The sequence below is a fragment of the Pelodiscus sinensis genome, chromosome 29 (assembly GCF_052426305.1).
Source record: "Pelodiscus sinensis isolate ZL-2025 chromosome 29, ASM5242630v1, whole genome shotgun sequence".
Lineage (NCBI taxonomy): Eukaryota > Metazoa > Chordata > Testudines > Trionychidae > Pelodiscus > Pelodiscus sinensis.
Genome location: NC_143080.1, coordinates 5,043,382 through 5,104,329, shown reverse-complemented (window position 1 = coordinate 5,104,329; position 60,948 = coordinate 5,043,382). Strand labels below are relative to the sequence as shown.

Here is a 60,948-nt window from a genome sequence, read left to right as displayed (position 1 = left end):
CCCCGCAAGGGCAGAGATTCTTTGCACTAGAGCAGTGGTTCCCAAACTTTTTGGCATCACGCCCCCCCTTTTTGATTTTTGAAAAACCCTCACACACGGCCCCCCCCCCCCCGATAGCAGCAAAATGTGTTGAGCAAAAAAAAAAGGAAAAAAGGAACTGAACAGGGCAGCAAAACTTGATGGGGGGGAGAGGCGGGGTCGCCTTGCAGCCCCCCTGGAATTTCTTCATGCCCCCCCAGGGGAGCACACCCCCCCCCAGTTTGGGAACCCATGCACTCGAAGGAGGGCCGACCTAAGTGTGGCCAGCCCCTAGGGTCACCGCCCCTCTCATGAGACGCACTAGCATGGATGGGGGTGACAATGCAGCCTGCTTTGGCTGGGACAGCCTCTTCGTTCAGCTCTGTCCTGCCTTTTTTCCCAAACAGAAGCATTTGGCCCCATGGCTCTTGCTGACTTGATCACTTGGCAGGAGCAAACAGAACTGCCCCCTTTGGTTTAAAAAAAAAACGGGGAGGAGGAGTGGAGATGCCAAGGGGAGGCAGGACCGGGGGAGAGCAGCATTCCAGCATGTGGGACCCCCAGGATTCCAGCGACTGGCTACAGCAGGGCAGGGGCCAAGCAGCTCGGGGAGGGGGGTCGTTTTCTCTTTGGGAAAGGCGGTCAGCCTAGTGCCCATTAAGGGACCTTCGAGTTGAAGGGGGTCTCGTGGAACTCTCCCGTTCAGAACCCAGCTCTCTCTCTCAGCGTGTGACGAGCGGCACCCAAGGAGAAGGGGCCAGCTGGATTCAGCCGACTGTGTTTGCCTAGTGCCCACGCGGGTCCAGGCACTGGCCATGCCCCTCCGCAGACAGTGCCCCCTTTGTTGCTATCCTCCCCCCCGCCACACCCGCGCGCTCCTGGCAGTAAAACAATAATGTTCTCCGCCCCACTGCACGGCGCGCCTTGCCCTCCCAGCCCACGTCGCTCGAGAAAGCACCGTCGCACACCCATCTCTGCAGTTTTCTTTTAAAAAATAAATTTACAGTGAAGAGAGCATTTTTGGTACAAAATATATACATTCGTGTGTGGGGCCAGGGCACGGCCGGGCGGCAGGCGGGCGAGCAGCGCTGGCCCCAAGAGAAAGACCCTGAATCGAAAGACACCCTGGCAGGGGGTTTATGGCACGACAAAAAGGATCGGTACAAAAATAGAATTGCGGGGGACACGCTTCTGGGGTTCTCCCCCCATCCGCCTGTTGCCCCTGGCAGCTGCCTCACCCCACTCTTGACCTCTGCTCCCTTTGGGCTGCTACCCTCTCTGCAGCCATGGGGGCTCCTTGGGGCTGGCAGCCATAAGGAGCGGCTCCCACCCCACTGAGGGGCATGATGGGGGTGGGGGGTTGGCTTTGTCCTTGGTGAAATATCCCTGCTGCAGCAGTGGGGGTGGCTGGGGGCCAGGGGGAGGCAGGGCCGGGCCATGCTTCAGGGCACAGGCTGCTCCATGGGGTGGACAGGAAGGCTGTGTCTACCCTGGCACGCTCTTGCGCGAAAGCGGCTGTTCCTGCGCAAAAACTTGCTGCCTGTCTACACTGGCCGCGTGTTCTTGCGCAAGTAAACGGACCTTCTACTGTGTGAAATCAGGGCGTCTTGCGCCAGAACTCTGACGCTCCCGCTCAGGAATAAGCCCTTTGGTGCAACTGTTCTTGCACAAGAGGCCAGTGTAGACAGGCAACATGAATGTCTTGCACGAGAGCGTCCACACTGGCACGGATGCTCCTGCGCAAAAGCACATGCCCGTGTCGACGCTCTCTTCTGGAAGAGTTTTTGCGTGAGAACGCGCCAGTGTAGACGTAGCCTTCGAAGGGTTGAAAGGCAATGGGGTCAGACAGCTGTTCCTAGCACTGGCCAGGGTATTCCACAGCCCCTGCCCTTGGTTCCATGTAAGTGAAGGGCAGGGATGGGAGAGACAGTGGGGATGGGGGCATCCAATGGAAAAAGCAACCAAACCCCCCGCGCACTATGAGGCCTTCCTTGTGGCACAGCTCACAACACCGGCAGGAGGGGAGGGGGGCTCTTCCTCTCCTACCCCACCCCTGGCTGAGGTTCCCCAGGAGGCTGGCAAAGGGAGTTAGGCTCGAGCTCCGGAGTTTGCAGGTTCAAGGCCCACCTGCGTCAGTTACAGTGGTCAGACGCCTAGGGACCAAGCGGCCAGGGTTTTGATACTCCAGGGACGGGCGGAGCCTGCAGCTGCGGGAGGCAGAGATGCTGACACCAGAGCTTCTCCCCAGTGCTACTCCCGAGGGGCCTCTCTGCCTTCTGACACATGCTCAGGGCGTCCCCACAGGGAGGTCGGGTCCCTGTCCCTCCAAGAGCCAGCCAGGGAGGAATGACGCTGCTGTGGCCAGGGGAGGAAGGAGAGGAGGAAGAGGGGAGAGGGATGGGAAGAGAGAAGGGGACGGGCTTCTGAGGGAGTACAGGGGCCTGCCAAGGGGAATGTTGACCCCCAGAGCGCGTGCTGCCCCACGTGGCTCCAACCCACCTCGGTGGCACCCGGCAGAGGGGAAAGTGTCCCCCGCTCATCCCCCTGGTCCCCCAGATGGTGCCGTGGGCACCTGGCCCAGAGTTGAAAGCCAGTCCCGGCCTGCCCTGGCTGTACGGCAGGGTCCCCCCACTCCGGATGGGGAAGGGCCGTGTGTTTATAGTCCAGCCGACTCTGTAAACCACAAAGTGCCATGGCCCCGCGCCCCCTCGGCAGAGGGGAGTCCAGCGAGCCGGGGCCGGCCAAAGTGCTGTAGTGGGGCTCCCCCCCCCGGCAGAAGGGCCGGCGGCTGTCACTGGCTGCTCGCCTCCAGCTTGTAGGAGAGCTCAAAGAGCAGGTTCTGATTGTCAATCACCGGGAACTGGCGCACGTAGGCCTTGGTCTGCAGCTGGCTGGGCGACGCCTCCAAATCGAGGCCTGCGGGGAGGAAGAGGAAACGTCAGGGCGCAGTCCCAGCACCCACCAGTGGGAGGCGCTGCTCGGCCTCCCGGATGGAACTCAGCCACCCCCACTCCTGCCCCCACGAGAGAGGCTGCTGGGCTGCTAGCTGCCCCGGGGCAAAACATGGCTGCTGCCAGCCCGGCCCGAGTGGCCTGACCGTGTCAGCTGGGACAATTCCCGAGATGCCCGCGTCGGCTTTCCCACGGGTTTATGGCACAGGGAAGAGTCTCCGCCGCCGGAAAGGTGGCAGCTTCCATCACGGGAGGGTGCCTGAGCAGGGCCGAAGGCTCCATGCCGCACTGCCGACCCCGAGTCACCCGGGCTGGAGCGCCCCCCCTCAGGAGCTGCGGGGGGAAGTTACGTGGCCCGTCCTTTGCCTGGAGCGCAGCGCGGGGAGAGCCCGCGGGGGGAGGCTCGTACTTACACAGGGGCCGGCTGCGGTACTTCCGGATTGTCCTCACTTTCTCCGCTATCGAGTGCTGCAAAGCAAGGCAGCCAAGCGGTTAGCAACCGGGGGGCCGGGCCTGGCCCCACAGCAGCTCCCAGCTTTGCCAGAGCCTAGCCAGGCACAGAGATGAGACTGGCAGTCACTGCAGTGAGCCGCCAGCCAGGAAAACCCCTCTGCAGAGCCCCCCTCGCCCGGCACAGACCCCTCTGCAGAGCCCCCCTCGCCCAGCACAGACCCCTCTGCAGAGCCCCCCTCGCCCGGCACAGACCCCTCTGCAGAGCCCCCCCTCACCGTCGTCCAGCACAGACCCCTCTGCAGAGCCCCCCCTCACCCAGCACAGACCCCTCTGCAGAGCCCCCCCTCGCCCAGCACAGACCCCTCTGCAGAGCCCCCCTCGCCCTCGCCCGGCACAGACCCCTCTGCAGAGCCCCCCCTCGCCCTCGCCCGGCACAGACCCCTCTGCAGAGCCCCCCTCGCCCTCGCCCGGCACAGACCCCTCTGCAGAGCCCCCCTCGCCCGGCACAGACCCCTCTGCAGAGCCCCCCCTCACCCTCGCCCAGCACAGACCCCTCTGCAGAGCCCCCCCTCGCCCAGCACAGACCCCTCTGCAGAGCCCCCCTCGCCCTCGCCCGGCACAGACCCCTCTGCAGAGCCCCCCTCGCCCAGCACAGACCCCTCTGCAGAGCCCCCCCTCGCCCAGCACAGACCCCTCTGCAGAGCCCCCCTCGCCCGGCACAGACCCCTCTGCAGAGCCCCCCTCGCCCAGCACAGACCCCTCTGCAGAGCCCCCCTCGCCCTCGCCCAGCACAGACCCCTCTGCAGAGCCCCCCTCGCCCGGCACAGACCCCTCTGCAGAGCCCCCCCTCGCCCTCGCCCGGCACAGACCCCTCTGCAGAGCCCCCCTCGCCCTCGCCCAGCCCCCCCTCGCCCGGCACAGACCCCTCTGCAGAGCCCCCCCTCGCCCAGCACAGACCCCTCTGCAGAGCCCCCCCTCGCCCGGCACAGACCCCTCTGCAGAGCCCCCCTCGCCCGGCACAGACCCCTCTGCAGAGCCCCCCCTCGCCCTCGCCCGGCACAGACCCCTCTGCAGAGCCCCCCCTCGCCCGGCACAGACCCCTCTGCAGAGCCCCCCTCGCCCTCGCCCGGCACAGACCCCTCTGCAGAGCCCCCCCTCGCCCGGCACAGACCCCTCTGCAGAGCCCCCCTCGCCCTCGTCCGGCACAGACCCCTCTGCAGAGCCCCCCTCGCCCTCGCCCAGCACAGACCCCTCTGCAGAGCCCCCCTCGCCCTCGTCCGGCACAGACCCCTCTGCAGAGCCCCCCTCGCCCTCGCCCAGCACAGACCCCTCTGCAGAGCCCCCCTCGCCCTCGCCCAGCACAGACCCCTCTGCAGAGCCCCCCTCGCCCTCGCCCATCACAGACCCCTCTGCAGAGCCCCCCCTCGCCCGGCACAGACCCCTCTGCAGAGCCCCCCTCGCCCAGCACAGACCCCTCTGCAGAGCCCCCCTCGCTCAGCACAGACCCCTCTGCAGAGCCCCCCTCGCCCTCGCCCAGCACAGACCCCTCTGCAGAGCCCCCCTCGCCCAGCACAGACCCCTCTGCAGAGCCCCCCTCGCCCTCGCCCAGCACAGACCCCTCTGCAGAGCCCCCCTCGCTCAGCACAGACCCCTCTGCAGAGCCCCCCCTCGCCCTCGCCCATCACAGACCCCTCTGCAGAGCCCCCCTCGCCCAGCACAGACCCCTCTGCAGAGCCCCCCTCGCTCAGCACAGACCCCTCTGCAGAGCCCCCCTCGCCCTCGCCCAGCACAGACCCCTCTGCAGAGCCCCCCTCGCCCTCGCCCAGCACAGACCCCTCTGCAGAGCCCCCCTCGCCCAGCACAGACCCCTCTGCAGAGCCCCCCTCGCTCAGCACAGACCCCTCTGCAGAGCCCCCCCTCGCCCGGCACAGACCCCTCTGCAGAGCCCCCCTCGCCCTCGCCCAGCACAGACCCCTCTGCAGAGCCCCCCCTTGCCCGGCACAGACCCTTCTGCAGAGCCCCCCTCGCCCGGCACAGACCCCTCTGCAGAGCCCCCCTCGCCCGGCACAGACCCCTCTGCAGAGCCCCCCTCGCCCGGCACAGACCCCTCTGCAGAGCCCCCCCTTGCCCAGCACAGACCCCTCTGCAGAGCCCCCCTCGCCCAGCACAGACCCCTACCCCTGACTCTGGGCCCACCCAGCCACCCTGCAGGCGTGGGAAAAAACAAGCAGCTGCTTTGAGTCCTGCACCCACAGGCCAGCAGAGGGCGCCAGACACCCCAGCGGAGAGAGAGACGCGTCCCTGCAGGGGCTGCAGATGCTGGGGGGGGGGGGGGGGGGGGGATTTGGACCCAGCTCTTATTGCTGTTACTGAATTGCAGCCTCTGGGGGGGCTGTGATCTGCAGGTCGTCCAGGGACAATTCCACCCCAGCGTTGTAGCAAGGCCTGGCCCTGGCTTCCTCCCCCTGGCATGCAGAGAGGGCGCCCAGATCCCGCCGGGGCGGGGTGCGTGGGTGGGAGGCAGCACAGCCCCTGGGCTCTGCCAGTGCCGGGCGCCAGGCAGGGAGACGCCCGCCCCGTGCTAGGGTGCTGGGTAGGGCTGGGTCGAGAGGCCCCGGAACAGACTTTCCAGCCGATCCATAGGCAGGGGCAAGGCCGTGAGGGGACAGGGTGCCGTGTGGGGAACATTACCCCCCCAGCCCCTGGGACGAGGGGGCCGGGAGGCAGATCGGCGCTCGGGAGCAGGTGGACCGTGCTCCGTGCCCTGGGGCAGCCGGGACGCGGGGAGCCCTGGGTGGCCGTCACAGAGGAGCTGCCGCCCCGCGTGGGGTCATAGGCTGCACAATTCACATCCAAGGGGCGATCCCCACGGCCCCGCGCCTCACGCCCCAGTTGCACCCAATGCCCGGGGAGGTCTCGGCTTCAGGGGGGCGGGGGCAGGGATGTCCGGCTCCCAGCTGGCACAGATTGGAGGAGTGTCAGGGATGCCGGGCACAGCTCCGAGGGGAGGGGAACCTGGCACCCGCCGGGCACAGCTCAGGTGGGGGTGGGGCGGGGGTGGTACAGCTGGCGGAGGGGATGCCTGGTGGGCATCTAACGGGCACCGGGGGACCCAGCCGAAGGGCACAGAGCGGCTGCCTTAGCAGGGGCAGCATCCCGGTGCTCTGCTGCCAGCCAGCCCAGAGCCCTGTGGCAAACCTGAGCAGGGTGCCATGGGGGGCAGGGATCGCTCAGCCAGACCCCCCCAGCTATGAGCGGGGAGAGGGGGGTGCCCTGCGGTTGTTCCGTTTACACCAGACCGGCCGGGTCACAGCCAGGCTGGCACAGCCGGTCTCTGTGCCGAGCAGCAGCTCGAGGACCCCACGAGCCGAGCGCCTGGCACATCCCCGGAGGGGCTGTGGGGAACGAGGGGGTCGCCATGGCAACGCTGGCTCCATGTGGCTGCACGCCCCCCCCCCCCCCCCCCTCCCCCCCCCCCCCCGCCGGGCTGAATATTGCATGAAGGACGTTCCCAGGACAACGGCGGCTAATCCCGTGGGGGCAGGGGCGCAGTGGGGGGCGGGGGGGCCTGTCCTGACAAAGGCAAAGCTTGCTGCCCTGCAGGCCTGGTGCTGAGACACCCCCCAGCCCGGACGCCAGCTGTTCTCAGAGCCAGGCCAGGGGCTTGGAGTGAGCACACGGGGCTGCAAGGCGGGTTGTGGGGGGGTGTCCCTCACCATCTCTGCCATGGGATGAGCCCGGCGAAGTCCTGGCCCCACCCCCTGCCTCAGTTTCCCCTCCCAGCCTGTGCGAGCTCCTTGGGGCATCGTCCTAACACGCCTCACGGAGAGGTAGGGCCTTGCCCAGGAAAGAACCCAGGCGTGCGGGGCAGGGGGAGGGGGACTCACCAGTTTCTCCACGTTCACCAGCCCGTCCAGAAGCGTCTTGCTGCCCTCGTGCACAAACGTCAGGTCTGGGGGGCAAAGCGGGAGAGGGACGAGGTGAGCAGAGGCCAGACGGCCTCCGGCCTCCCATCTCTCCGGGAGCCCCCCTCCCCATGGGCATCTGGCCAGGCCCCAGTTCAGAGCTAGAGACAGAGGGATTCCTCCCAGGGCTGCTGGTTCTGGGGCCTGTGCTGGCCCTGGGTTCACACGCTCTGCCTGAGGGCAGAAGGGAGTCCCCAGAATCCTTAATGCCCCAGCACTGAAATGCAGCTGCTTCTGGGGTGGAGCCCGGCAGCTGCCAGTGCACATGGGGAAATCCCAGCAGGTGGCAGTGGGGGAGGGAAGGGCACAGGCAGGGCTCCTTCTGCCTAATCGAAATGAGGCCACAAAGGGGCCGGGCCCTGGGGGAGTGACAAGAGCTCAGGAAACCCAGCGCCCCCTGACTGGAGTCAGCACTGACATAGAAGGGAAAGCGCCAGGCTGGGGAAAGTGAGTCATGGCAGAAGGCACCCCAGGAGGCAGAGACAGGAGCCTTGTAAAGCCCCACTCCCCCCTTCTCCCAGCTGTAACCACTGGGTAGCGCTTCCCGGGGGGGGGACCGTACCCAGCGCTCCTTGCTGGCCAGGGCTCACCTTTCAGGATGAGCGGCACAAAAGGGATGAGGGGCGGCTTCATCTTGAAGAGGACCTCCCTGTAGGCTTTGTGATTCCGGCAGGGGTCCTGCGGGAGTGGGGAGGGGGCACAAGTCAGGGGTGGCTCCAGAGGGACCCCCGCCAAACTGCCCAAGGGACTGGGCTCTTCAGAGCCAGGGCCAGGCCTGGGACATGCAGCCAGAGGCAGCAGGGCAAACCCCTCGGAGGCCCCGGCTGAACCTCGCCAGCACCCAGCCCGCTGGCACTCCAGGCTCTGCTCTGGGGAGCCAGGCCTGGCTAACATCCCCGCGCTGGCAAAGCCCTGGCCTCACAAGGGGGTCTCCATGCAGCACTGAGCATGTGCTGCCCAGTCACCCGGCTCGGCCCAGACGAGGCAGCACGGCCTAGTGAGCCCAGCGCGGCTGCCTCAGTTTACTGGTTCGAATCCATAGCTGAGAGCAGGGCCCTTCTGGAGGGGTCACCGGGGGTGCCACCAGATGGGGGCCAAGCGCCATGTCCTGAGTGCAGAGGGGGGTAACCCGCCCGGCCCCCCTCCAAGTGAGGGGCAGATGCAGGCTGGCGTTGGGGGGCAGGGCGCGAGAGCCAGGCGGTTCCTGCCGCACAGCGGGGTGCCTGTGGCCTGCGCTCCCACCAGCAGCCGCTCAGGTGCTGCCACTCAACCCCCCTCCCCCCCAGCACAGGAGCAGGGCCATCGACCCGACGGTCCCCAGCCCCTCGTGTTTGTCCTGCTCTCGGCTGTGTCCTTGGACTGCTGCTGGAGCCGAGCTGCATGGGGACCCGTGCAGGTGCCAAGTTCCCCAAACACTCGTGGGTGCCCTGTCCTGCCCCCCAGCACCGTGGCGCGAGAGCGGTGAGCCAGGGACGCCCCCCTGCACGCTCAGCCCGGCCCCCCAGGGGAGGGTCTCACCGTCAGAGTCTCAAACTTCCGGAACAGGCTCTTAAACTTGCTGGGAAGCTTCTGAAAAACAAAAAGGAACCGGTGGGTACCCAGCCCCGGGGCCAGGCTCCCCTCCCCCCTCCTAGCACCAGTGCCTCCAGCAGCTACTCCCATGCCATGCCGCTCGCTGCCAACTGCCAGGTGTCCCTGGCACACGGGCATCCTGGGCGACTCGGCTCCACTGCAGGGGCGGAGGTGTGGGCACCATCCCCAGGCAGGTCACCCCTCCCCAGAGAGGGGGCAGGGAGGCTCAGGAATGTGCCGCTAATCCGGAGTCTGGGCAGGGCTCTCTCGTGGAAGGGGCGGACAGGCAGGGCCCTTGTTAGCAGAGGGAGGGGCCGAGTGTTTCTTTCCTGGGTTTGTTCCTTGGGAGGGAGGAAGATGAACAGCCCCTGGGCTCCCCACAGGCTCTGCAGCTGCAGAACGAGCACCGAGATGCAGCCACCTCTGGGGTGGACGATGGCGGCTGTGTGCACTGCTGTGGTGCCTCGCCGGCACCAAGTACCCGGGAGAAACGGCAGGGCCAAGGCCAAGGCTGGAATTCAGCCTGGGCATCAGGTTAAACCCCAACTCCGATGGACAGGGCTGTGGGTAGGGTCTTCAGCACCTCCAAAAAGCTCCAGCCTCTGGGACACAGCAGCCCAGCCCCCGAGCACGGCGCTAGGGTCAGCCCAGAGTGCTGGGGAGAGCGCCCCCTACTGAGCCCCGCCCCGCTCTGCAGCACAGCGCCCCCTAGGGCTGCACTGGGGCCAGCACTGAGCGCAAGAGGAGTTTTCCCCCTATGAGCCTCCTGTTCCCAGGAGCACCCTTGGGTTCTCCAGAGTGGCCCCAGGCTGGGTGCAGTCCACGGCGTCAGGGCAAAGTGACCTGGCTGGCTCCCACGAGCCATGGGGAGCCCTGCCCGGCCTGACGGGGGTCCCAGACTCTGCGCCGACAAGCAGAGACCCCCCCCCCTTACCTCCCAGGTGAGTCGTAACCGGCTGACGGCCGCGTTGTCCAGCCCCATCACCACGGTGTAGAATGACAGCATGTCCTGGTTCTGCTTGCACCTGGGGACACAGAGCCGGAGGCTCAGGGGCCAGGCACTAATGGGTTAAAGCGGGACAGATCCTGGCACATAACCCGCAGCCCTCCAGCTGGGCCTGGCTCATTGGGACCCTGGGGGCAAGTGAGGAGCAGCCCCTTGACCAGCGTCCCTCAGCCCCATTGGATCCCACTGCAGAACTCCGGGCTCTGAAGCACAGCGCCCCCTAGTGCTGCCTTGGGGCACTGGGATCAGCCCTGCCCAACACGGGAGAGCGCCCCCTACTGAGCCCCTCAGTCCGGGCCCTGCAGCACAGCGCCCCCTAGTGCTGCCCTGGGGCACTGGGATCAGCCCTGCCCAACACGGGAGAGCGCCCCCTACTGAGCCCCTCAGTCCGGGCCCTGCAGCACAGCGCCCCCTAGTGCTGCCCTGGGGCACTGGGATCAGCCCTGCCCAATACGGCAGAGCGCCCCCTACTGAGCTCCTCAGTCTGGGCCCTGCAGCACAGCGCCCCCTAGTGCTGCCCTGGGGCACTGGGATCAACCCTGCCCACCAGGGGAGAGCGCCCCCTACTGAGCCCCTCAGTCCGGGCCCTGCAGCACAGCGCCCCCTAGTGCTGCCCTGGGGCACTGGGGTCAGCACTGCCCACCAGGGGAGAGCGCCCCCTACTGAGCCTCCCCAGTGCCTCCCCAGTCAGGGCCCTGCAGCCTCCTGCTGCAACAGCACCAATGTTCACACCTGACCTGAGCACGAGGCAATGCCCTGATTCCAGGCTACTGCAGGCGTCCCAGCTCCCCACACGGGCGAGGCCAGCTGGGCACCCCGCAATGCCGAGCTGCGGCCGAGGGACTGAGAGTGTCTGGGGCTGCGAGGGGAAGAGGGATCCCTGTCGCAGCCCCGTGCAGGGCCCCACGGAGGACCCTCCGTGGCACTCACACGGCTGCGATCTTGATGAACTTCTTGAGCAGGTGCGCGCGCTTCCCCAGCGACTCGCACAGCAGGATCTCGGTGGCCACCCAGTGCTGCACCTCGCTGCAGCGCTGCAGCAGCAGCTCCAGGTTGGCTGTCTCCCGACGGCCCCGCTCCCCGTGGAAGACGTAGTCCACGAACTCCAGCTGCAAACCACGGGAAAGAGACACAGCCGGCATCACTCCGCAGCCGGGTCCACCTTCACCACGGCCCGAACCCTGAGCTCAGACCTCAGCCTGTTCCCACTCCCCAACCCCCTCCCCTATAGCAAAGCCCCACACTCTGCCCCATTGACCACCTGCCCAGAGGGACCAGAGACTCTGGAGCCCTGTGATCTGCCTGGCAGCAGGGGGCCCAGTCAGTGCTGGCCCACCTGTCTTCTGGGAACGTGACCGATCCCCACCAAACTCATGCCACGTCTGGGCCACAGACCCACCCGAAGCGAACGGCATTTGCTGCCTGTTGTCCTTAGCTGGATTCAAATCAGCAAAGAGGAGCAAAGGCCCCATCTCAGAGCTGGGCACCAAAACGGCGTTTGACTCCACGCAGAGGATTGTCCAACTGCCCTTTTTGTTGACCCAACCAGACCCCTGCTCCTCTCTCCAGTGGCCAGGCTCAGGGCCTACAAAAACATGCAGGTTTTCCACCGCACATGGGGGAGGGGTTGTTTTTGTCCGTTTGCTTTGCAGGGTTGCATGCCCCACTCCGTGTCTCCTTGGCCTGTCCATGCACACGGGCCCGGGATGCGCAGGCGGGCCCCTCCGAGCTCACCTCATGGATGCAGCGGAAGAGTTCCCAGTGAAAGGCCGTCATGTGATTGGCTATTTCCTCAGCCTCCACGCGGTGGATCTCGGTGTCGCCCGGCGAGGGCTGGATCTCCTCGGGGAGTGGGACCTGCCGGGAGGGGGCGTGACTTGCCATGAGGCGGTGTTGAGAGAGGGCAATTGGCCCCTCTAGCAACCCCTCGGACGGGAACGTGGAACCGTATCCGCGGGAAAAGCCGGTGCATTCCAGGACGGGAGTTTCTCCTCCAACCCGTAAGTGCTCAGAAGGGGAGAGAACCTCACGGCTAAAGCAACCAGTCTCCCTTTGCTAAGACCAGCAGCCCTGTGCCAGCCCCATGGCCACACGTCCCTGGTACAAAGGGCACCTGCGCTGCTGCTCCACGTAGCGCCAAGGGGCCGGGGCACATGAAGACTGGTCCAGCAACTATAGCGGCATTGCATGCCAAAGGCTGCCTTGCCTAGCGGTCAGATCCTGGGAGCCCTTTAAGATTTCATGATGCTTATTGCAAGAGTCAGGGCACTGACCCCCGGCGCCTGGCCACATCCCAGCCCTGGGGCCGCCGCTTTGCCCCCTGCAGCTTCAGAGCTCGGTGCTGGATTTCTAAATCCCCACCCTGTGCTGCTGGGCAGCCAGGCCCCGCCCCACCCCAGAAGTGGCTGCATTTCAGTGCAAGTGCAGCGATCCGGGGGTCGAGATTTGTTTCCTAAAGCAGTGACTGGGAAACCCAGGAGATTTGGCAGGGCTGGGGTGCGAATAGAACCTGGGGTATAGGACGAGGGGGAGAAGGGAAACTCTGGCGGGTTCCTCCAAGGGGGGGGCATAGGCAGTAAACTGGGTTCCAGCCCCTTTCTGTTTTGTGGCCCCGCTGGTACCATGTGGCCCCTCCGGGCTACCAGCAGGAAGCTGGGCTGGGTGAGGAAGGGGCGAGGGTCTCACCAAGGACTCGATGGCGTCCTTGGAGCAGGCGAAGAGGTGGCTGTTGATTCCCAGTGTGGTGAAGACGCACTCCTCACTGGGCTGCAGCACGGCCTTCTCTGGGGGGGGGGGGGGGAGGAAAGAGGGGCGGAGTTAGCTCCCCCTCCCCACATCTCCCAGACACTCCCCCCCAACCCAGGACACCTCCCTCTGCCCAGGCTCCCTGCTCAGGCTGGCTAGACACCCAGGGCCACCCGGAAAACACTCTGCCTGCCCAGACGCCCCTGGGGAGCTGCTCTCTCCAGCCACCCCCAGCCCGTGTCTGCACCCGCCCCTCAGCCAGAGACCCGGCGTGGCCCCTGTGCCCAGATAACCACACAGAGCGCCCCCTGCTGGTGCCCAGAGAGGACGTCACCGCAAGCTCACCGTGCATCGGGCAGACCCCGAGGGGGCTGGCAGGGCCTTGGTTTGATCCACAGCAGGGAGCAAGAGGGCAGCGATGCCAGCCCAGACCCTGCCCCAGTAACGGTCCCCCAAGGCTCCCGGGAAGCTGGAACGTGCCTTGCTCAGATTTACCCTCCGCCCAGGGGAACCGAGCCCCCGCGGTGTCACCCCCTAGGCCAGTCACCTCCAGACGACGCCACCACCACCAGGACGAGGGCTTCCTCGCGGGCGCTCTGCTCCTCCGAGTGCTGCAGCTTCTCCGTCACCGCGGCCAGGATGTCCTGCACGGAGGCGGAGAGGCGGCTGCGGATGGTGACGTAGGAGTGGTCGGGCATGTACACGCGGCAGAAGACTGCAAGGAGAGGCGGGAGGGGTAAGTGGGGCTGCAGATTACGGGAGGGCAGCCCCAGCCCTATTCTCCCCCCTGCTGGCACGGTGGGAGTGGGTAGCAAGGCCCAGAGCACCCCACCGATGGGCTTGTGGGAGGGCGGGGGAGGTTGCCGGGGGTGGCCATAGGAATGGGGCGAGAGGAGATCAGACCTGGGGCAGCGGACGGATCGTTGTCCCCATCACTTTGCACCCTCCCTCCCAGGCTCCTAAAGCTTTTCCTGCTCATCCGCGGGCCCCCCACTTTACAGGTGGGGAAACCGAGGCACAGAGGGGTCAGCGAGGGCAGGGCCCACGTTTTGCTCTGCCACCAGGCCCACGGGCTGATACCGCAATTGAAAGGATCACAACAAGGCAGGCAGGCACTGGTCATGTCCCGTCGGGTGCCCACCACGCTCCATCCGGGGCAGGACCCCGGCACCTGTGACCGGGGCTGAGGAACTACACCCGCCTGCCCCCCCCGTGGGATGGAACCCAGGCGTCCTGCCCCCCAGCACTGCTGCCACGGCAGGGAGGCTCGGACGTAGAATCTCACTTCCCCTCTTCCCCCCCCACACTCACTCTCATCTGAGCCCCGGAAGGCCACCCTGGTCTGGAGACAGGAGTCGATGCGCCGGAAGTGCCGGAAAAGTGGCTTCACCTGTTTGCTGGGTGGGGGACTCTCCTCAGGCACCCTGCAGGGAAGGGGACAGGCATCGGGGTGAGTGCCGGGGGGGGGAAGGGGACAGGCCTCGGGGTGAGTGCCGGGGGGGAGGGGCTGCAGGGTGGGGGATTATGCCACACGGAGTTTTCACAACCCCCTCCGCCCCCCTCCATAAATATCTTTGGGTGCCATCTAGTGTCCCCCAGGAGCAACCCCTTGGCCCCTAACATCTCGGGCCCAGCATGGCAGGGCCGGCTTTGCAGCACCGAGAGGGGGCAGCTCAGGATGTGTGGGTGGGAGCAGCCAGAGCCCAGCGCAAGGGGGTCCCGAGTCTGGATGCCATGGCCATGGTCGGGGGCAGCGCCGTGCCCATCAGCCCGGAGGGGACCCTGCGTCACTCACTTCAGCTCCACCGTCTCCACCAGCTGGTGCAGTTTCAGGATTTCATCTTGCAGCTCTGGGTAGAGGGAGGCGTCTTTCATAATCAGCAGGTAGAGATCCTGGGGGGGGGGGGAGGGGGGGTTCTTAGGCTGTTTGGCCAGCAGGGCTCCCCCAGCTCAGATCTGGCCGGGCAGGTGTAGGGGCACAAAGCATCACCCCCCTCCAGGGATGTTAAGGACTAGTCGACTCCCCCACCCCCTTGCTACCTCTGTCAGCTGTGGGCAGCGGGGGGAGGGGTACTTCCAGGTGGCAATGCCACATAGCTGAGCTGGGGATCATCTGTGTGGTGCTGCTCCTTTAAAATGCTGAAGTGCTGTAGAGCCTGGGGTTAGCTGTGGAGTCCCCAGCTGATCCTCAGCTTGTGTTAAGTGATGCCATGTTGGGGGAAAGGTTGGTTTGAACCCCTGACCTCTGGCTCTGCAGGCAGCTTATCCACCACACCAGCCCCCCCACCTCCCTACAGTCTGGGCTCCCCTTATCCATCCTTTGCTCAAAGGGTGCCAGGACCATCCATCGCCAAGCTCATCGTAGGTGACCCCACATTGGGTGAGGAGGACTTGAACCCTAGACCTCCGGCTCCAGAAGCAGGTACCTTATCCACAGCTCAGCATGGAGCCCAGGGTAAGCAGGGGACTCTGAGTCCCCCACTGACCCCGGGCTCCATGGCTTTGCAATGCACAAGAGCCCTCGCTGGGGACTCTCGTACATTTCAAAGCCCGGAGTCAGCAGGACTTCCCCCTGCCCCGGGCCGGACGCGAGTTCCGCATTCCTCCTTCGGAATGTACAAGAGCCCCAACGGGAAATTCCATCGACTACTCGACGAGTCAATTACCCGCAATGTAACACCCTTGCCCCCCGCCCAACGCTGGTGCGACGGGCGCAGCCTGTCAGGGCCACGTTCAGGCTGGAGAAGCCAGCGGTCTGCAGAGATACGCGGGAACACGCCACGAGAGACAGACTCCCTCGGGCAGATGGGGCGGGGGGGTCCCGGAGTATCAGGCCCCACACCCTGGTGGGGGGGAAATCAAGGCAGCCAGTGGGGAAACTGACCAGCCCGGCCCAGTGGAGAGGTTGAAGAGACGCAGGCAAAGAGGATCAGGCCCATCCTGCACTGGGCAGGATTGGGGGGGGAGGGTGAAGCTGCCCCTTCCCAGCTCCCACGCACCTTGATGACTTTCCCAGCGCTCTCCTCCTCCTGCAGGATGCCCTGGTAGGTCTCCAGGAAGTGCAGCAGCACGCTCAGCACGGCCCGCTTCCTCGGCAGCCCGGCACCCTCCTGCCAGCCGGGCGAAGGGGCCCCCGACGCCAGCAGGAAGGTGGGCACCGGGTTAAGGATAAAAAGACCCAGGAGCTGGGGAAGAGAAAAGGGCTGCGAGAGGCCCCTGGCGGAGGAGGGGCAGCCCGTCCCTGGGCAGAGAGCTGCTGGGCCCTGGATTCCTGGGTTCACTTCCCAGCTGTGTGCCTGCTCCCCAGGCCCTGGCTCCTCTGGCAGGGCAAACCAGGGTGACCCCATGGGGAGGTGGAAGGACAGGCCCTGCCCTGGCTGAGTGACCCCAATGAGGTCCCTGGGGGAGTGGTACCTAGGTACGCCCTGCAGGGGGAGGGGGGAAAGGAGATGGGTGCCAGGGAGGCCAGGGGAGCCCTCCTGCCTGGCTGGGGTGGTGACCCCAGTCCCGCCTGCCGTGGGCCACGCTGCTGCTTGCCCAAGGGGCAGCTGGTAAGCAGGAGGCTGTCGGCTGAACAAAGCAAAGTCGAGGGCTGGGCTCTGGGTGTTTTGCTCAGGCAGGCCTGGAACAAACCAGGGTTCCTGGCTGAAGTGAAGGAAGGACACCTTGGTCCCCCAGCCAACCCTGCTTCCCAGTCATGCTGTGAGCATCCTGCCCCTGCCCCGCCACGGGTGTTTGCATGGACCGTGCAACACATGGGCAGCCTGGCACTGAGACCAGCCGTTATGAGCTGGCCAGTAACCCTACCATAACAAACCAGCATGCGCAGGCCTGGCTCCCACAGCAGAGCACAGTGTGTCCTGGGAGACCCTACCATAACAAGGTCAGCCAGTGAGCACCTCCTGCTGGAGGCAAGTGGTTGGGCAGAGGCCTGCCCCCAGGTGGGGGAGGGAGGTGGCTTGAACCCTTGACTTCTGGCTCTGCAGGCAGGTATCTTATCCATGGTGCCACTGGAGGAGCCCCCCTTAGCCATCCTTTGCTCAAAGGGTGCCAGGTTCATCCATCGCCAAGCTTGTTTTGGGTGACCCCACACTGGCTGGGGGGACTTGAACCCTGGACCTCTAGCTCCAGAAGCAGGTACCTTATCCACAGCGCAGCATGGAGCCTGGGGTAAGCAGGGGACTCACTGACCCCAGGCTCCATGGCTTTGCAATGCACAAGAGCCCTCGCTGGGGACTCTCGTACATTTCAAAGCAGGCACCCGCATGCAGCCCGGAGTCAGCGGGACTTCCCCCTGCCCCGGGCCGGACGCGAGTTCCGCATTCCTCCTTCGGAATGTACAAGAGCCCCAACGGGAAATTCCATCGACTACTCGACGAGTCAATTACCCGCAATGTAACACCCTTGCCCCCCGCCCAACGCTGGTGCGACGGGCGCAGCCTGTCAGGGCCACGTTCAGGCTGGAGAAGCCAGCGGTCTGCAGAGATACACGGGAACACGCCAGGAGAGACAGACTCCCTCGGGCAGATGGGGCGGGGGGGTCCCGGAGTATCAGGCCCCACACCCTGGTGGGGGGGAATCAAGGCAGCCAGTGGGGAAACTGACCAGCCCGGCCCAGTGGAGAGGTTGAAGAGACGCAGGCAAAGAGGATCAGGGCAGGGAGCTCGGCTGCGGAAAGGGAAGAGGTGAGAGCCCTTGTCTGAAGCGGATCAGACCCCCCGCCCCTCCCCCGAGCACCCCTGCCCCCCACCCCCCGCTCCCGGGGGCTGCCCCAAAGGATATTGCCGGTGCAGCTGCTGCAGCAGGCTCTCGGTGGGCAGGAAGAGCGAGTGAGTCAGGATCAGGTCGTCCAGCAGCATGTCTAGGAGAGAGATGGACACGGGGCCGAGTTAGCCTGGGGAAGGCAGGCGTGCCTGTTGCCCTGCCCAGCTGGGTCTCGCCCGGGAGGGCACGCGCTGGTGGAGGCACAAACACGGTGATCACACGTGTTAGTCAGAGGGAATTAGACCCATCCCTTCCCCCAGGGATTTGGTAGGTTCGGCACACAAGCATCCCGCCCTCGCACGCTCAGGCGCTCTCACGCACACACTGTCCTTGTACACACAAACATGCACACGTGCTGCCCTCGCACACACACACGTGCCACCCTCGTACACTCAGTCGCTCACACACACTGTCATCGCACACACAAACATGCACACGTGCCGCCCTCACACACACACACGTGCCACCCTCGTACACTCAGTCGCTCACACACACTGTCATCGTACACACAAACATGCACACGTGCTGCCCTCACACACACACACGTGCCACCCTCGTACACTCAGTCGCTCACACACACTGTCCTTGTACACACAAACATGCACATGTGCCCTCGCAGTCGCTCACACACACTGTCCTTGTACACACACACACACGGTGCCCTTGCATGCTCAGTCTCTTGTGCACACACACGTGCTGCCCTCAGACACTATCCCTTCTGCATAAACACACATACACTCATTTATCACCCTCGTGTACATGGTCCCCCATGTGTGGCATCCTTGCATACATGGTCCCTCAGATACACATGTGCCACCCTTAGACAGACGGTCCCTTGCAAACACACACGCCACCCTGGCACGCTAGTCTCTCCCTCACGCACACACTTTCCTTGCATGCACAAGCCTGCACACATGCCACCCTGGCACACACACGATCCCCCCATACACACGCCTGCATCAGAGCTGTTTACAATCACTTGGGCTGCAGGATCAATGTTGCCACCGGGGTGCCCAGGGCCCAGCTCATGAGTACAAGCTAATCTCACATTGTCCTTAGCAAGGGTGGACTCACAGTGTTATTCCCACCAGGGAAACTGAGGCACAGGCAACCAGGAGACGCTCAGTCCCAGCACCATGCATGGAACCAGGCGTCTCACACCCACCTCTTTGAGGGCAGTGGGGGCAGCCTGTGGGGTCCCTGACCTCCCGGGGCCCGCTGGTATCAATTCCTGCCTGTCCCATGCCAGGAATGCTGTGACTCACACTCAGTCTATGGACTCTGCCCTCAGCCGCCACCGGGCTCCAGCTCCTGCCTCATCCCCTGCCCCCACCCCAACCTCCTCTTCCTCCACGCGGGGGCTCTGCCAAGGAGAATCTGCACCACGAGCCACGGCCCCCGCCCCCCTGCATCCAGCCCCCTTGTCAGACACGCCCCTCCCATGATCCTGGGGGTGGCAACGCCAACATTTTCAACACCACCACTTCCTACAGCCACCCCATATGCCCCCCGCAACCTCCCCCCTCCACATCCCACCCCCACCCACTTCCTACACCTCCCCCCAAACACACGTCACCCCCGAGGCCCCTGCTTAAGGGGCTGAGCCCTGCTCCAGAGCCTGGCCTCACCCTACTACCCCCGGCAAGGCAGCTGCTGCCCAGCAGGGAGGTGGGTAGCAAGGGCAGAAATGAATTCACTGGCTTTGCAACGCCATGGCCGGAGCGAGACGGTTCCCCGTGCGGGGAGCCCGGCGTTAGAGCCAAGACCCCCCTGTTAAAGCACACGGAGCCTGCAGGCCACACCCAATTCCGAGATGCTGCCGCCTCTCATGGGCAGCGCGGCAGCCGAGTGGAACAACACGCAAGGCAGGTTAGGACAGGAGGCAAAAGAACAAAAGATTCCCTGCTGCTAATCCCTTCCATGAAAGGAAAAGCAGCCACCTCTGGGGCGGAGCACTGATTTGTGGAACAGCATGGGGAAAAGACTGTCTGAGCGCAGCTGCCGGGAAGGGAGGGTTTAGCCAGGAAAGCCGGTTAATACCCCTCCCCCAAAATTATTATTTGTCACTTAGAGGCCCCTGCCAAAACCAGGGCCCTGTTGTGCCACCGAGTGACACAAACAGCCCCGGGCAGGTCACAATTTAAGCAAACAAGGCAAGGGAGGGGAAACCGAGGCACAGAGCAGGGCCATGACTTGCCCAAGGTGACGCTGATGCATCAGGGCCAGGACAAGCCGGGCAGGCAGCACCTGGGAGCTGCATCTGGCAGAGTTGTTGTCCCCGGCAGCGTTACCAGCAGGGCCTGGCTGCCGTGGGCACAGCTGGCCCGTGGGCGCAAGGCAGAAAATTCCACGTTTCCCTCTGCAGGCGTGGGCAGTGCCAGGCGCCCAGCAGCCCAGCCGGGGGAGACAAGGCAAACCCAAGGGGCGCAGCAGCCCAGCTGGCTCCTCGCTCCATTCGGGGCGTCAGATGAGAGCCCTCCCCCCAGAAAAGCCAGTTCAGGGGGCCCTCCAGGCACGGAGCGAAGGGCCAGCGCCAGGCGCCGACCGGGGCTGAGCCGAGGGGCCGGCAGCAGGGAAGAGGAGGGGCCGGGGTTAGGTACCAGCCCAAACCCCATTCACAGGGGGTCATTTCAGGGCAGGCCCTGGGGGGAAGGCAGGGGGGCTGTGCAGCAGGTCCCGGCCCAGGCTTCCGCTGGGGAAGGCGCAGAGCTCAAATATCTTGCCGCCCAGTGTCTTGCTATAACCACTAGTCTGCACTGCCCCCCCCCCCAGCCAGCATCAGCGCCCAGGCACCCTGGCCTGGAATGTGCTGCCCTAACCCCCTTCCCCGCCCCCACGCCCCAGCGGGGGCTAGAACCCTAGGAGTCCTGGCGCCCCTCCCCCACCCCGGCGCAGTGTCTCAGCGTGTTAGAACAGGGGGCACAGGGAACAGGCTGCTTGTTTACAGATCAGGCCCAGCAGCTCCCACACGCGCCACGCCCTGCCCGCGTGCCAAGCCCTGCCTGGGGGGGGCCCACAAGCCGCTCTGGGCCGGGGGGGGGGAAGGGGGCGCTGGATCACACCCAGTGTGGGGCAGCTCCAGGCAGCAGGTCACACACTGGGGGGAGACGGTGGAGGGGTATTCCCAGTACTGTGCTGGCCTGGCCCAGCTCCCTGCCACGGGCCAGCCACAGGGAGAGATCCACACAGTGCCCGTGCCTGCTGCCCCCTCGGGGTGCAGGGGACCCAGCAGCACGATGCCCTTTGGGTGGGGCTCCAAGGTGAGTTCTGGGCACTGGATCGGCCTTGGGCCAGCCACAGCAAACGCCCCCTCCCCTGGCCCAGGGGCTACCCTAGAGCACAGACCCAGGCTCCTTGCAGCCTGGTGCACTACCCCCTGCCACAGGGCATCACGCTGCTGATTGACGGGAGGGGTGTTAGAGCAGCTCCTTGGTGCTGCCGCTCAGGCTGGGCCCCAGGGTGCTGGGGGCTCCCATGGCTCGCAGGCTCAACCCACACAGGCCGGATGGGGAAACTGAGGCACGCAGCGAAGGGGAAATGACTTGCCTAGTAGGTCAGCAGCACAGCCAGGAATAGAACCCAGGAACCCGGATTCCCAGCCCTGCCCACTGAGTCACACCGTTCCCCCTAGGCCATCTGTCTACCAGCGTGCCCCGGCTGCACAGGCCAAGAGCAGCCATTGGTCCATCAGCCTGTCCCCAGCAGCAGCAGGGCTAGGCACTGCCAGGGAAGGTGCACGGACAGGCTATGCCACCATGCAATACATGCCCCCGCCTGTGGCTGGCAATGTTCCTTCCTGACCCTCTCCATGACTTGTGCCCTGATGCCTGAGGGTGAAGCTCTCAGCTCTGTGCTGGATCCCTGCACGGAGTGCACTACATGTTCCCTCTGTTGTCCCCAGGGGTGAAAACTGGGAGCTCTATGGGCACGGAGGGGGGGAACCCTTAAGGCCTTTGGAAAATTGCAGGAGCCGTATTTAACCCTTTCCTGAACTGTACCCAGCCTTTGCCTGTGCTGCTGTGCCTTGCGGCAGTGAGTCCCGCAGGCTAACGGCAGGCGGGGGATATAAAGAAAAGGGGATTCCCTGGCAGCCAGCTGGTCCATTTGTCTGTCATAGCCAAACAGCTGCATCCTGATGTGGGCCTCCTCCCCCGGCAGTATCCCCAGAACACACAGGGGGGCTTCAGTTTTCCTGCCACGAAAGCTACCCCAGGGCCAGCGGAGACTCCTCGCAGCAGGGGACAGATGGAGGCTTCCTGATGCTAAGCACAGCTGGGAGCCAGCAGGGGTGCTGAATTGAACCGGCCACCTGGGCCGTACGGCCTGGTATCCGACCCACAGTGGCCCCTGGGGCTTTCTGGTGCTCCTGTGCACAGCTGCTCTTTTCCTGCCCAGGGACTCAGGCCCCCTCCCCCTTCCCAAAAGTCTAAGGCAGCCCAGGGCCCTCCTGCCTGCTAGCCGAGGGGAGCTAGTGGCCCAGGGAAATTCCCCGGGCAGGAACCTCCATGGGGGGGGGGGGGGGGGAGGCCCAGGCTCCAGCAGAGCACGAGGCACCGGGCAGGCCCTGGGGAGCAGCCAGGAGCATGGGGGCTGCTGCTCCACCCCAGGGCTCCTGCCAGGCAGAGGTTCTGGGTGCCCAGGAGTTGAGAGCGGCTGCAGGGGGGCTGGCCTGGGTGCTCCGAGAGCCCCCCCCACAAGCCCTACTGAGGAAGGGGGCACCTCTGCCAGTGCACCCCACCCCCCAACTATTCACTTGCAGGGAGCTCCGAGCTGACTCCGCCCACTGACAGCCGCAACCTGGCAGACAGGCTCCGCCCCTCCACTGGGAGCCACCCCCCTCGCACCCAGGGCCACTCCGTGGCTGGCATCTCAGACCCTCCAAGGCGGGCCTGGCTCCGGAGCCCTTCATGGTCAGGGGGACACTTTCCATCGGCCCACCAAGCAGGCAGCAGCCCTCCCACCCTGGCCTCCAGAGCTGGTGCCAGCATCCCCATGCCCAGCCCCTATGGGCCAAGCCCCGCTAGGAGGTGCGGCCACAGCACCCAACGCCGAAAGAAGGCGGGGCTTGCAGTTTAAATATGCACCTGGGTTATCTCTGGCTAAGGGAGGAAGTAGGACCCACTGGTTAGAGCAAATGACAGCTGGTAACCAAGGCTCTTGGGAAGGGAGTGGTGCCTAGTGGTTACAGGGGGCAACTAGGAGCCAGGACTCCTGGGCTCTATTTGCAGTTCTGGGTAGGGAGCGCAGCCTAGTGATTACAGGGGAGGGAGCGCTGGGAGCCAGGATTCCTGGGTTCGGTTCTTGGTCCGGCCGTTTTTACTGTGTCACCACGGAGGAGTCGCTTCCCTTCTCTCAGTGGGGCTGCGGAGAGGTGGGCTGCGAGCATTGGTGTCTGGAGACCCCGGGATGGGACGCACGAGGCGGGCGCAGCGTTGGCCCCGAGCCAGCGGCAGCAGAACGCCCCCGTGCTAGTAATCAAAGCCCGGCCGCTTGGCACACGAGGTAACTTTGCACCAGCGAGCTGGGGATTAAGCAAATCCTTCGCACAATGGAGCCGGGGCTCGGCCGCTGGGGTGGTCCTGTGATGAGGGATGCGGGGCAGGAACAGGGAAATCCTTCTCCTCCCACCCCCCAGGCTGGGACCTGACATTTCAACCCCTGCTCCAGAGCCGGCTTTGTTGTGACAGGCAGAGGATAATCATCCCCTGTAACGCATGGGGAAGTGACGTACGCAGAGGCCCGTGTCCTGTGGTGACGGGGAACCAGCTCTGCCACTGATGTGCCATGCAAGGCACCACCTTGTTTTGTGCCTCAGTTTCCCCATCTGCCTACAACACATGATGGCGCGCCTGCAAGGACCTCAGAGCGGTCTAAGAAGAAGTCAGCCCCACAAGCCCATTGGGACAGAGATAAAGGGACCGCTCCGCCTGATGCTAAAATGCAGCCACCTCTGGGGTGGAAGGCAACAGCTGTTTACACAGCTGTATGGCCAGAGGGATTTCTACTCCTCACACCTGCCTTGTGTGTCCTATTTGGAGAGGTTAAGGAAGAACACGGAGGCCTGAGGAAATCAATGCCCCAACCAGCGCCAGTCCTACATACCCACTGGCATTGCCCAGGCACAAGGCAGTCGGGTATGGCAGGCAGCCAGAGCAAAGACAGGCATCCAATCTGCCACCTGGGATTCCTAGAACAGAAGCCAGGCTCTCATCCCACCCAAGATCCCCCTGAGCCAGAGCTCGAAGTCAGACAGGAGGCTGCACCCCCAGCAAGCAGCCAAGGCGGAGACCCCCTCCGCTGAGACCCCTCCGCCCCTTCCCACGCTGCTCCCAAGCACCCAAACAAAGGAGCCCCGGGACTTTCCCCAGGTGCCCGCTGCACCCCCACTCCAGACAGGAGAGTCCAGGTCTGGATGGTGCTTTGGCCCCATCTCCCCCTGCACAGACACGCTCAAGCCTGGCCCACTGCAGTCGGTGGGAGCTTGGCTCTCGACTCCCCAAGTCTGTTGTTTCAGCACCTGCATGGGAAAGCGCCAGGGTCCACACACAGGCACGGGGCTAGGTAAGAACATAACATAAGATCAGCCAGACAGGGTCAGACCAAAGGTCCATCTAGCCCAGTGTCTTGTCTGCTGACAGTGGCCAATGCCAGATGCCCCAGAGGGAGGGAATACAACAGGTACATGATCCCGCCCCTGTCATCCATTTCCAGACAAACAGAGGGTAGGGAAACCATTCCTACCCATCCTGGCTAATACCCATTGATGGACCCAACCTACATGAATCTATCTAGCTCTTTTCTGAACCCTGTTAAAAGTCCTAGTCTTCACCACATCCTCCAGCAAGGAGTTCCACAGGTTGACTGTACGCTGAGTGAAGAAAAACTTCCTTTTGTTTCTTTTAAACCTGCTGCCTATTAATTTCCTTTGGTGACCCCTAGTTCTTATATTGTGGGAATAAGTAAATAAGTTTTCCTTATTCACTTTTTCCACACCAGTCATGATTTTATAGACCTCTGTCCTATCCCCACATAGTCTCCTCTTTTCTAAGCAGAAAAGTCCAAGTCTTTTATCTCTTTTCATATGGGACCCGTTCCAAACCCCTAATTATTTCTGCTGCCCTTTTTTGAACCTTTTCCAATGCCAAGAGATCTTTTTTGAGATGGGGCGACCACACCTGTATGCAGTATTCCAGATGTGGGCGTACCATGGATTTATACAGAGGCAATAAGATATTCGCTGTCTTATTCTCTATCCCTTTTTCAATGATTCCTAACATTGTTTGCTTTTGACTGCTGCTGCACACTGCATGGATGTTTTCAGAGAACTATATACCCTGACTCCAAGATCTCCCTCTGGAGTAGCTGTAGTTAAATTAGTCCCCATCATATTGTATGTCTAGGTGGGGTTATTTTTCCCCAATGTGCATTACTTCACATTTATCAACATTAAACTTCATTTGCCATTTTGTTGCTCAATCGCTGAGTTTGGGGAGATCTTTCTGGAGCTCTTTGCAGTCTGCTTTGGTCTTAACTCTCGAGCAGTTTGGTATCGTCTGCAAATGTTGCCACCTCACTGTTTTCTCTAGATATTTATAAGCAACTTGAATAGGATGGGTTCCAGGGGCACAAGACGCCACCATGAGGGGCTTGCAGGACAATGGCCCCATGAGACATCCAGGCACCCCAGCCCCCAAGCTTGTCTAGGTCACATGCGCCTGTAGGGCCACTGCCTGGGTCACAGCTCACAAACCAGCCTGGTATAATTGGCAGGGGCCTGGAAGAGGGACACAAAACAGCAGGAAGTCCAGGTCAGGGCTGAGGAGACCGGCAGAGCTGGGGCAGAGGGATCTGGGGTTAGCTGGCAGGGGCCTGCGGGTCGGGAGCGAGGGGCATCAGCAGAGATGTGCCGGAAGGAGCTTGCACAGCGAAACCCTGCTCCATGCCTGGCGTCTCCCCATCTTCACAGACAATTCCACCCCCCCAGCAGCCGAACGCTGCCCCTGCGTTGCCAGTCAGGGGTCCCCCCCGCTCTGAACACCCCGATCCCACCCAGCCAGACAGCCCAGCGGCGGCAGAATACAGGGGCAGGGCTGGCACAAAGAAGATGGCCCATCTGCTGCTGGGCTGTGAGGTGGGAAGCCCATGCCCAGGGACAGCCGAGGGCTGCGGCTCCCGCTCCCGCGAGCTGCCTTCTGGGGCCGCTGAAGCTAATTTTAGCACCGGAGCAACGTTAACGATCAACGGGCAGGTCCATGGGCTGCGCGGTGCAGCTGATGCCACCTGGGCCCTGGCAGTGTGGGTCACTTCCAAACACCCTACCCCCCGCAGCCGAGCATCCCCTGGGATCTTAGGGGGGCCCTGGGCCATGCTCTGCAAGGGCAGGAGAGGCCAGTCACTGCCCCGCTGGGCTCCCCCATGGCACCCCCCTGCCCTCCCCAGCGAGCATCCCCCCCCAGAGGGGAGCCCTGACCCCCCCGGACACAGCACCTCCTGGCTGCTCCCTCCTGCAATGACGCTGCCCAGGGCCAAAGCGGACAGCTCCCCGGCTACCACCCTGCGGCCATGGTTGTCCCAGGCCCTGCCAACTCCATTGAGTGCCCAGCAGGGTCCCCGAACTTCCCCCAATGACCTGACCGTGTCCCCCCCACCTGTGACAGAAACCCACCCCACATGCTACATCCACCTCCTCTGAAGAGTCAGTCGCCCCCCCCCCAGCACCTGCTCACCCCCCTGCACCCTGGCCCTGTGGGCCGACCCCCCCACGTCCTACTCCCCCTGGCACCTGCGATCCTGTGGGCCGACCCCCCCCCCCCATCCTACTCCCCCTGGCACAATGCGCTGACCACCCCGACCTGCTCACCCCCTGCACCCTGAGCCTGGGGGCTGACCCCCCACATCCTACCCACACCTCATGGGCTGACCCCCGCCAGAGCCCCTTCCCCCCACCCAAGCCCCAGTCCCCCGCCTACCTGCGCCACAGCCGGGGCCGTGCGAGGCCGGGTCCGCCCCGAGCCGCTCCAGCAGCGCGCCCAGGAGGCGCTCGGGGCTGTCGGGCGGCCCCGGGGGCCAGCAGCAGGTGGCGGCGGGCGCGGGGCTCAGCGGCGGCTCCCCGCCGGCGGGGCTCAGCTCCTCGGAGGAGAAGGACGAGGGGGAGCGGAGAGCGGCGTCCGGGGGCCGCAGCTCCAGCCAGCGCCCGTCCCCGCCGGGCTGGCCCGGCTCCATGCCCGCGGCGGGCTCCCCCTCGCCGGGCTCCCGCAGGAAGCCGGGCAGCAGCAGCCGGGACACGCTGTGGCGGCGCTGCAGCGGCCCCGGGCCCGCCCCGGCCCGGCCCGCCAGGTGCGAGCCCTGCTTCTTCAGGAATTTCTCCAGCGGCTTCATGCCCGGCCGGCCGGGCGCGCAGCGGGGGCGCACGGGGCGCGCAGCCGGGGCGCACGGGGCGCGCAGCCGGGGCGCACGGCTCCCCGCGGGGGTGGGGCGCTTAGGGGGCCATGGGGCCCGGCGGCGGGAGGGCCGGGCAGCCCCGGGCTCGCTCCGTGACGCGGGCTCGTCCCCGCAGGCTCGAGGCGGGTCCAGGGCCCCGCTCCGTGGGGCTCTGCCGTGGGGCTGCCCGGGGATGCGGGATTCACACCAGCCCCGCGCCTGCCTCCGCCCCGCGAAGGTAACGAGCCGCAGGCTCCGCCCCCGGCCAATGTCGCTCCGCCCCCGGCCCCGCCCCCGCCTGTCGGTGCCGTGGGAAACACCTTGGTCTGGGGGGGCTAGACCGGGGGGGGGGGCGTTCCCACAGGAGCACCGAAGGGCGGGGTGTCCGCACAGGTGTCTGGACGTGTTTGTGGGGGGGAGGAGTGGCCCCACAGGAGGTCCTGGCGTGCTTGGGGGGCAGGTGAGGTCCTCACGGGGGGGGGTGCAGGTGTGTTTGGGGGGCAGGTGAGGTTCCCACGGAGAGTTCGGGTGTGTTTGGTAGGGCAGGTGGGGTGTTCCCACAGGGGATCCCGGTGTGTTGGGGGGCAGGTGGGGTGTCTCCACAGGGGTCCATAGGCATAGGGGGTACAGCCCTGGGAACATGTGGGAGGCAGCGCTCTGACAGGAGGCTTTCAGAGGCAGCACTGGGGGTGGGAACTGCACACTTGGGGTGATCAGGCCCCTTTGGGGGTGAGAGACCAGGGGAAGGTCTGGCTTGGGTGGACAGATAAGGGGGAACACCCCCAGGCGAGTGGCTGCGGAGCTCTGGCCCCAAGCCTGTCACAGGGAGCAGGCACCATGCCAGCTGAGTTCCTGCCACCCCAAGTTCCCTAGACCCAGACCTGCTGGGTATTCTGGCTCTGCTGGAGTCCAGGGGAGTTGGGAGCCTGCTGCCTTCCAGTTCTGAGGTTGGGGAGCTTCTGAGGCCAGACGGAACCATTCACTCACCTGGACCAAACTCCTGCCTTCCCTGGGCAGCTCAGAGCAGGACAAACAAACCTTTAACCTCGGTGGTTGGGGCTGCCCTGGCTCTGGCCCAGCTCCGGGGACTGTGGGGGAGTGGAGCCTTGAGCTCAGTGGCTCATCCAGGGGACAGAGAGGCCACAGCACAGACCTCTCCCTTTGCTAACTTTCTCGGACAGCTCGTGAGTTTAGAGCCAACCTGGTGGTTTCCGGGCCTGGCTCATGATCCTGGCATCACCAGTGCTGCTACGTGTGTGTTTTCACTCAGTCCCTCCCCACTGAGCTCAGCCTCGTCCTGCGTTGTGGGGAAACTGAGGCATGGAGTTATGACATGACCTACCCCACGGGGGAAAGCACGCAGGAGCCCTGATTCCCCCTCCCGTTCAGCCTGCTTGACTGTGACGACTGAAAGGTCAAAGAGGGTTATCATGGTGGAGGCAGGCTAATGGGTTGTTCTTTTCAGCCCTATGGACTAAGGCTACGCTGGGCCTTGTAGAACACTTTATACACATGTGTACAGACCGCAGAGCGCCCGCAGCAAACACAAACAACTCACCAGAGACCACCGGCTGCTACCACGATGCAGGTGATCAATAATAATAACTCAGACAATAGTCTAAGAGGGGCGCTGCGCTTTGACCTCTCAGGTTTCCTGGGTTCTATTCCCAGCTCAATACCATTGAGCCAGTCACGGCCCTGCCCCGTGCCTCAGTTTCCCCTGAGATACAATTGGAGGGGGGGAGTTATTCCCCTTCTTGCTTTGATTGCCTCATGTGGAAAGCAATGAATCCACTGCTCTCCTCTGGGGCAGGTGACTTCCGTGCACCTCACTGACAGTCTATTACCTAAAGGCCTGTTGGTGAGTTTTTTTCCTGGCTGCTTGAAAAAAACTGTAACGTGCTGGAGTAAATCAGGCCGGGTGTTGTGTCAGTAGCCACCGTGCAGTGAGCCCTGCTGACTCCGTGTCAGACCGTCCCTCCCGTTTCCCCCCCCCCCCATGTGGTTCACAGCATGTTTTCAATAGATTCTTGAAGCTGGATCTAATACCAGCCCCGTCACCGTTCCCAGCCGTGAGAGCCGGCACCGTAACACTTGGCCTGCACAAATCCCCTTCGTTGCGCTGAACGTGTCTGCGGCGGGCGCATCTGGGCCCCTGCTCAGCAAGGCACCTTGGCATCCTTGAGGCCTGGCAGACTTAAGCAGGTGCATAAATGAGCTCTGATCCGCACCCTGCCTTGGGAAGCTCGGGTCCGGGGGCGGGGGGGTGACATGAAAACGCAGGCCCCCATGGAATCCCCGATGCTCGACTGCGGCGGAAATTGTGTTACGACATCTCCTGGCTCCTTGAGCAGCATCCTGGGGAGGGGACCCCTGGGGAGCTGCTGAGACAAGAATGACAGAGGGCAAAAAGGAGCCGTAGATGGAGCCCGGGTGAAATTCACCAGCTCTACACTAGAGAGATCCCTGTCACTTTCCAGTGAGTTTCAGAGTTTGCTTTTTGTGCTCTGTGGTTCCGGTTAGTTTCTGAGTTGCACATAAACGCTGCTGGCCTATAAATATCTTTGCTTGTGAGCTCAGCATGCTGCTGGCACACTTGGGGTCCTAGCATTGCAGAGAAATCTTTAAATCCAGCCCAACGCCCCTCTTCGCGGAGAGAGATTGACGGACACAGACCTGACATGGCCCATTGTTTTGTAACAAGCAGCCATGCATGCAGGGGCGGCCTGGATCACACCCCCTTGTCACACAAACCCGAACTGCACAGCAGAGAAGGCCGGGCCCCTCTGGATCCTCTTGTAGGGTTTTACCCACCACTGGTTCCAGGACCACGTGCCCAGGGAACAGCTCAGCGGCGCTGTGTTTATCTGGCTCCATCAGATCAGGAGACACAGGGATTTTGGTTACAGCAAGGTCAATACGTCGGTGGTGATGGGATTGTGCCAGCTGGGCTGAGAGATGGATCTAGCCCACGGCTGGCGCTGTGTAGTGTGTGGCCCTACCCCCGGGCTGGTGACAACCTAGGACCGGAGGGGGTCCGGTCAATGTGCTTCCCACCTCCCACTCCCACTTGGAATCACACCTCTGCCCCCTGGGACTGAGCACAGCCCGGCTCCGAGCAGGCCCAGGCAGCGTTCCTCCTCCTCGGCGTGGCTGCCTTGTCCCACGCGCGGCTGACGCTGGGGAGCCCGGCCGAGGGACGGTTCCCTGCCACGTGGGGCGGCGGGGAACAGGAATGTCGGGCCAGGCGAGCCAGGACAGGCAGCAGGGCTGGGCCCGCTGCTCGGAGCAGGAAGCCGAGCGCAGCTGTGTGGGAGGCAGGTAATCGTGCATGGAAAACAAGGGACGGTGCGGATCTCTCCATCTCCTTCTCTCCGGGGCCTGCCCCTTGCGGGGTGTTCGGGGCCGCAGACCCGAGCGGAGTTCCCTGCTCCTGTCTGCCTTGCACCGGCCCCACACGAGGCCGGCTGCTGTCAGGACACTCACGCCCTGACGCCCCCCCATGGGGGTCAGGGCTCTGCCCGGCTGGCGGGAGCTGACGTGGGGTCCTGTCTCCCCCACCCCAGCCACCCTCTGCCGGGGTCCTCCCCTCCCCGTTCCCCCCGAGACTCTTCTCCCCCCAGCCCAGTAGCTGAGACTCCCACCGGGGCCAGCCAGGGCTGGGGCCAGAGCTATGGGGCTGGCGATGCTGCCTGGCATCCCCCAGGCAGTGGGGGGGGGGGTCACTGCACTGCCAGCTCAGCCCTCCCCTCCCCCCAGCCATGCGCCCCCACCCCACTGAGACGGGCGAGGAGCCGCCAAGGCCTCGGGGCACAGCGGGATGGAGATTGGAAGTGGCATGAAAAGGGGGATGGGCCCGACTTCTAGCCATCGTCATGGAAACGCCTGAGTTTGGAGCACTCGTGGAAGGGAGGGGCCAATAGCCTGGGAACTAGTCAGAACGAGCTCCCCCCCCAGCCCAGCCCTGCCCCCCCGCCCTGCTGGTGCCCCCGCTCCCACCCCCAGCCCCTGCCAGCCCTGCCCTGCCCCCACAGCCCTGCCTGTGCCCCTGCTCCCACCCCCAGCCCCTGCCAGCCCAGCCTTGCCCCCCCCAGCCCTGCCCGTGCCCCCGCTCCCACCCCCCAGCCCCTGCCAGCCCAGCCTTGCCCCCCCCAGCCCTGCCCGTGCCCCCGCTCCCACCCCCAGCCCCTGCCAGCCCTGCCCTGCCCCCACAGCCCTGCCTGTGTCCCTGTTCCCACCCCCCAGCCCCCCCAGCCCTGCCTGTGCCCCTGCTCCCACCCCCAGCCCCTGCCAGCCCAGCCCTGCCCCCCCCCCCAGCCCTGGGCTCCTTCCACCCACAGCTCAGGCTGTGCCAAAGCCCCTCGCTTGCAAAAGACATGAACGAAACCGAGGGCGTTAGCTCCTGCCAAGGGTCCTTCAGTTGGGAGGGGGGAGGAGGAAGAGGGGCTCACGCCCCGGAGGAGGCAGCACAGGGCTAGTGATGCACTGCCGGGATCTTGACTGCAAAAGGGCCCCACCTTGGTCCTTGATAGGCCTGAGGCCAGGGTGAGGGGCTGGGGCAGGTGAGCAGGCCTCAGTGACGCAACACCCCCACTGCAGCAGCCTCCATGGAGAGGTCAAGACCAAGGGGGGGAGGGACACACACACCCCCAGCAAGGAGTCCGACAGCGGAGCCAGGGAGCAGCGAGAGCTGGACCGATGCAGGGTGGGGTGTGGGTTGTGTGTGTGCGTCTGCCCTGCGCCTCCACCTGCCCGTCCAGGGGGGAAGACAGCACCTCCTGACTGCCCTGGGCTCGGCCCGGCCCTGCCCTGCCAGCCCTCCTCCTCCCTGCTGCTCCTTCCAGCCACCCCCGCCCAGCTAATCCCCTTAGCACCCGCCCAGCTCCAGGAGAGAACAGGCAGCACCAGGAGCCGCCCCTACTCAACCCCAGCCAGGATCCAGCCGAGCAGGGACCTGCCATAAACACCCAGCTGGTGTTGGCGTTGCAGCCGCTTGGGGAAGGGGCCAGGCAGTGCCCCCAGTGCCAGTGCCAGGCCTGCCCAGAGCTGGCCTGGAGACACCTCCGCTCCTGCCTGAGAGCCCTACGGAGCCAGGCCCTTTGCTGGGAACCCCCTACCCGGGCTGCCCCATGCCCCCACTCTGCAGTTACCCGCCCAACCTGGCCACCCGCCATCCAGGGAGCAGGGGTTGTTGCTGCTAGATCCAGAAGCTGCTCAAGACGCCGGGTTCTAGCCTGACCCGGGGGCTGCGGCTCTGCTAGGTGGGAATGGCTGGGGTTACTGCCCGGGCCCGTCGTGCCGGCTGCGCCCGCAGGGAGAGGCTGCTCTCGCTCACTCCCCAGACCCGCCTCCCGCCTCCTGCCCAGGGAGCGCTGCTCCATCCACCTTGAGCGGGCCCCGTTGGGCATGGAGCTGACACAGCCAGTGGCTCTGGCTGGCAGATGTCTCTGCGCACACACGTGGCTGGGGGCTCTGGGACTGTGGCAAGGGGGAGTCACAATCAACCCCTTGGCCCCGGGGCACCAGATTTGCCACGCGCCGGAGCTGCAGCAGCTGGGTGGGATTCCCACTGGCCCCCAGCTCACATGCCCTCCTGCCCGGGGCTCTGCCGTGCCGAGCAGGGAGAACCAGGCAGGGGAAGGCCCTTTGGGGTTCATCCTTGCCCGGGCAGTGGCAGCCCAGGGCCCTGCTGCAGCAGGGCGGTTTGGTGATGGGTCAGGAGCGAGCAGGTGCCGCCATGCTGCTGGAGAGCTGCCTGCACGGGGACACGGCTGGCAGCCGATCTGGGGCCAGGCCGCACAGTGGAGGGCAGCAGGGCGGGAGCCCAGCCACAGGGGGGGAGACCCAGGGGGACAAAGGAGAGTGGAGTAGTAGGTCTGGCAGAATATTGGGAAGGGAGCAGGTCTAGTGGTTGGGTGGGGGGGAGCCAGGACTCCGAGGGTGTCCCCACGGCGCACAGCGTGTGAGAGCTGGGAATGCACCCGACGTTCCCCTGCCCCACACCGGCCTGGGTCCCCCTTTCTGAGGGCAGCACCTGACTGGGGCGGGGGAAGGGGGGGGAGAGTGGCTGTCGGCGGGAGGGCTCCTTGGGCTTCTGGACCCAGGCTGGCTGGTACCCGCAGCAGCACTTTGTAGTGGCTCTGTCGCGAGCACAGCCTCTTGTCTGCAGCCTGCGGCGGGGAGTTCCACAGGCTCGGCCCAGACTATGCAGAGGAGCGAGATGCCAGGCAGTGGGGGGATGCAGGGGCCACAGGGAACACCAGCTGGTTGGGAGCTGGGGGGGGAGAACTCCTCAGCTCCCAGCTCCTCTCATGCTGCGTTGCCATGGTTAGCTGGTTGCTTGGTAACCTCCGCTAGGGAAAAGGAACCAGAGTGAAGCTCCTACCCCCTCCATTCCAGCCAGAACCCCTAGGGCCAGGCCCCATGCCCCCTTCCCCACAGCACCCGGGGGCTGGACACAGCTCCTGGGCTCAGGCCAGGGCTCCCTGTCAGTTGGGTGCGTATGCGGCTGCTCAGGAGACTGTCCAACAACACCCCACTGGTTAGTGGAGGGCCCACAGCTGGGTTTGTTTCTCCTGGTGGTGCACAGCCACACCTGCCTCAGTGCACATAACATTATTCCACACACGGAGGAAAGAATTAGAGGGAACATTGTCTGGGGGTGCATGTGATCCCTGGCTGAGCTTCCAGCCACACTGCAGGAGGGACACCCACCATGCCCACCCACTCCTGCCCCCAACCCCTCTCTCTGAACCCCCACGTACCACCTCATAATCCCCTGCCCCCGACTCCCTCCACACCCTGACCCTCAAATCCCCAACCTCTAACCCCCTCCACCCCACCCGTATAATACTCTGCCCCCAACCCCCTCCACATGCTGGCTCCCAAACTCACCCCATCTTTCTGTACCCCTGGGGGGAGGCTATGACACCACCCTCCAGGTTGAGGGGTAGATGGCCCAGGTCTCGGGGTCTTCCAACCACTCCCAGGGCTGGGGGCAGGAAGAGGGCTGGTGCCCACATGCAGGCTCAGCCTAGGGGGCCCCTGCTCCCTCCTGTGGGACGGAAGGTCTCTGCCTCGTTCCTCTGCAGAAGGCCCTGCCGAGGCCTGGCACCGTGCGCCCCTTGGCAGCCCCAGGCACCAGCCTACCTGCAGCCTGCCCCACTGAGGTTCTGGGGCTCTGTCTGAACTGCCCCAGGGCGGGGAGGGGCCCTGCAGCTGGGTCACACACAGCACCCCCTCCCCAATTGCACCCGCTACAATCCCCCGTGTTGTTCTCACCGGGCTGCCAGCCCCAGTGGGTGTGGAATGAGCAGGAGGACAGGCACCCCACTGGGAGAGTGACTGGCTGGGGAGGGGGGGCTGCCCTCGGGACTCGGCTGCATTTAAAGCAGAGCACCCTCCACCCCCCAGGCTGGGGATCAGCAGCACCCACCCCGTGCCCAGGTTTTGCAGCCATTGTGAGGGAGGGAGGGGGCGGCCGCACGGGCCAGCTGGGCCCGCAGATGGGGAGCCGAGAGCCGCCTGCCTCGCAGACGGTGCTGGGGAGTCAGGAAGAGCTGGCAGCCCCGCACGGCTGACACACGAGCCGCAGACTGCGCCGGCTTCGTGCCCGGAGGGGAGGGTGCAGGCGGGGTGCCGAGGGAGCGGACATGGGGGGGACCTAGTCAGGTGCCACTAGCTGCCACCGCAGACCTGGGAGCTCCCGGCCCAGACTTTGGGGGAGCAGAGCAGGGGACCCACCATGCCCAGCTCACCCGCCGGTCCCAGGGAACAAGCCTGCTCCATATTCCAGCCCCACGGCGAGGGCATCACGCTAGGCCCCAGGCCCTCGGCCGCCTCAGTGGCCAAGGCAGAGCAGGGAGGGGAACCAGCAGGCTGGTGGGAGACAAAAGCCAAGGGCTCTGCCCCCGTCCCTACAACTGATTTGACCCACCCCCTCTCATGCCCCCGTGTTGCAAGGGAAACCACCCCTGGCCTGACAAAGCGGGGCTGGGGCCAAACGGATTATGGGGTGGTGGTGAATTCTCCCGAGGCAGGAACAGGCTCTACCCCCCCCCCCCCCCCCCCCCCGCCAGTGCACATGAAACGTTCAGTTCTCTCAAGCACAGAGACGCAGCCCGTGGCTGGCAGCCGGGGGCTGAGTGCGAAGCTGCAGCGGCACCGTTCACAACAGACCTTGCGTGGGAGGGAGAAATTACAGGCATTCGAGACAGGGAAACGTTCTGTTTGAGGGAGAATTTTAACTCACTGCGGAGCCGGGAGCGAAAAGGGAATTTTACCCTCCGGCTTCATCCAACGCCATCAGCCTTTGTGGGGAAAACCCCTCTTCTCCTCCGTTGTGCTGTGGGCCTCCAGTCAGCAGCCTCAAGCATTAGTCTAGGAGACCCAGTCTCGCCCCAGGAGAACCTGCCCCGTGTTAGGGGCTGTACAAACCCAGCGCAGAAAGATGGGCCCCAGAGAGCTGACATTCCATCGTTAACTCGGCATACTGATGGGGAAACTGAGGCTGCGGGTGCAGCTTGGTCATGCAGCAAGTCCAGGGCAGCTCACAAACCCGGAGCTTCACTTCTAGCCCCTTCATCTCAAAGTTGGGAAGGCGGCACCCAGGAGAGCTGAATCCGGCTCTGACCACTAGACCTCACTCCCCTCCCAGGGCTGGACCCATGTCCCAGCGTAGCTCCAGGTCTGTCACTGACCTCAGCCAAATTTCCTTTGCTCCTCGGTGCCTCAGTTTCCCCCCTCACCCCTCCTGTATTTAGTCTGAAGCTCAGTGGGGAGGGGGCTGCCTGTGCAGCATCCAGCACAAAGGGGCCCTCGGCTTGGCTGAGGCTACCCTGATGCACCTCACCTCACGGAGATACCTTGTGAGGCAGGTTTCACTCAGGGGAGGCTTCTGGCTGAATCCTCGAACGGGCCTGGAGCCCCCTCCCCCACTGGAGGGTTTCCTCGGCACGATCCCAGCCGGCCCCACTCGCGCATGCAGCCGCCAAATGGGAATGGCCCAGCCACTGGGCAGCCTGGCCCATCCAGGCCCAGTTTGCCTGCAGCGGGCCCCGGCCTGGCAAGCAGCCAGGCGGAACGGTTGAGGGACCAGGACGTCCGAGATCTCTTCCTGGACCAGTCGCTTCCCCTCTCCACAGCTGGCTCGCATGCCTTAGTGCTGGAGACACAAAATCCGTCTGTTCCAGTGAGACCCACGGAGGTGCCCTTGGCCTGCTCTCCTCCCCCACACGCCCGCCAACCACAGCCCGGCCCAGCTGCTCTGTCGCACCTGCCTGGGGTGACCTTCCCTTCCCTTCCCTTCCTGGCAGCTGGCATGTGGTGGGACAGGATGCAGCAAGGAGCAGGGCTGAGAGGAGAGGGCAGGCAAGCGGTTGGTAGCTTCTACTGCAGGAGAGAGGCAGAGGGAGTGGAGGCTAGTGGTTAGAGTGAGAGAGGATTGGGATGGAGGGCTACACTTGGCTCAGGGATGGAGCCTGGAGGTAGGCAGACCTGCAGGGCTAGGAGCTCAGGGGATAGAAATGGTGTCCTTGGCCTCTGTTTGTCAGAGGCTAGAGAGAGATGGCAGGAGACAAATCGCTTGATCATTGTCTTCGGTTCACCCCCACTGGGGCACCTGGTGCTGGCCACTGTCGGCAGACAGGACACTGGGCTAGAGGGACCTCTGGTCTGACCCAGTACGGCCGTTCTTATGAGCCTGGACACCCCTCCCTCCAAGCTCTGCTCCTTTGAAGAAACCAGGCCGTTTACCCTTCTGTTTGGAAAGCCTGGAGCCCCGTGGAAGGAACCTGTGAAAGCGCCAGGACTGTTAACATCCTGCCGCGAAGACGCCCTCAGCAAAACAAACAGCTTTTCTCTGAAAGGGCAGGGCCGGCCTGGCATGCTCCTGGGAGGGGCGGTCCTCCCGCTCTGCCCCCCCCGCAGCCTGGCACGTGCCAAGCCCTCATTCCATAGACAGGGCCACCTGCTCTGTGAACTGGCGCTCACAGCAGCACGGCTCCAGGCCCTTCCCAAGGCGGGGCAGAGGGCAGGGATCCTCAGGCCCCCAGCACCCTAGGCTGGCCGCACCCCGCACCGCGGCAGCGCTAGGGGGCGAAGATCAAAGGGGAAGGATCCCTGGGCAGCCAAACAGCTTTGCAAGAACCTCCAACTGCCTCACCAACTGGCTACCCGCTGCAGCCTGCTGGCAACCGCAAGTCATTTGGCTACCAGCCACGGTGGCGTCTGCATCGGCCACAGCAGCTGCTCTGCCAGGCACGCGGCCGAGTTTCTCCCATGCAGGCGGGCCCATGGATTTCACCAGCCAAGGAAACCACCCTGTTCGGAAAACAAGCTGGAGGTAAGAAGGCAGAGTTCACGCCAGCCCCACAGCGACTGACGGCCAGAGAAATGTCCCGCCCCTGCTGGAGTCAGCCACCAATCAGAGCAGAGATTGGGAAACCGAGATTGGAGCCAGGGCAGAGCAGCCAAAGGTAGAGTCCCGGGTAAATAGCGCGCAGGAAGGCAAGTAGGGACGGGAAGGTTTAACCGACTAGCCAATAAAACGGGATTTTACACCCTTCCAGGCAAGCCACTGAATACGGGAAGAACATACAAGTGTTACAAGCCCAGAGACTGCATTAGAGGGGGTATCGCTGCAGCAGGCAGAGTGGAAACCTGGCTCAATGACAGCCCCTGGGATGTGGGAGTGCAGGGTGGGGGGAAGATACTCGGGAGTGACAGAGCAGGGCAGAGCGGCGGGGGAGCGGCCCCGTCCGTGACAGAACAGCCAGTCAGCGAGCGAGCCAGCGCAGCGCAGCGGGGAGAAATTCCAGGCTTGAATAAAAGGCAGAGCCCTAGAGCTACCCTGAGACAGGCTGGGTCACAGACGTGCCCTAGGGGGTGTCCCCCGGCCTGCCGAGCAAGTCCCTGACGCCCGCCTTCCTGCCTGTGCTTAGGCTCTTCTTGAAAGGGCTACAACAGCGGTCACCAGCCAGTCGCTCGGGATCTACCGGGAGACCTTGGAGCCTTTGGCAGGTGATCCTGACGGGTTTGGCCAGGAGGCTATCGAGCGCCTTCACTTCATCTGCCCCTCTGAGCACTGCTGTGCTGCTCCCGGCTGTCGCCTTGGAGCTGCCTCCCACCCCGGCAGCCTCCTGCTTCCTGTGCAAGGCATGGGTGCGGATATCTGGGTGCCCTTCCCCCCGTACCCCATCTTCACAGAGCAGGGATAGTGATGGAGAGAGGTTGTTGGCTGCTTTTGGGACGGGTGCAGGGCCAGGGTAGGGGTGGGACTGCCTTAGCCCCACTGTACCATCACGCAGCAACCCACCTGTGGCAAGCGGTGCCCAACTGGAGCCTGCTTTCCAAACCTTGGCCCCAGTCCTGAACCCCTCCTGCACCCCACACCCCTGTCCCAGTCTTGAGTCCCCCCTGCACCCCGAACCACTGCCCCAGGCTCAACTCAGAGCCCCTCCCACACTCCAAATTCTTTAGCCCGAGATCAGAGCCTGCTCCCCCCTCCCCTGTACGTCAGCCCTACTGCCTGACAAAAGTGAATGAAGATGGAGGGAGCGGGGCCTGGGAGAAGGGGCAGGAAGAGGGTGGGGCCAGGGTGTTTGGGTTTGAGGTCAATCCTGGATCGCACTTGAAGCGGTCACGTGCTTCAAAAGGTTGGAGACCCTGGGCTACAATATTCTCTGCGTGTGCACACCGCCCCCTGCTGGCAGGCAGAGAAGGGATCTCACCCCCCAGAGTCGGAGGTGAAGCATCTTGCTCCAGGGGCGTGTTATGGACACGAGGACCACAGGCGTGTTCCATTAGCTGCTACAGCCGTGGCCTCCGTGGAAAAGGAGAGCTGGCCCCCGTGACCCACTTGCTCCCCGCCGCAACCTAGGCCAGACCCACCAACATATTCCACCAAGAGGGGGTTGACATCTGCCCATCCCATCGGCCTCTCAGGTGTGCCCAGCTCCTGCATCTCCCCCCCAGAGCCCAAAGGGGCCCTCAGAGCCTCTCTCCCGCAGTAGCAGCCCAGGACCGTTTCTTATCCGCGATCCCAGCCAGAGCCAGGTCCCACGGGCACCAGATGCAGACAAAGCCCTAGCAGCGGTACAGTGCGGGACGCCGTGTAGTTCCACTCGTACCGAGCGCTGTGCGAGCGAGCGGCCTGCTCGGAGCCACCTACGCAGCAGCTGTTCCACGCCCCTCGGAACAGTCTTGGTTGGTAACCCCTTGGGCGTCAGACATAAAACCGGCGGGAAGCTGCACTTCGTTCTGCTGATCTTTAAAGCAGGAAGCAGAGGGGAGGAGGGTTCAAATTCTGGAGGGAGGGGGTAGCAGCTGAATTATGGGAAATGGTACTTAATCAGCATGAAGAGGAGCGTGTGGGGAGCTTCATTATAGGGTAAGAAAGGGACTCGGTTCTCCAACAGGGCTAGAAACTTGGGGAGGTAGAAAGCGGGGCGGTTGTAATGTCCTTGTTTTCCAAGGGTTTCAGAAGTCGTATGATGGGACAAGCGCCCTTCCAGACAATAGTGCAAAACACAGACCCGGAGCCTTCGTTACGTTCTAAAATGTATTCTCATCTCCACCAAGTCATTACAATGTTGGTTACAACGGCGCACTCCAAAAGAACAGGAACAAAAACAAAAGAAGCCATCACAGTGTTGTTAGGTCTAGAATTTCAGTCCCACGACCGATATGTTAAACGATACATTTCAGCCTTAAGGCAGAGAAACAGTTACAGTTAAAATGTAAAGGACTTGTTTTTAAATGCTGTTTGAGTTAACTTCAACTAAGTACAAAAGGTCCTTAAATTACAAACACCAACAAAAAAGGACTTCGGTTAGAAAGCCACGTCTGAGTGAAAAGATCTCAACCTGAAACAGGCAGGAGGGGCTCTTCCCTCCTCCCCACGGCTGGGAATTCACAGGCTACCCCTCGGCTGCTGAACGACTCGAGACGCATGCTGCCCCGGCGCACCCAGGGCTGAAGTAGCAACCTTTCCCTAGCGCAATCTGCAAGCAGCTGTGAAGCGGAGGCCATGCTGAAGCGGAGCTGAAAGCAGTGCAGCTCTGCCGGCGGCGATCCCCGCGGGATCTGCGCTGCAGAGACGCGGCAGCAGATCACGCCGGCGTGGGCAAGCCGGGCTGCTCCAGCAAGCACGCTGCTGCAGGGTCAGGCTTCTGATTCCTCCAGCAGGGATCAAGGCTGAGGCACAGGGGCGGCAGCATTTAGAGTTATGATATGTGCACAGTGGGTGCTCCTCCGTGGGGACTGGAGCGGGCAGGCCCTGTCCTGGGAAGTGGATGCAGCATGTCTGATTTCATCATCTTCCACTCACACAGAAGCACCAGCCAACGGCTGGGGACAAACCATACATGGGCTTATCCTGCCAAGCCGGTTCGCTCAAGAACAAGGTAGAAGGACAAGCAGCCTGCAAGCAAGAGGACAGCTCCTTAGAGCGCCTCGGGAATGCCCGGAGAGCTGCCTGCTCCTCTCTGGGTCCCATTTAGTGTCTGACTTTGCGGGGTGCAGCATGCACTGGTGGGAGAGCGGAGGCTGGACTTTGCCCTGCATCGGCACATCCTGGCTGCTTCAGGTTGAGAGTTTACACACTCGGACGACAGAAACTGCCCATGACATAGTTACTAGCAGGGCTTGCTCCAGAAAGGAAGAGGAGCAGCTTCTAAATGAAGGGGCAGCTGATCAGCCGGGGGGGGGGGGAGGGGTCTGCCAGACGGCTGACCGTCAGCTGCCCTTCCCCAAGCATCTAGGCGCCTACAGTGTCAGAAAGAAACATGCTAATGTCAGAGCCGAAGAAACAAAAGTAACAGCTGAGGTTTCCTTGGGGAGGGGGCTACGCTCCTGGCTACCTGACCAACCGAGAGTCCAATACCAAACCAAAACCAGAACAGAACCAAGCCACTTTTGTTCCATATGCTATGCTGGAAAAGGTCAAACATTTAATAAGGGGAAGGGGCGAACGAGGGGGGAATCGCAAGAACTTGCAGCCAGGGAGCAACCCTTGTGTTCAGTATTTCAACGCCTTCCGGGACCGGGTGAGGGGGGCAGCAGTGAGAGGCACGAAACGCCTCAGAGGAAAGCGTGCCCGGCCCCGAGCACGATACAATGCGGCAGGGCGCTGGAGGTGGTGGCCGCTGGCCTCACCTACGCATGGAGAAGGGGATTCTCTGAGTCGCAGCTTCCTGCGTGCTGGCGGGGCTGGAACTTCGGAAGCAGGCGTCCCTACGTATTGCTCCTTTCCTCTGACTTCTCACTTGTGCTGTCCTGGAGGGAAGATGCAAGCCCTGGAGTTAGTGCACGCTTCACAAGCTCGCTGCACAGGGTCACTGCTAGCATGGAGGTGGGCCGGAGGTTCCCCACCCCAGGGCACTAGAGAGCAGCCACGGTCCCCGGCTGCACCACCAGAGTCACCGTGCACTCTGGCTAGCCAGCTCTTGCGCCAGGTCCAACTCTGCACAGCAGTGAAGGTAAACAGGCCGGGAGGAGTTAGGGGCCACTGGCTAACACCAGGCATCGGGGCCTTCCTCCAGGGGACCTCAAAGCCCTGTGTGATGGCTGGGAGAAACTAAGGCCCAAGGTCACCCAGTGAGTGAGTGGCCGAGCCAGGAATCGATCCCAGAGTCTTGACTCCCAAGTCCTCTGCTCTAGCGCGTGTGGCTTCTTCTCCTGACACAGGGCAAGTGACCCCCAACAGCTACCTGTGGGTCTGTGCCCGCTGTGACGGACGCTTCCTAACCTCCTATGGGTGATATTTACAAGGCCACCAGAACGCCCACAAGTGCGTAGCACTGGAGAGGGGATATGGTCCTCAGCAGAGAAGTGATTCTCATCTCTGTACGGACTTTAAACCTGCCCCTTCAGTTGCTACACGCTCAAGGCATCAACATTTATTTGCCTTGAGAAAGCACCATTTTGTATGTCAGAAATGGATTTTTTAAGTATCTTTTTTTCTAAACAAAAAGGAAACCAAGAGTCAACTTGGGACTTACTTTGTACGTGGGTTTAGATTTAAAGTATTTAGAAACTCAAATTAACTGGAGCCCTGCTTACAACCTGCAACGAGAAGCTGGAGTTTGGGACACGTCAAAAAATAAGCGGACGATTTTCTTGAAAACAACACATTTCTCGAGGGAGGAGAGGGGAGGGGAGAGAGAGATCGCACGCCACTGGGAAACCGTCTCCTGCATGGTCTCCCACAGCAGCGCACGGCAGGGGGGTCTGTACCTCGGGTGGCGGTGGCTTGATAGTCACAGGCTGGGATGTTCTTCGGGGCGGAGAAGGTTTCGGCTGCACTTGCTGCTGGACAGTGTTGTAGTAGGTGACCCCGCCGTACACCTGGGACTGGGCCTGCAACCCCAAAGGAACGGAAAGCTGGAGCACAGGGCGCACAGAGGGCTGCAGCTGCCCAGAGCGTCATCCAGCTTTAAAACCCAAGTCCTGTGAAGCTAGAGGGGCACAGAACCGCTCTCGAAGCGGAGCTGGTTAGGGTTCATGTGGCACGGCAGAAAGCAGTGGCCAAGCTTTGTCTGCAAACACGTTCCCTAGAGGAGCGCACGCTGCTGCAGTCAGCTTGCCCAGTCAAGCCGGAAGTATGGAGAGAGGCTTTGCGGTCAGGGTCAGCTGTCTGATTGGGTCAGTTGACAGCCAAGCTACTTTGATTCCTAGATGGTTTGCTATAGGCCATGTGTTTCCACTTCCTACCAAGACCACGCCCAGGAGCCCTGTGCTTACTCCAGACCAAACCTTCTCTCTTCAGCTAGACCAGCAGAGAAGGGAAGGGTCTAAAAGGGGTAGGCCCGGTTAAACTGCACCTCTTCTGTCTTGCCACTGAGTGTCACCCGTGTGCCATTTGCAAGAGGAGCTTCTGCCTTGCCACAATGGTGATTAGTGGGAGGCCCAGAAACAGATCACAGGCCACCAGGTCAGAGGCCATGTGGGACAGGACTTCAGCCAGTGGTCGAACAGATCTGGTAGTTACAAGTGACTGGCCCAGCTGGCTGCCAGCAATTCACAAATGAACCTCCCGACTTTCTGTGACTGGCGTTGGAGGGTTTTCCAGGCCTTTGAGCTCCCACACCCCTGACATCACAAGCCTCAACCTGTGCCTAGCCTGCCACCTGGGTTGAACAAGCAAAGGAAGTAGGCTTGAATCCAGGAACTCTCGGTGCCTGGCTTAGCTTGGACCATGAGCAGACTCACCTAGCTGCTGCGCTTCTAGGCAGCTTCCCTTTCTTGGTTCTCTCGTCCTGGTAGAGAATTTCAATTCTTGGCCCAAACAATACAACCCCAACCCGAGTGCCGGCAGGGAGTTTGCGACTAAAATTCAAACGCCAGGCCCTGGGAGGTCAGATCAGGCTCCTTCTGCTCCTCAAACTGAGCAGGAAGCAAGATGTTTTCCTCATTCATGCGCTTTAGTAAGATTTAGTTTTAACGTCCGTTTGAATAACATAATGTGTTGCCTCCTTTAGGGAGCAATTCCACACGGCAGGGAGATCAGCAGCTAGCCCATGCTGTCTCAAAGGCCAGACAACACATGGACCCATCTGGATGGGATCCCACAGCCGCATGCTTACAAAACTCCTGCTCGAGACAACTGAAGCGGGCTGGAGCCAACTCACCTGTGTATTGGAATAGAGATGGGGAGGGGGTGGGGGTGGAAGTGCTCCAGGGGGGTAGGGGTAGCCGGGGCTGCCAAAATTCATGACTCCAGGAGGGGAGAAATAGGTGGGCGTGAGCAGCTGCTGTGGGGGCGGTTGCCCAGGCGGCATGGAGACCGGTGGAGGATATAAGCCAGGGTTAGCCAAAGGTGCTGGCGTCTGGTGTGGATGTAAACCTAGGAAATGAAAAAATAAATCCCCCTTGGATGTCGCCTCGGACAAGGCTGGGACTGCTTGGTTGCCAAAGCGAATTAGCGTCTCTGGGTCCGGCTTGCTCTGACCCAACAGGAAGGGCGTTTGTAGACACCTTGGTATGCGACCACGCCAGACTAATGCCTGCGCTGACTGCGGCAAGAGGGGTCACGCACCGAGTAGAATGCTGAGAGCGGGGAGTCTTGCAACACATGGATCATATTCAAATGGACTCAACAGTGCATAAGTCAGTTACACACTATGCGGCAACAGCCCTGGATCAGCCTTTGGGACCAGCCTCAATGACCTGCTGTTTCCCAGATTTCTGAGACCTTTCAGACGTCATTGCTGCTGGGCCGGAAAGGCTGCCAAGCGTCCCCGTACAAAAGGAGGGCAGCGGGCTGCTTCAAGCTTTCCTTAAAACGGGGACGAGACTCAGCCAGTTATTCTACCCCAAACCAGCAATGTTCTGCCCAGAAGTTCCTAAGGCTTCCTCACCAGGCTTTGGTGTGGCCATCAGCCAAGCAGATGCAGCAGCTAGCAAAACAGTCACATGACCAAGCACAGCATCTAACAAAGATGACGCCACTTCTGCATGGCATCAGCACGGGAGCGAGCGTGACTGACTGACAAGGCCTAAGAAACGGACACGTGGCTTCGCCAAGGTCCGCCGCAGTGCTCAGAGAGGCTGGCGAGCAGCCCGTTTTACAGACAGGGACACAGATGTTAAAAGCCTTGCCTAAGGCCAGAATGAGTCTTTGCCAGCTGGATTCCAACTCAGGAGTACTTGCTCCCCGGGCCTATTCCAGACTGGACTTTCCTCAAACGCAAGGTTAGCAAGTTGGCTTGGGAGGGCAGGGGGGTGGGGAGACAGTGTCTCACCTGGATGTGGGAGGTGCATTTCCGGCTGCACAATCATACCCTGGGGGGGTAACGGGGCAGGAGTCTCACTGTGGGTGTAGATTGGTCCTTGGAATTGTACTGCAAGAGAAAACAGTTTGCAAGGAAACAAATGTTATTTAGTTTTTCCTGCTGTAACGAGAGTCGCGTTGATTACAGGAGTCGCAGCATTGGAGCCCTGCTGTGCTCAAACACTGTCAATTGTGCGTGCCGTCCAGCGTCAGGATCCCAGCCGAGAGAGCTCCCGGCAAGCTCCTACCTGTAACGGAACACAGCGTAGCTGCCTCTTTCAAGGCTTTTAACGTTCTGACGGATTTTCAGCATCTCACTTACTCCCTCCAATCTCTCCCTCACAAAACGCCAATGAAACTAGTATTTCTACCAAGGTTCAAACTCCACTTCTCAATTCTAGAACATCGTGGGAGTTTCCAGAGCTGCAGACGCCAAGCCGAAGACGCCGGCAATGCTGGGAGCTGCTTTCCAAAAGGGAGCCGGGATTACATCCAGAACACTCAGCTGTCATGGACATTTAAGAACGATTTGAGGGAATCGTTTCACATTAAGCTTTGACATTTTAACCCTACCATTACGGGCTCTACCACTAGCCGACCACGGCCCTTTCAAGAGGAAGGAGCTCTTCAAGAACTCATGAGAAGCTCCCAATAATTAACTCGGTTTTAAAGAGCAGCTTCTGACATAACCAGGCTCCCCATATGGGCCCCTCCCCCCAGTCAGAGCTCATTTCTGAGCGCGCTAAAGCTTGGACAGAAGAGGAACCGGAGCTGTAGCACTCACATGGATCGTAATAGTGCCCTTCCATGATGCTGATGTGCATTGGGGGAGCAGGCTCCGGAACTGGCGGCCGCTGGCGCTGGGATGAGTAACGCTTGGCACGGCCCGCCTGTACTCCCTGAAAGAGTCCAAAGGCATCTGTGAGCTAGAGTTACAAAGAGGAGTCTGCCCCAGTTCACACCAGCGTTACCCACCCAACCTTCCTGGGAACCTACATTCAGCTTAACACACCAATATGGCCCACGCTTCTTACACAAGGAACGGAGAAATGCAGGCATGCCACAGCCAGGCTCTGGCCATTCAAGCACAGGACCAAATCAACGCTTTGGTTCAAAATTACTAAAAAGAAGAGTCCCACTGCATACAAGATTCCCTGCTTTACCATGTCCTCCATCCTGTTAAACGGGGGTGGTGGTCCAGCTCCCATGTGCATATGATTAGGAATACCTGGGAAAAGAGACACGCTGGTTACCAAGTCGCATGCTCGTCTTTAATAAGCAATCTTACGTGTCAGAGCCTTCCTGGGCAGTCGTCTGTCTGGCTAATAGGGGTGTGAATGGTTAACCAGTGGGGGCTACTGCCGTGGGCCTGGCCCTCCTGTAGCAGCGTGCCGGGGGCAAGGGCAGCTCTGTTTAAGCCGTTAACCAGTTTAACCATTAACCATTGGGTTTAACAGGATTTTACATCCCTCCCACCTATATGAAATGCAGGACAGAAAATGTCACTGTTTTAGAGAAATTACTGTGCTGTGAATACCAACCTAGGCCTCGCAAATTTCAGTGACAATGTATAATTCACGAGGAGCTTCGACGATGAAATAAGTTCTCCAAATTACAGCGCGTATTAGAGAAGTCAAGGGTTTATACATTGCAGTACTAAGTACAAAGGGACTTTGACAATTATTTTATCAGTGTCACTGGCTCTGCAGCTGTACAAAGCGTATATAAAGAGGAGAATCCAGACATGGAATACCCTGGATACAGACCAAATCTTCTAACATCTTGCTAAACATCACTTGGCTTCCACTCCTATTCTCAGATCACAGCAAAGCTCTGGGAGTTTGGGGCCAGGGTTGGGTCTTGCTCCTGAACAAGTGTCTACATGGCACCTTATAGCTCCAGCTGAAACTCACTACAGCCAGGCAGCCCTGATCGTGTTTTCAAATTCAAGCTGCAGAAAGTCACAGGCCACAACAGTAGTTGTGGGAGCAAAACGTCACTCCTTTTATGAGTCCGCTGGACAAATGTATGAGGGTTGCATGGAATGGTGGGGGGTAGGGCTCAGCGGCCATTGAACTCACTTCCTGTTTACATCTGATGTTCCCAAAAGCTCTTGCAGCAGGCTTCAGCCAGCCACATGCTGGGGGAGGAGGCGGGGGCGAGGCAATGTGTTCCAAGTTTGTGGTGGAGATGCTGTCCCACCAGGGCCCTGAGGTGACACTGATCAGCCAGCCTCAGGTGTTGGGCTGGCTGGTTCTTGCTCACATGCACAGGACCTAACTCATCGCTATGTGTGGGGTTGGGAAGGAATTTTCCTTCAGGTGACCTACGGGTTTCACCTTCCTCTGCAGTGTGGAGGTCACTTGCCAAAATTATCTGGGTGCGTCTGTCTCAATTGTTTCCAGCCACTGCATGTCCTCAGGCAGCGGTGCTCCTGGGCCCCACAACTGTGCACCTACAGCACATCATAATCTAGCTTCCTGAGGGCTGTGGTACTTCTGTCTCCTCTCCGTCCCTGTGGATAGCAAGTGGGTGGCCCACGACAGCAGGATGGAGCAGATCGGACCCTGAGCTCTGACTACACATACAAATCTCAATGATGGTATCAGAGCGCAACACTCCCAGAGTGCCCTCATGCGGCAGGCCACACCACAAGTGCTCCTGCCTCAGTTTCCCCTCCAGGGTAACCCAATGACTCTGCTTCAATGATGCCCTTCCTTGGAGACAGCTTATTATGAAAACCAAAATGTAGCCTCTTTGGAGAGGAAATAGGGAAACGCTTCCAGCCAGCCATTGGTAACAGCTGCTTTGTACTGGACAGAGTCTGTCCTTCAAACTAAGGGGAGTTTTTCATAATCTTTCTGCTATTAAACTAAGCAACTCTGTATCAGCAGCAAACCAACCCATGTCTGCAAGCAGGCACCAATGCCATTCAGCTTCCGAGGCGGACAGCAAGCAACCTGCATAACAGCTGGCATCGTGGGGCAACATTTAAACACAACAAGGTCAATTAATTTTTCTGCAGGGGGTCATGGGGCCTAGAGCCACAGAAAGCAGATGGGTTCAAATGTAAAGCGGTCTGCTTCAGGCAAGAGTAAATGGCCTGGAACTGAAAGTACCTGCTCTAGAGTAGACCCCTGAGATCAGAGCCTGCAATTCCGGTATGCTAGGTGTTCTGGCCCTAATGCTTAGGCCAGGGATGGGGACTCTACAGCTTGCGAGGCTTGGGGCTCCCCATCCCCCTCGCAGTGGGGCAAGTCGGCACTGGCGCTCCAGCCATGCAGGGAGCACCATGGCTGGAGCCTCATTGCCGGCTCTCCTCTGCGGGGGGGAGTTGAGGAGCTCCGGAGCCTTGCAGCTCGATGAACCCAGTCCATAGGCTCTAGCAGGCAGTGGGAGGAAGCAGCTCCACACCCTACAACATGGGTTCCCAAACTGGGGGACGTGCCCCCCTGGGGGGCATGCAGAAATTCCAGGGGGGCACAAGGCAACCCAGCCCCCCCCCCCCCCCCCATCAAGTTTTGCTGCCCTGGTCAATTCCTTGGTTTTTCTGCTCAACAAATTTTGCTGCTATGGGGGGGGGGGGGGGGGGGGGGGGTTATAAAAAATCAAAAAGGGGGCGTGATGCCAAAAAGTTTGGGAACCACTGTCCTCCAGGGAAGTGTTTCCTGCAAGCACTGACCCCCATGTCCATTGGCTGAGATTCCCTACCTTCAGCCCAGGCTAGGGATTGAAATGTAATCAGTGAACTGATGAGCATCGGTCCCTATTAACTCCTGCAGGCTCCTGGTGGGGCTGGCGAGTGTTTAACCATCACCACTGGAATTTTAATCGGTTACTATTTTTAAATCTTTTTTACATCCCTAGCCTAGACTCCTGCACCATCACCCCGCTGCTGCACCCTACAATTGCTGCCCACACCCCGCTCCTGCACCCCCCACCCTGCTCCTGTACCCTATATCTCCCACCTACACCCTGCACCTGCTGCCCCCACTCCTGCACAGACCCCTCTCAAAGTGTTAATCTGGTGCTAGGGGATGGAGGGGGGGGGGAGTCCTGAGCCGCAGCGCTCTCCTCCCTCCCCAAGGCTGGAGCTTGAGGAGAAGCTCTTTTTTTCTGCTTCTCATTTGGGGCCCACGTCTGTGAGGGTCCCCCTCCCCCTTTCTCCTCACTTGGGGGCCAAGTCAGTGCGGGATCAGGGTATTGGGTTTTTTTTTTGCACTTCTCAATTGTGTATCGGTCCCGACTGATCTTTCTGCGGGCCAACGACCCCCCCAACCCAGGAAAGGTTCCCCACCTCTGGCTTAGCCAATGAAGCTATCCCTCCAGCTCTAACAACAACAGACCTTTCTAGCCACAGCGGCTGTGCTGCCTTCAGCGGGGAAAGCCGCTCCGAGCCCCGTGGCACTTACCTCGGAGCTCCCGAGGCTGTATGAACGGAGGCTGTCCCGGGGTCCAGGTCTGCTCGGTTAGATTCAGCTGAGTCATGTCTTGCTCCAATCCATCCAGGCTGGCTTCCACTGGCGACTCCCAACTCCCAGCCTTTGCAGGAGGAGGGGGGCTCGCGACCTGTACCGGTTTCGGAGGCACGGGCGCCGACCCTTCTGGAGGGGGCACTTCATCGGCCAGCTTCCCTGCATCGCCGGCTTTAACCCTAGTTCTCCTCACCCTGGAGTAGGATTTCTTTTCAATGGGTCTGTCTGGTGGCGGCTGGGCAGAGTCCGTGCTGGGGGTCTGGCTTTCCAAAACCAGCTCTTCCTTCTTGGCAGGGCTGCTGTGGACAGGGGCCATCTCTGCTTCAGGAGAGGGGTCCCTCTCGGGGGCTTCTTCCACACGCCTCGCCCGGGTACTGCTGTCGTGCTTAGCCTGCTCCCCTGCTCGAGAGAGGTGCTGGCTGTTTGCTTCCACAGCTCGGTAGCTTGGCCGGTTCTCTTTGTAGCCACCCATCCTTGGAAAGTTCCTGGCTGGGGGCATCCTCCCGGTGCCTGCTGCGTTGCGGCTGGTGAAGGTTCGTGTTGGCAGCGAAGCACTGTCTGAGCTCTCGTGTCTCGGCGGCTTGGCTTGCCTCTCGTTGGCCCAGTTCACCTCGCGCTGCGGGGGGCTCCCAAACCTTGAGGGTGAAAACGGTGAGGATGAGAAACAAGCCCCCGAGTTGCACCACTGGGAGACATTTACAGACACCGGGGCTGTAATTACCCCCCCATCTCCACCCCCAAGATGCCTTCCCAAAGGGTATGTCTAGACTACATGACTCCGTCGACGGAGCCATGTAGATTTATTTTTTGGGCAAAGGCAAATGAAGCCGCGATTTAAATGATCGCGGCTTCATTTAAATTTACATGGCTGCCACGCTGAGCCGACAAACAGCTGATCAGCTGTTTGTCCGCTCAGCGCGCTAGTCTGAACGCTCCCCTGCCGACATCAAAGCCCTTTGTCGGCAGCTCCGGCAAACCTCATCCCACGAGGAATAACGGGGCTGCCGACAAAGGGCTTTGATGTCGGCAGGGGAGCATCCAGACTAGCGCGCTGAGCGGACAAACAGCTGATTAGCTGTTTGTCGGCTCAGCGCGGCAGCCATGTAAATTTAAATGAAGCCGCGATCATTTAAATCGCGGCTTCATTTGCCTTTGCCTATGTGTCTAATCTACATGGCACCATCGATGGAGCTATGTTGTCTAGACACAGCCAAACACAACACACCAAGGCACCCTGTTCTACCCTCCCATCCTGAAGCTGGCTTCCAGAGCTTGATGCTTCTGCTCAGCCCTCTCCCAGACAGGCAGCACCCAGACCGACGAGCCCCCCAGAGTCTCAATCAGGCAGTGGACACGCACCCATCAGCCCTCTGCCCAACCCCCTCCTTCAAGCCCTTCCTATTTGATGCTCAGCATCAAGGTGGCTGCAAGAAGGCTCGTCTTCCCGCCCAGTACGTGAGGAGTCTTCTGACTGGACTCCAAGGCCTCGGCTGCTCACCGGGGCTTGCGCATCCGCCTGGGCTTGATGTCGTCGGGATTGTGAGCCGATCTGATGTCATAGCCATAGAGGGCGATCAGCTCCTGCCTGCTTTTGGGGGCTTGCTCATCTTCCCGGAATTTGTCATGCTCCCAGCGGCCCTCATCCTTCCAGAGCTTTCGCTGGCGCCCCTTTGGCCTGGCACAGGGAGACAGAGACTCAACAGGCCTTTGCAAACCAAGGCTGGAGGGTGGAACAGGCAGTACAGAAGCCGCTCCTTTCTGGGAAGGGTGTGCCTGGAGACCGCGGAACATCTCCCCTCCCCCAACTCCATTCGCAGCCTTTCAGGACTCCGAGACCCTGTCCTGCCAGCCCAAGAGGCAGATGGGAACCCACCCCTTTCCATCACAGGTCAGCGGCAGGAGGCTCAACATGGGCTTCCGTAGCATTATCAGTCCCTGCTGCCTTAGGAACATGTGGAACCAAAGCCAGTCCTGGCACAACATTACCACGAAGCAACCAGGCCAGCCCATGCCGCGTATCCCAGGTCTTACAAAACTCGCCCAGTCTGCCAGGTATTTCACATGGAAGCCAAGGGCTGTGCTGGCTCAGGACTCAACTTCTCTGTAGCCAGCAACGTTTCACGAGTCCTACCTGACTTCCTCCTCCTGGGTCTGCCCGCGGAGATCATGTTCAAAGAAGAGCCCTTTGCGGGGTATGTAAGCAGGGTTCTTCCGGTCCTCGTCGTCATCCAAGTGCTTGGGGACCTTTTTCCCCACTTTATTCTCAATTGGTTCAGTGCTCTCCTATCAAAACCAGAGAACTCATTACACTGCAGCAGCCTTTCCTCATGCAGCCATCCTCCCTCCGGGGGTCACACTGCACACAGGAGATAGCTACCTGCCCATCCCCGCTCTGTCTCTCGCCCGTCACAGAGCCTTTGGGGGCAGGTTTCTCTTCCCCTTTCTCTGCTTTTCCTGTGGATTCAGTGGCATTGCTGCTCTCCTGCTTCAGCTCCACCTTGGCGCTTTCCTCCTCACTGTACTCCCCCTCCTCGGCCTGCAAGCAAACATCCAACTGCTGAGACAAGATCACAACTCTGGTTAGCAACAGATCCCCGGGTGAGTTTCAGCCTATGTGTCTAGATCCCCACAGCTCCAACCAGCCCCCTATCCAGACTGATTCTCCACCAATACCACAGAGCAGCTCAAGGCCAATGGCAGCCAGCAAGGCTAGGAGAAAGCAGAGCAAACGTTCAAGAAAAATCACAGCTCAACCAGAGCCTCCGAGTTCTACGCTGGGGAACCTTTTGTACCGCGCCATGAGGGAAGCTACCCCAGAGGGGGCTCATGCCGTCAGGCTCCACGGCGCACATGGACCTGCTCTGCTTTCCCCCATGGAAGGGCTGGCCTCTGCCACACCTGTGTTTCTGAACTCGCTGGAGCTGTGTAGCTGGCTGACTCCGAGCACTCTGCTCACAAGCATCTGACCTCGTTTCACCCTCCGGGAGACTGTGAGCCTTGCTCTGCCTGGAATCGACACTAAAAATAGCATTGGCACCACTACCAAGACGACTGCTCTCGTTTCTCTGTCAATGCTGCATGTGCACATGTCAATTGCTGCTCCTTCGATTTGTTTGGGGGACACACGTTTTGTGTATAGTGAGGCACAGTGGAAGACGAGAGCTGCTCATAGCTCTCCCAGCACGGCCGGTACACTTGGAGTGGTTGGATGTCAGAGGAGTTAGTTCAGTTGCTCAGGAGCTATGGTTACTGGGTCCCTAGAGACCCAATATCTATATTTTCCAGAGTCAGCTGCAGCTTGAACACAGGCCTCTGCAGACAGAATAGTATCCCGAGTGGGTGGAAAAGGCACTCCCTTCCACATTCTGATCTGGCTTTAGAGTCTGCAGCAGCCCCCAAGCACTCACTGCAAGGAATGAGATGTGGAAGTGATGGTGTGCCAAGCCCCTTCCCCGCCCATTTCTCTGCCCCCTTCTCACCTCTCCCTGCTGCTCGTTTTGAGAGCATGGTTTTCCAGACACTGAGCCATGCAGCACCCCACCCATTTCAGGAGAGAAGTCTCTGGCACTAGACCTGCCATGGATTTACAGCAGGTGATCATGGCCACTAGACGTCCTGAAACACCCCTCAGGCTCCTAGTCCTGCTGTCACTACGTGTCCATGAAGCACTAGGCCAGAGTTTGCTGTCCAGGCTGCCTTACTGAACAAAACAGCTGGCCCCAGCGACATGCCCAGAAGGGATTACTGACAAGAAACGTTCTCTGTTGTGAGCCGTGCGGGGCCAGGCCTCACTACTGGACACAGCTCAGCATCTTCATTCCTCTTTCAGCCAAAGAACAAGCATCTCGGGTTCATTACTTGTGTGTGAGTTACAGCTAGTCAAGACCTAGCAAGTGATCTAATCCTCTGCTGATCGTTTGAAGCTGGGCCCCTGATCTGCACCATTTGCTTTCACAGAGGAGCCAGGCTCATCTCCCAGTGCTGCTTGTTGGCAGTTCAGGGGGACATTGCTTGGACCCAAAACCAAGGCAGGTTAAGACAGGCTAGACAAAATGCTAGATTCAAAGGCTCCAAGGCCAGGGTCAGTAGGCCCCCACAAGGCATATGAGCTGTTCTTTATGTTAAGACAATGCAAGAAACAGAAACTAGGTGTCAATATAAAGAATACACTCACCTCGGAGTCTTCTGCACTTTCGTAATCCGAGAGCACAGCTAAGGAAGAGAAAGCAGGCGTTTGGCACACATGCTGCAGAAGTGGTGTTTTCTCCAAACATGAATTAGCTTTGAATTATAACACTTAGAGCATCACTCGTCAACATTCCTGTGCACAGACACACAGCATTCAAACCACACGCGTACTAAGCACCAGTATTAAACTGGCCCTCAATCTCCCTGCTGAAAAGCACAGCCGTTAGACCAATGCTCCATCCAGCCCAGCATTACATGCTTCAGACACTCCTGGAGCAGGGGACCAGACAACTGGCCTTTCAAAATGGCCTCAGAGTACGCATTTTTAATAGCTAACGATTCTGTGCTTTCATAGCTTCCCTTCTCCCTCCCAGGACAGCCCAAAGATACTTATTACTCACCGTCTCCTTCGATGCCATCTTCACTTTCCTATTGAAAGAGAGACACACACAAGCATGTTACTGGATGTGTAAAATTTCCAGGAAAATTTCAGTGACTTGCCTATCAGATGTGACCTCACTAGACATCTAGACAAGCTTTTGACAAGAGCCGGGTTGGGGAGATGCCTGTGACCCCGGCACACAGGAGAGTCATCCTGGAAGCTTACATTTAGAACAAACATGGATCTAAGAACTTGTACAAGAGTTTTCCTGAAAATGCATCCAGTTGCATGCAAAAGGCCAGCCAGACTGAGGGAAATTCAAGTCCTCCAGGCAAGAAAAGGCAGTATGGAGAGGAGGGGTTTAAAGTGTGGTTAGTCAGTACTGATCTTTAGGGGAAAGAGGCCTACACAGAAATGATGAGCTCCCTTAATAAAATAAAACTAGAATCAGACTGCTGGCTCAGAAAGTTACTGGGGGATTGCTGGAAGCTGGGAATGGGTGACGGGATGATTACCTGTTCTGTTCATTCCCTCTGGGACACCTGGGCTTTGGCCACGGCCTGAAGACAGACTCCTTGGCTAGACAGACCTTTGGTCTAATCCATTCTTATGGATTATTTAAATTAGTGGCTTTCCTCAGCCTCCATGTGCTGAGGAGCACCAAACTCTCACAGCTGCTACAGATGTCAGAAACATAAATGTTAACTTCTGTCTTTATGGGATAGAGAGTAAGACTGAACTGGAGGAGGAGATCAGATCACAGAGGTAAATTCTGGAAAAGAACCAGAGTATCAGACTAAAGGAATTTAATAAAATAGGCTCATGCTCAAAAATTAAAAAACTGTGTATATAATAATTTAAAGGCTAAAAGCAAAAACAGGTGAACTACAAATATACCCGAAAGCAGAATAGGAACATGGTGTAAGAGGTCCGAGGGAATAAGCTACACGGCTATAAACTACACAGGAAGAACAATTAAACTGGACAGATGGGCAGAGCATTATCCTAAAAGACTTCAGAAAAGTCTACGAGGGGTGGGGAACCTCAGGCCTGGGGGCCAGATGTGGCCCTTGGCTTGCCTGGATCTGGACACTGAGACTCAGGGTTCCCCCTAACATTGGGGAGCCTGTGCTGGTGCTCCAATCCAAGCCTCTCTGTGGGGACAGAGCACACACAATCTACTAGGCTGGGGGCCCAGTGGGGGAGAGAGGATTTCCACTGCTTACTTGTGTGTGGCTGATTTTTCCATGGGTCAGCAGCCCCTGACTCAAAAAAGGTTCCCCACCCCTGCTCTAGGGTAATAGTACTGGCCTGCCCATGAAGAGTCAATGACAAACACAAAGAAGAAAGTCTGTAAACATGTCAGAAACAAGAAACCAGAGAGGGAAATGCTAGGTCCACCAAAGGCATAGGCAAGGAGTATTTTCAGCTGAGATTTACACTGTGTCTGAAACTTATAAACACCGTGGCATTCATTCAGCTGACAATCTATGAAAACACAAGATTCAATTTTAACACCCTTTCACTCAACATCATTATACCTGACAGAACCCATTTCAACCATCCTGATTGTTTTACATTTCTCTGAAATCTGAGAAATTTATTGGCTGAGCTGTTGTCTTGACGACCAAATTAAGCTTTGCTAACTAGCTCGAAAGTTTCACGAGAAAGGGCTGCAGAGTGACCAGATGGAGATATTCATCTAAAAGTCCAGCCCCAAACCACCTGCACTAACTCATTTTGAACACCAGAGTCTGCATAATCTGTATTGCCACAGTGGAAAGACAGATGAGGAAAGATGTGGTCCGGGAATGAAAAAGATTATTGATGCAGAATTTTTCAAGTCAATCTAACTGTAGTTCCAGACCTACTGTAATGTATAAAGATGTGGCAAGGAGGGTCACTTGGCACATACTCTTTTGCCCTTTGTTACATTGCCTGTCTGTATCAAGGATTGAAGTAAATTCTGTAGCATGTGCACGAGGAAAGGACAGGAGAGGAGTGTGTTGATAAGATCTTTGGACACGGATTAATAAAGCTAAATCCCACTGCGCTGCGGAGATCCTTTTGATAAGGGGCTGAGCTGGGAGGTGGAATCCAGGGCTCCTAATCAATTCCTCTCTAAATACGTCCGCCTTACTGGTCTGGAGGAGGGCAATTTAGCAAGATTTTTAAGATGCGGGGCCGGTAAGCTTGCGGCCTGCCCACGCGCTTCGCACTGCAAAAGGAAAGTGACTAAAAACAACAAGCGAGAGGGGAGGCTCAGTCACACAAAGCGGTTTCCCCCACGGCCCTGCCGCCACCGCGGCGACGAGCAGACAACGGAATTCGAAGACATCGGCCCCAGTGAGTTTCTCCCCAGGGTCAAGCCACGGGGGGGGGGTGGGGATATTACGTTTGGGTGGCAAACGCTCCCCCCCCTCCCAGCCACATGCAACACTCGGGCCGGAGTGGGGAGGAAGGGCCTGGAGCGGGCTGCCCGCTCGCACCTCCCCTGACGGCCCCGCCCCGGGGGCTCAGCCAGCCCGACCTGAGCACAAGCGAGCCCCCCCCAACCACGCGGGACAGGCCCCCCCCGACGCGCGCGGGGCGACCCCTGCCAATGGGGAACCCCCCCGCGGGGAGGGGGGGCAGGCCCCTCCCATCCCTCAGACCCCCCCGCGGGGAGGGGGGGCGGTGAGGGGGGGCAGGCCCCTCCCATCCCTCAGACCCCCCCGCGGTGAGGGGGGGCAGGCCCCTCCCATCCCTCAGACCCCCCCGCGGTGAGGGGGGGCAGGCCCCTCCCATCCCTCAGACCCCCCCCCCCATCCTCGCCCCGCCCCCACTCACACACTCGGACTCCTGCGGGCTCTTGGCGGCCCCGGGCGCGCTCTCGGCCGCGCGGCCCCGGCCCCCCGCGGGCAGGTCCCCGGCAGCGCCCCGGGCCGGCCGGGGGGGCGGGGCGGGCGAGCCGGAGCGGGCCCCGCCGGCCGCGGAGTCGGCGCTGTCGGAGGCGGCCGAGTCGGACTCGTCCTCGCTGTCCTGGGAGGCCCGCTGCCGCCGCCTGTCCGCCATCTTGGGGGGGGCTGTGCGGGGGCGGGCGCGCAGGGCCCGACGGGACGGCGCCGGGACTACAGCTCCCAGTGGCGCACCGCGGCGCCTCCCGCTTCCGGCCCCGCCCGAGAGGGGAGGGGTCACAAGTCCCACTTCCGGGCAGCCCGCTCCGCGGCTCCCGCGAGGCTTTGTCAGAGAGCCGGAGTACCTGCCCCGCCCTCAAGGGAGCCGCTCAGCGCGGGCGGCCCCACCCCTGCCTGGCGCGGCTGTGACGTCGTGCCGTCGCCGCACGATGACGTCATGTTACCGTCCCGGTGACGTCATTTCCTTGCTTGAAGTGGATCGCAGGCCATTTCCGCGATTGAGCCGAGCACTGGGCCTGGGGATGAGCCTGGGGCCGGGCTGGCTCAGCACACGGGGGCACAGCTGGGACCAGGGGAGAGCCAGGCCTGCGCCTTTCTGCAGGGCTAGGGTGGTCAGATACTTTCACAAAAAATCCAGAACCTGGGGGGGGGGGGGGGAATGGGGGGGGAAAAAAAAAAAAGAAGGGGGGGAAGGACAGGGGCACCCAAATTTGTTGAGCCAAAAAAAGTATTTTACTCCTGCAGTATTTTCTGTTGTTTTTTTTAAACCCGAGAGAAGACGCAATTACCGGACTGTCTGGACAAAAACAGGACAACTGGCAAACCTATGCAGGACTCTACATGATTTGTTTCTTGCATGCACCTAAGTTTTTCCACAAGGGGGTAGCTCAATTTCACACTCCTGACCTTGTCCTGTATGCAGAGGGGTAGTCGTATTCAACCGAAAAAAACCACCACCAAATAGTCCTGTAGCACCCTCGAGACTACAGGTGATATCATGAGCTTGTGTATGCACAACCCACTTCTTGTGCCCACAAAAGCTCATACCACCATCTACATTTTTGTTAGTCTCGAATTATGGTGCTGAAGGACTATTTGCTGTGGTTTAAGCTTGCCCTGTGTGTCATTTTCCAGAAAGGAAAACCTGATAACTTGGGCCCTATTCCTCATAGGTAGTTAGGTGTCTAAATTCCCATCGACTCCAGTAGAAATTCAAAGGTATTTAGATGCCTGTGATCAGAGGGGCTACGTCTACACTGGCATGATTTTCCGGAAATGCTTTTAACGGAAAAGGTTTTCCGTTAAAAGTATTTCCAGAAAAGCACGTCTAGATTGGCAGGACGCTTTTCTGGAAAAGCACTTTTGCCGGAAAAGTGTCCGTGGCCAATCTAGACGCGCTTTTCCGCAAAAAAGCCCCGATCATCATTTTCGCAATTGGGGCTTTTTTGCAGAAAACACTACTGTGCTGTCTACACTGGCCCTTTTCCAGAACAGTTTTCTGGAAAAAGACTTTTGCCCGAACAGGAGCAGCATAGTTTTTCCGGAAAAGCACTGATGATTTTACATTAGATAGTCAGTGCTCTTCTAGAAATTCAAGTGGCCAGTGTAGACAGCTGGCAAGTTTTTCCGGAAAAGTGGCTGATTTTCCGGAATAACTTGCCAGTGTAGACACAGCCAGGGAGTTTGGCTACTACCCTAAGACCCGAAGCCTCAAGGATAAATGGGAGTCAATGTCATATCCACATCATACACAAGCACAGAGAGGTGAAGTGACTGGCACAACACTTCACCTCCCTCTGAAGACAAATCATGTTGCTTGCCATCACTGGAACAAGACAGAGGTGCATTGACCACACATCCATCCTTGCACGGTTATCTACCCAACACACTTGTTCTCTTTATGTAAAGTAAGGTGATTCTCTATACATTCCACAATAGGTTCATCTATTTCTTCCTGCATTTAGTATTTCAGCTCCCGAGGTACGCCCTTCTCTCAACTGTTATCTATGAGCAGCAGTGACTTTTCCTTTTCATCCACCCACTTGCTTAAAGATTTGTAAAGAAAGCAACAAAAAAAATGAACTAGGAGCAAGCACCTTCGTGTGGCTCCAGCATTATTGCTCCCTACAGAATTTATTAAGCAAGCATTTGGCAACAGGCCTTCAGCACTTGCCGCACACTGACCCAGACCCAGGAACGATCTGCACTGACGTTTTTAAAAGCCAAAACAGACTCTCTGAGAAGCCTTTCAGAGCAAATTGGAGTCAGAAAAACAGTCTTGGGAAATATTAAGTGTTTCTTTAAAATACATTTGAATAGTGGCTCCCACATATTTAGCTATGGAATTGAGTTCTGGCTGGTTAGGGTTTCAGCTATTCAGACTGAAGAACCTTAAAATGTAGTTTTGTTTTGGTTTTTTTGAGAGAGACAGACACAAGGCATTAAGGGTAGACTGTTCTTCCAGTTCAGAGTTCTAAGCAAGCTATGGCAGCTGGTTAAAAATTCTAACGCTGGTAACACCATTCCTATGGACAGCACCAAGCATGCAAGAGAGAAGCAAGCTATATTTTTATTGGCTGAGAGAACGTTTCTAAACAAGACATATGCAAAGGGTTTGAGACAAACATGACAACAACATGTACGTGGGTTTTTTTCTATTTTATTGTAAAAAAAAAAATCTCGATTTGTTTAAATTTTTTAAACATACAAGCAGAATTGTTTAATACTCCCCAGTAACACTGTTAATTCTAACAAACTGAAGCAGAAATTCAAAAAATTAACAGCCACAAGTTTATTTACAACTGAACGTTTTTTATAAGATATTTACAAGACGACCAATTTTACATTAGAAATGGTATCAAAAGTATGCATTACAGACAACTAGGTGTCAAATGGCCATAAAACAAGGCTGAAGAATACAGACAAGCTTTTAATTGTATTTAAGATTTTTTTTTTTTTACACTAGCTTAAACTTGGTTAAAGAAAGCAAGGTTTTAAACCAAAGAACGGTTCTAATAGGGAATTGCAGGGCCTTCCATTGCAGATTGAGTTTCACAGTGTTGCACCCCATATTGGGAGAAATAAGACTTTTTCCCATGCCAACACTCACTGAAAATTTAACTTGGTACTTTCCCTCCAACCTACTCCCTGCCCACACACCCCATCTGTAGCTAACGACTGCTGGATAGATATCTATGAAAGATCATTTTTATAAAACATGGCTGCCTGTCTGGAGTTTAAAAACCAGGTGTGCCCTGGGAAATCAGGACCACTGGGACTTTAGTCTGAGGTCAAGCAGCTACCAGCAGATACCTCTCAGAGCTAGCTGTCACTGGGACGTAAGTGTTCTGACCCCTGAAAAGCCACGAATGCAGGGTATAACCAGAATGCAAAACCCACCTGATGCAGACCTGAAAGAGACAACATCAAGGAAAGAAAACAAGGCTCAAGCTTAATATTTGCCCATTTAACATGTTGGCTCCTAATTGCACAGAAATCCATTAAGAACACACGCTATCATGCGAAAGCAGGACACTCAAGAACAGCCTTATTTAAAAAAAAAAAAAAAAAAGCGCAGTGCATAGCCCTAATGTTTCAGGCTATGTGGTACCAGGGTCCATGTCTCAAAAGATTTGCCCCTTTCATGTAGATTTCAGACCGTCTTTCAAACACCATTCCTACAGGAACCCTAGCACGGCCCACTGCCGTGTTGTAAGAATCAACCTCTCTCCCAAATTGCATAAGAATACATCCCAGTTCACAGGGAAAAGGAGGGAAAAAAACGCCACATTTTGTATTTGTGCATTACTATTTATAGCCATTTGAACCAAAGCAGGGAGAGAAGATTGCTGGCCTTAGACAACACTAACAACTCCAAAGGAACAATCAGAATGGAACATTTCTTCCCTGGCCCACGAACATTTTCAGAAATGACGTTAGCTCCTCCCCCAGCCGCACACATGTCAGAGGTAGGACAAGAACGGTGGAGCAATCTGACAAGCAAGCCTTGTGCACGAGAGTAACAGGCATGCTCTCTGTAGCGGCCAAACATTCCCCGGCCACCTGCCTTGACTCCATTCTGCTGTTAAGTCTGAAAGGTGATGGAGAATCCTGCCCCAGAGCATTTGGTATCACCACTAGTGTAGAACAACAATGAAGGCTCATTTCGTAAAGGAAGCAAATTACTAGAGCTAAAGCATAGGGACCACTCTAATTTTCTCTAGCCAATCCAAGCGTCTGACAAGATACGCGAGTTGCCAGCCACTGCTGTCCTTAAAACACTGAAAGGAAAACAAATCACCATTGTGCGTCTCGAATTCTGTTTTCACCATCAAAAACGTTT

At 60.0% G+C, this 60,948-nt stretch overlaps 3 protein-coding genes across 6 annotated transcripts in view; all 3 read right to left on the bottom strand.

Moving 5' to 3' along the window:
* Positions 1-1,330: 1,330 nt before the first annotated feature.
* RAPGEFL1 (Rap guanine nucleotide exchange factor like 1) lies at positions 1,331-27,125 on the bottom strand. Its single transcript, XM_075911259.2, has 15 exons — positions 26,444-27,125; positions 17,493-17,571; positions 15,710-15,860; positions 14,506-14,603; positions 14,022-14,134; positions 13,258-13,425; positions 12,651-12,748; positions 11,700-11,822; positions 10,896-11,074; positions 9,894-9,984; positions 8,906-8,956; positions 7,978-8,065; positions 7,310-7,374; positions 3,383-3,437; positions 1,331-2,934 (listed from the first exon to the last, which is right to left on the bottom strand). The coding sequence occupies exons 1-15, from the start codon at positions 26,850-26,852 to the stop codon at positions 2,810-2,812; spliced, it is 1,893 nt and encodes a 630-aa protein (XP_075767374.1). The 5' UTR covers positions 26,853-27,125; the 3' UTR covers positions 1,331-2,809.
* Positions 27,126-39,439: 12,314 nt separating this feature from the next.
* On the bottom strand, positions 39,440-56,872 carry CASC3 (CASC3 exon junction complex subunit). 4 transcript variants are annotated; one of them, XM_075911733.2, is made up of 14 exons: positions 56,539-56,872; positions 53,729-53,756; positions 53,314-53,351; positions 51,517-51,696; positions 51,271-51,422; positions 50,638-50,814; positions 49,077-49,774; positions 45,828-45,892; positions 45,449-45,563; positions 44,636-44,734; positions 43,523-43,737; positions 42,129-42,251; positions 41,894-41,970; positions 39,440-41,168 (listed from the first exon to the last, which is right to left on the bottom strand). In XM_075911733.2, the coding sequence occupies exons 1-13, from the start codon at positions 56,761-56,763 to the stop codon at positions 41,935-41,937; spliced, it is 2,151 nt and encodes a 716-aa protein (XP_075767848.2). In that variant the 5' UTR covers positions 56,764-56,872; the 3' UTR covers positions 39,440-41,168; positions 41,894-41,934. The 4 variants fall into 4 exon arrangements, with proteins under 4 accessions (XP_075767848.2, XP_075767849.2, XP_075767847.2 ...); XM_075911734.2 differs by having other exon boundaries at positions 41,894-41,957; positions 51,517-51,693; positions 56,539-56,871; XM_075911732.2 differs by having other exon boundaries at positions 41,894-41,957; positions 56,539-56,870.
* Positions 56,873-59,249: 2,377 nt separating this feature from the next.
* MSL1 (MSL complex subunit 1) overlaps positions 59,250-60,948 on the bottom strand; it is a 15,588-nt gene continuing 13,889 nt past the window's right edge. The window contains exon 8 of the mRNA XM_006114275.3: positions 59,250-60,948. This exon is cut by the window's right edge and continues 1,058 nt beyond it. The gene's annotated coding sequence lies outside the window, so the exon portion shown is untranslated.

Bases quoted from the DNA above. Each gene is read 5' to 3' on its own strand.
- CASC3 (XM_075911733.2), bottom strand. From the start codon at position 56,763: ATGGCGGACAGGCGGCGGCAGCGGGCCTCCCAGGACAGCGAGGACGAG. The intron at 53,757-56,538 runs GTGAGTGGGGGC...CTCTTTCAATAG, and splicing joins GCCCGCAGGAGTCCGAGTGT to GAAAGTGAAGATGGCATCGA. The intron at 49,775-50,637 runs GTGAGCAGCCGA...TTCACCCTCAAG, and splicing joins AGGCGGATGCGCAAGCCCCG to GTTTGGGAGCCCCCCGCAGC.
- RAPGEFL1 (XM_075911259.2), bottom strand. From the start codon at position 26,852: ATGAAGCCGCTGGAGAAATTCCTGAAGAAGCAGGGCTCGCACCTGGCG. The intron at 8,957-9,893 runs GTAAGGGGGGGG...TTTGTTTTTCAG, and splicing joins GGTTACGACTCACCTGGGAG to AAGCTTCCCAGCAAGTTTAA. The intron at 3,438-7,309 runs GTGAGTCCCCCT...CTTGCTTTGCAG, and splicing joins TGGTGAACGTGGAGAAACTG to CACTCGATAGCGGAGAAAGT.